This window comes from Aulonocara sp. 'chitande type north' Nkhata Bay, linkage group LG15, assembly GCF_057382095.1.
Source record: "Aulonocara sp. 'chitande type north' Nkhata Bay isolate Kocher_YH1m ecotype deep benthic linkage group LG15, A_spYH_male_GT1.1, whole genome shotgun sequence".
Lineage (NCBI taxonomy): Eukaryota > Metazoa > Chordata > Actinopteri > Cichliformes > Cichlidae > Aulonocara > Aulonocara sp. 'chitande type north' Nkhata Bay.
Genome location: NC_141358.1, coordinates 33641988 through 33712453, shown reverse-complemented (window position 1 = coordinate 33712453; position 70466 = coordinate 33641988). Strand labels below are relative to the sequence as shown.

At 41.0% G+C, this 70466-nt stretch overlaps 8 protein-coding genes across 8 annotated transcripts; 2 read left to right on the top strand and 6 right to left on the bottom strand.

Moving 5' to 3' along the window:
- Positions 1–2675: 2675 nt before the first annotated feature.
- On the bottom strand, positions 2676–4005 carry LOC147313445 (uncharacterized). Its single transcript, XM_086264859.1, has one exon. The coding sequence runs from the start codon at positions 3882–3884 to the stop codon at positions 2676–2678; it is 1209 nt and encodes a 402-aa protein (XP_086120985.1). The 5' UTR covers positions 3885–4005.
- Positions 4006–15896: 11891 nt separating this feature from the next.
- On the bottom strand, positions 15897–17306 carry LOC147313444 (uncharacterized). The gene has a single exon (XM_086264853.1). The coding sequence runs from the start codon at positions 17103–17105 to the stop codon at positions 15897–15899; it is 1209 nt and encodes a 402-aa protein (XP_086120979.1). The 5' UTR covers positions 17106–17306.
- Positions 17307–28847: 11541 nt separating this feature from the next.
- LOC147313443 (uncharacterized) lies at positions 28848–30257 on the bottom strand. Its single transcript, XM_086264852.1, has one exon. The coding sequence runs from the start codon at positions 30054–30056 to the stop codon at positions 28848–28850; it is 1209 nt and encodes a 402-aa protein (XP_086120978.1). The 5' UTR covers positions 30057–30257.
- Positions 30258–35418: 5161 nt separating this feature from the next.
- Positions 35419–36828, bottom strand: LOC147313442 (uncharacterized). The gene has a single exon (XM_086264907.1). The coding sequence runs from the start codon at positions 36625–36627 to the stop codon at positions 35419–35421; it is 1209 nt and encodes a 402-aa protein (XP_086121033.1). The 5' UTR covers positions 36628–36828.
- A 9566-nt stretch (positions 36829–46394) lies between these two features.
- LOC147313441 (uncharacterized) lies at positions 46395–47804 on the bottom strand. Its single transcript, XM_086262993.1, has one exon. It carries the CDS (start codon positions 47601–47603, stop codon positions 46395–46397), a length of 1209 nt encoding a protein of 402 aa, XP_086119119.1. The 5' UTR covers positions 47604–47804.
- Positions 47805–48570: 766 nt separating this feature from the next.
- LOC147313440 (ATP-dependent RNA helicase DDX54-like) lies at positions 48571–49718 on the top strand. The gene is made up of 3 exons (XM_086262994.1): positions 48571–48764; positions 48855–48968; positions 49058–49718. The coding sequence occupies exons 1-3, from the start codon at positions 48571–48573 to the stop codon at positions 49287–49289; spliced, it is 540 nt and encodes a 179-aa protein (XP_086119120.1). The 3' UTR covers positions 49290–49718.
- Positions 49719–52847: 3129 nt separating this feature from the next.
- On the top strand, positions 52848–55189 carry LOC147313439 (uncharacterized). Its single transcript, XM_086262992.1, has one exon. The coding sequence runs from the start codon at positions 53025–53027 to the stop codon at positions 55038–55040; it is 2016 nt and encodes a 671-aa protein (XP_086119118.1). The 5' UTR covers positions 52848–53024; the 3' UTR covers positions 55041–55189.
- A 9822-nt stretch (positions 55190–65011) lies between these two features.
- On the bottom strand, positions 65012–66421 carry LOC147313438 (uncharacterized). Its single transcript, XM_086264796.1, has one exon. The coding sequence runs from the start codon at positions 66218–66220 to the stop codon at positions 65012–65014; it is 1209 nt and encodes a 402-aa protein (XP_086120922.1). The 5' UTR covers positions 66221–66421.
- Between the last annotated feature and the right edge of the window lie 4045 nt (positions 66422–70466).

Genomic DNA, 70466 nt, shown 5'->3' with positions numbered 1-70466 from the left:
GCAAGAAAGGCGACTTTTAATTGACTTTGAATGTGTTGTGGTTACTGATATCAGATGGGCTGGGTTGAGAAACTGGCTTAGAATTCCTCTTGCCTTCAGCATGGCCACGCCCCTCTGACTTCTGCAATCAACAAGGCATTTTTACCCAGGGAAATGTTTATTTCGCTTTTCAGTTTGGACTGTTCTCTGTAAATTCCTGAGAAAATTTGAGAAGATCAGGAGTGTCTGAAAAACGTAAAACAGCCCATCTGTCACCAACAGCAATGCTGCCTTCAAAGTCACTTAAATCACCCTTTTTTTTTTTCTGGCATGTGATTGGCTGATTAGATATTTGCATTCACAAGCAGCTGAATAGGTTAGTGCAGGGGTCAGCAACCTGCGGCTCTTTAGTCCTTTTAGTGCGGCTCTGCGTGGTTTGGGAAAATAAATTATTTTTTTAAGTAATTAGCTGAAGTGTATTTTATTTATGTTAGTTCTTTTTTAACTTGTAGTTCTAAATTGGAAGATTACTGTGATATTGAAATATAAATATAAAATTATATTCTATTAGTTTTTGAACGCTCAAAATAAGCGTCACACTTGCGGAAGCCGATATACCCGCCGAAACGCCGTGCATTTATCGAGACTTTCAACCCCAGGTAGGCTAATTATCAATCTTCGGATCCACATTATGTCAGCAGCTCCACCGTGAACTATGTTAAAAACAAACACCGCTCACGCCTCACAGATGACAGCTTACAGTCCTGCGTAAAGATGAAAGTGACTTCATACAGCTCCGATTTGCAGACGCTGTGCGCAGAGATTCAGGAGCAGAAGTCCCATTGTAAACATATCACGGCAGACCCAACGATGTTTCCATGAACACGCTTTACAGCTTCTCTTTATTGACCACTTTTCACACACGGTTGCTGTATGCATACAGCCGGTGTTAAAGCTCACAGCCCGACACATACCAACACAACAGCATAGAGAGCACAGACGTTAAGGCGCCGAGGCGTGATCGCGGGTGCCGCTCAGGTGCGTCCGCCTCCCCTGCAACTGCGCTGCAGACCACGCCCCGCCACACACATTAACCAGGTAAAATACATATTGTCAGGGTTCCTGGGTCGGTGACCCAGTGTTTTCAGTTTTGTTCATGTTCATATATATATATAGCATATAGTAAACAATGAATCTGTAAACGACAGCTGTTGACATTTTTTAAAAATGAATGAAAAAGCATATTTAAATAATCAACATACATGATTTAAATATAAACACACACGTGACAAGAGACAGAACGTGTAGAAGATATATGCAGAAAGAGCTTTCAGTGGTCAGCTGATAACATGATATCTAAAAAATACATAGCTCATTTTCCTGTCTGTTAGTTGGACATGCTAACCTGTTAACAAGCTCCTATATTCACCCATACAGTTTGTAGATCATTTTGCTAAAATAGGTAAAATCTCCACTCTTTCAGGGCACTAATAGGCTAAAGGCATATTACAAAAGGTCATTCATGTATTCACAGATTCTCTGTAGTTATTCTGCTGCTCATTCACCTGTAAAAACCACACCAATCATTATTTCAACAGCCTTTTTATTTTGGAACAAAAGCATTTGACGATATGACTTACAGGACGTTACCAAATTCATGAAGCTATATTTGTGAGTTTATTTATCAATATCAGTTTAATGTAAACAGACTGATGTAGTAATAGACAGTAAAATGTTGGTGCGTGTGTAATATATGAGCGTTTATGTTTCTCTACATGGGTAAAAGTACTCCATGTCGCCCTCTGGTGGTAGCAACCAACTATGAAAAGAATGGATGTTGGATCTTAACTAAATGATAAAAAGTTTTATTACTTTGTATTACTTTCTTTAGTTTGGTAAAATTTACAGTTTTAATCCCGTAAGAAAATAAATCACTATCATAGAGAGGGATATTAGTAATTCGTTTGTTAATAACACTTTGTTTGTGTTTGCTAATGTTTCGACAGGAAAATGGTTTTCTACAAAGTTGTTTCATGTACAGAGTAACACACACACACACACACACACACACACACACACACACACACACACACACACACACACACACACACACACACACACACACACACACGTATGACTTTGCCGGTTTCAGCTGAAACAATTTCAGTGTTTCAAACCATGTTCCAGGATTTTTCCTTCACCATTTATGAGGTTTCAAGAAGAAGATAAACGACAGATATGAATGTTTGAAAAAGTTATAGATGAAAAGATGAAAAATACTCAAAGGATAAATTCAATTGGTTTATTGTTTTATGAATAAGTTGAAAAAGAAAAAGTTAAACAAGTAAATAATGAAACAAGGTAAAATGAAGTAAGAACAAAACGTCAACAAGTAAATAATGAAACAAGGTAAAATGAAGTAAGAACAAAACGTCAACAAGTAAATAATGAAACAAGGTAAAATGAAGTAAGAACAAAAAGTTAAGTAAATAATGAAACAAGGTAAAATGAAGTAAGCACAAAAAGTTAAGTAAATAATGAAACAAGGTAAAATGAAGTAAGCACAAAAAGTTAAGTAAATAATGAAACAAGGTAGAGGAGAGAAAACCCCAACAATCCCCTCTGAGCACGCACTAGGCGACAGTGGGGAGGAAAAACTGCCTTTAAACGGGCAGAAACCTCCGGCAGAACCAGGCTCAGGAGGGGACAGTCAACTGCCGGGACTGGTTGGGGAGGTGAACAGAGGTGGAGCAAGACGAGGCTACACCTGCTGAGGAAGCAGTAGAGTTCCTCCTCCAGGGCCAGCGGAAGCGTTTGTTCTTCTTTTTCATGCAGTTTTCTACAAGAGCTTTTTTTTCCAGGATGAGGGTTCTCAACTCATCGATGGTTTCTTTGTTTTGTTTCTCAAGCTTCTTGCACGTTTTCTCCACCTCTTCCAACGTTGCTTGTTTTTCTTCAAGCTTTTCCCTGAGCTCTTTGGATGTTTCCTCCTGCATTATCTTGTCCTTGTGCATGTCTGCGTTTCTTTGTTGTACTTCTTTGTACATGTCTTGTAGCTCCTCATTTCTTTTGTGGATATCTTGGAGCGTACGCTGCAGGTCGTCATGTATGTTGTCTTGTTCTTGCTTTTGCGCCTGCATTTCAGTGTGTTTGCGCTTCAAGTTGTTGTATTCCAACAATATCCCCTTAGTGAGCTCGGAGTTGTTTCTCGCCATTTGCTCCATCCTTTTCTGCATGTGCGAGCATTGTTTGTCCAGTTTTTCTTTTTCCCCTTCTAGTTGCTTTTTCTCGTGAAGAAGGTCTTTATTTTGGCGCAGAGTATCATCCACCTTCTCTTTCAGCATTCTGTATTTTTCCTCCGTGACTTTGAGTTTGTGCTCCATGTCTCTTTGCTTTTTCTCCTGTTCTTCCTTCTGTTGGAGGATTTCTTCATTTTTTTTCACAGCTTCATCGAAGTTTGTTTGGAGCAGCCGATTCATTTGGTCCATATATTGGAGATCCCATTCTGTCTTCTCAACAGTAGCTTTGCTGTCTTTAAGTTGGTTGGACATCTCCTTTAGTTCCACGCTCTTTTGCTTGTTTTCCTTAATTAGGAAGACAATTTGCTCTCGGGCTTGTCCAAACTTGATTCCCCAACCCTCATTAATAATATTTATGTCGGGCTGGCGTTTTTGTCTTTCTTCCAGGTTCTTATTTTGCGCTTCCATCTGTCTACACTTCTCCTCCAGTTGAAGTTTCTCTTCTTCAATCTGTTGAATTTTATTCTGGAGATGGTAGTTTTCCTTCTTACTGTCATGTAATGCCCTTTGGACGGCTAAGAGGTCATTTGGGGAAATTGGCCGGCCACGACAGGAAGGAGAAGCGGCGTAATCTTTTTGCCTTGGTTGGTGTCTTGTTGGATACATGTTGAAGGTTGTACACGACAACTCTGAAAAGGTTTCCAAAAGTTTCTGTGGTGAACGTGTGAAGGCTGCAAACACAAATGCTGCGAAGACACGAACTAAAAAACTGCTGTGTGTCACCCCTGTTTAAGGAAAAACTTCAAAGGATCGTGTAGTGACATCATAACTCCGTGAGCCAATGAGATTGTCATGTGACATTTTGGAATGGGGATATTTTTTTTTAAACCGTTTTCAAATTTAACTTAATATTTGACTGTTTCTTAACTGACCTGTTTAGCTGATTAAGAAATGAATTGAAACGAGCATCACTAACGTTATATAACAGACAACAGAAAAAAAAACAGGTTTTTTTCTAAGTAATAGAGGTATAATACATTTCTTTTTTAAAAAATTTAAATTATCCTACTTTTTATAAGAGGGAACATTATTTAAAGAATATGTATTTAATTGGAAAACTCTCTATTCGTCTAAAGGCTATAACAAGAAAGGTGAGCTTCCTGCTCAAAAATGAAATGACCAAAATAAATGGAGCATTTCTCTGCAATTACAAACTCTGTGTAAACAATCTTGGTTTCAAAATAAGGCTAATGCTGGTGAGATGTCATCACAGGTGTAAATATTACTGCAGATGTTACTATGTCAAAGTTTCACAACTGTCTTATGTTTATTTATGTAGGCAAGACCTACTTTTCACTTTTTTGCTTTGCTATATGTTCTTGAGTGTATTAGTTTGCCAGCAGCACGAACATGTACTAGTGTCAATAATAATAGTACGGTGGATTAGAAAACCTGCTCACAAGTTGAATAAACACCCAGGATTGTTTCATCATTTTCATTCAAAACCAATATTTGAGTCAAAATGAGAAAGTTGTTTGTGCTGTCTGATGAAGAAGAAGCAAAATAAAGTGCAGTTTTGATGTAGATGATGTTGTATACAAACTAGAAGAGGAAGATAGTAGGATCTCTGTATCATGCTTTGTCACTTTGTACCATGTAATTCTTTCTATTTCCACCAGGGGGTGTTTTCAGAAGTGGTAGGTGGTAAAAGAAGAGGTCAGCAGGAAGATGGCGAAGAGCGACCAAAGACCAAGAAAAAGAGGCAGTCAGGCAAAGATGAAGAGTATTATATCCCTTACAGACCTAAAGACTTTGACTCTGAGAGAGGGTGAGGCATTAAACTGTTGCATCTGTTTCTTTAAAAAATGTGAATGGCTTTGTGTTTTATGCTGTTTTGTCCTGTGTTATGCGTCGACAGGTTGAGTCTCGGTGGAGAGGGCAGTGCTTTTGAACAGCAGGCCTCTTCAGCTGTCCTTGATCTCATGGGAGATGAAGGCGATCGCCTTAACCAGCAGAAGAAAATGATGAAATGGTACAAATTTCCCTATGTTTGACTCAGTATCCACCAAATGGTCATTTCAAACTATAATTTAAAGTCTTTTTTCCCCCTTCTTTTTTTAGGGACCGTAAGAGGAAGCGTTTTGTGAGAGAAACGGGAAAAGAAGACCAGAAGAAGAAGATCAAAACAGACAGCGGTCAGGTTATCAGTAACAAGAAGAACAGGAAGAACTTGTATCCTTCCAACAAAAAGCTTCTCTGTGTGCTGCTCTCAATGACCCTCTTCTCTACTCCTATGACAATATTAAGCTGTACTGTGAAGATGTTGTATCACTTGACAACATGTCAGTTATGAGGAGTGAAGGAAAAAATACAAGATTGATGATACAGGATCTGGATCAGATGGAGAAACAGGCGGAGGAGGCAGGAAGCCAGCAAGAGGTAGGAAGGCATCAAAATGAATAGCACAAACATGTTAAATATAGACCATCAGCCACCATGTTTTAACTCAACTCTAAAGGTAAATACTTCAAGTCCCTCTTCCAGCCTTGCGAGCTATAACCTCCAACCTCTTTGTTGTGTCGTGCCTCTCCCAGGTCGTGGCCGTGGCCGACGAGGTCCAAACGTACAGAGCTCCGGTGACCACAAAGCACGCTCGGAGCTGAAAACAAAGGATCAGATCATGAAGCAGCGCAAGAAAAAGCAGAAGCACCAGTTCCTGCAGGGCGGGGGGATGAGGAAGCTCCGCTCCAAGAACAAAAAGTGGCTCGGAGAAGTTAAAAAGTCAGGTTTTGGAAGGGGTGGCCATAAGAAAGGCAAGCTGAGGAAGAAACTGTGAGGAGGACAGAGGGTTGATGGTGTGGAGGACATCACGAGGAACTGGGTGATAAGCGTCAGAATCATCTGAGAACATCACCAAAGATTTTCCTGGTGCTTTGTGTGACTGTAGATTAAGGAGAAAATCATTTGTGAATCTTTACACTGCAGAAATGCACGTCACTTCTTCCTTGATGGCCTGCTGAACTCTGCGTTTGCCACAGAGTTATGTTTAATTATGATCCACTAACCTGGATTTACTACTTGTAAGCATGTTGGCAGTCTAATAAAAGTGTTTTGGAGTACTGAAATATGTCTTATCAAAATGGTAAAATACAGATATTAAATATTGTGTGCTTAATTTGCAGTTAGTTTCAAAAATCGTCTCGCCCATCTTTTCTTAAAATAAGAGGTGCTCTATAAAAATGACATTAAATTCTGTAAACGTGCTCTATTTGCAATTATTTATCATTACTGTTGTCCAAGTGGTCTCATTTCAAAGTTGAAAGCGAGCATCGGAACGGGCAAGAAAGGCGACTTTTAATTGACTTTGAATGTGTTGTGGTTACTGATATCAGATGGGCTGGGTTGAGAAACTGGCTTAGAATTCCTCTTGCCTTCAGCATGGCCACGCCCCTCTGACTTCTGCAATCAACAAGGCATTTTTACCCAGGGAAATGTTTATTTCGCTTTTCAGTTTGGACTGTTCTCTGTAAATTCCTGAGAAAATTTGAGAAGATCAGGAGTGTCTGAAAAACGTAAAACAGCCCATCTGTCACCAACAGCAATGCTGCCTTCAAAGTCACTTAAATCACCCTTTTTTTTTTCTGGCATGTGATTGGCTGATTAGATATTTGCATTCACAAGCAGCTGAATAGGTTAGTGCAGGGGTCAGCAACCTGCGGCTCTTTAGTCCTTTTAGTGCGGCTCTGCGTGGTTTGGGAAAATAAATTATTTTTTTAAGTAATTAGCTGAAGTGTATTTTATTTATGTTAGTTCTTTTTTAACTTGTAGTTTTAAATTGGAAGATTACTGTGATATTGAAATATAAATATAAAATTATATTCTATTAGTTTTTGAACGCTCAAAATAAGCGTCACACTTGCGGAAGCCGATATACCCGCCGAAACGCCGTGCATTTATCGAGACTTTCAACCCCAGGTAGGCTAATTATCAATCTTCGGATCCACATTATGTCAGCAGCTCCACCGTGAACTATGTTAAAAACAAACACCGCTCACGCCTCACAGATGACAGCTTACAGTCCTGCGTAAAGATGAAAGTGACTTCATACAGCTCCGATTTGCAGACGCTGTGCGCAGAGATTCAGGAGCAGAAGTCCCATTGTAAACATATCACGGCAGACCCAACGATGTTTCCATGAACACGCTTTACAGCTTCTCTTTATTGACCACTTTTCACACACGGTTGCTGTATGCATACAGCCGGTGTTAAAGCTCACAGCCCGACACATACCAACACAACAGCATAGAGAGCACAGACGTTAAGGCGCCGAGGCGTGATCGCGGGTGCCGCTCAGGTGCGTCCGCCTCCCCTGCAGCGGCGCTGCAGACCACGCCCCGCCACACACATTAACCAGGTAAAATACATATTGTCAGGGTTCCTGGGTCGGTGACCCAGTGTTTTCAGTTTTGTTCATGTTCATATATATATATAGCATATAGTAAACAATGAATCTGTAAACGACAGCTGTTGACATTTTTTAAAAATGAATGAAAAAGCATATTTAAATAATCAACATACATGATTTAAATATAAACACACACGTGACAAGAGACAGAACGTGTAGAAGATATATGCAGAAAGAGCTTTCAGTGGTCAGCTGATAACATGATATCTAAAAAATACATAGCTCATTTTCCTGTCTGTTAGTTGGACATGCTAACCTGTTAACAAGCTCCTATATTCACCCATACAGTTTGTAGATCATTTTGCTAAAATAGGTAAAATCTCCACTCTTTCAGGGCACTAATAGGCTAAAGGCATATTACAAAAGGTCATTCATGTATTCACAGATTCTCTGTAGTTATTCTGCTGCTCATTCACCTGTAAAAACCACACCAATCATTATTTCAACAGCCTTTTTATTTTGGAACAAAAGCATTTGACGATATGACTTACAGGACGTTACCAAATTCATGAAGCTATATTTGTGAGTTTATTTATCAATATCAGTTTAATGTAAACAGACTGATGTAGTAATAGACAGTAAAATGTTGGTGCGTGTGTAATATATGAGCGTTTATGTTTCTCTACATGGGTAAAAGTACTCCATGTCGCCCTCTGGTGGTAGCAACCAACTATGAAAAGAATGGATGTTGGATCTTAACTAAATGATAAAAAGTTTTATTACTTTGTATTACTTTCTTTAGTTTGGTAAAATTTACAGTTTTAATCCCATAAGAAAATAAATCACTATCATAGAGAGGGATATTAGTAATTCGTTTGTTAATAACACTTTGTTTGTGTTTGCTAATGTTTCGACAGGAAAATGGTTTTCTACAAAGTTGTTTCATGTACAGAGTAACACACACACACACACACACACACACACACACACACACACACACACACACACACACACACACACACACACACGTATGACTTTGCCGGTTTCAGCTGAAACAATTTCAGTGTTTCAAACCATGTTCCAGGATTTTTCCTTCACCATTTATGAGGTTTCAAGAAGAAGATAAACGACAGATATGAATGTTTGAAAAAGTTATAGATGAAAAGATGAAAAATACTCAAAGGATAAATTCAATTGGTTTATTGTTTTATGAATAAGTTGAAAAAGAAAAAGTTAAACAAGTAAATAATGAAACAAGGTAAAATGAAGTAAGAACAAAACGTCAACAAGTAAATAATGAAACAAGGTAAAATGAAGTAAGAACAAAACGTTAACAAGTAAATAATGAAACAAGGTAAAATGAAGTAAGAACAAAACGTTAACAAGTAAATAATGAAACAAGGTAAAATGAAGTAAGAACAAAACGTTAAGTAAATAATGAAACAAGGTAAAATGAAGTAAGAACAAAACGTTAACAAGTAAATAATGAAACAAGGTAAAATGAAGTAAGAACAAAACGTTAAGTAAATAATGAAACAAGGTAAAATGAAGTAAGCACAAAAAGTTAAGTAAATAATGAAACAAGGTAAAATGAAGTAAGCACAAAAAGTTAAGTAAATAATGAAACAAGGTAGAGGAGAGAAAACCCCAACAATCCCCTCTGAGCACGCACTAGGCGACAGTGGGGAGGAAAAACTGCCTTTAAACGGGCAGAAACCTCCGGCAGAACCAGGCTCAGGAGGGGACAGTCAACTGCCGGGACTGGTTGGGGAGGTGAACAGAGGTGGAGCAAGACGAGGCTACACCTGCTGAGGAAGCAGTAGAGTTCCTCCTCCAGGGCCAGCGGAAGCGTTTGTTCTTCTTTTTCATGCAGTTTTCTACAAGAGCTTTTTTTTCCAGGATGAGGGTTCTCAACTCATCGATGGTTTCTTTGTTTTGTTTCTCAAGCTTCTTGCACGTTTTCTCCACCTCTTCCAACGTTGCTTGTTTTTCTTCAAGCTTTTCCCTGAGCTCTTTGGATGTTTCCTCCTGCATTATCTTGTCCTTGTGCATGTCTGCGTTTCTTTGTTGTACTTCTTTGTACATGTCTTGTAGCTCCTCATTTCTTTTGTGGATATCTTGGAGCGTACGCTGCAGGTCGTCATGTATGTTGTCTTGTTCTTGCTTTTGCGCCTGCATTTCAGTGTGTTTGCGCTTCAAGTTGTTGTATTCCAACAATATCCCCTTAGTGAGCTCGGAGTTGTTTCTCGCCATTTGCTCCATCCTTTTCTGCATGTGCGAGCATTGTTTGTCCAGTTTTTCTTTTTCCCCTTCTAGTTGCTTTTTCTCGTGAAGAAGGTCTTTATTTTGGCGCAGAGTATCATCCACCTTCTCTTTCAGCATTCTGTATTTTTCCTCCGTGACTTTGAGTTTGTGCTCCATGTCTCTTTGCTTTTTCTCCTGTTCTTCCTTCTGTTGGAGGATTTCTTCATTTTTTTTCACAGCTTCATCGAAGTTTGTTTGGAGCAGCCGATTCATTTGGTCCATATATTGGAGATCCCATTCTGTCTTCCCAACAGTAGCTTTGCTGTCTTTAAGCTGGTTGGACATCTCCTTTAGTTCCACGCTCTTTTGCTTGTTTTCCTTAATTAGGAAGACAATCTGCTCTCGGGCTTGTCCAAACTTGATTCCCCAACCCTCATTAATAATATTTATGTCGGGCTGGCGTTTTTGTCTTTCTTCCAGGTTCTTATTTTGCGCTTCCATCTGTCTACACTTCTCCTCCAGTTGAAGTTTCTCTTCTTCAATCTGTTGAATTTTATTCTGGAGATGGTAGTTTTCCTTCTTACTGTCATGTAATGCCCTTTGGACGGCTAAGAGGTCATTTGGGGAAATTGGCCGGCCACGACAGGAAGGAGAAGCGGCGTAATCTTTTTGCCTTGGTTGGTGTCTTGTTGGATACATGTTGAAGGTTGTACACGACAACTCTGAAAAGGTTTCCAAAAGTTTCTGTGGTGAACGTGTGAAGGCTGCAAACACAAATGCTGCGAAGACACGAACTAAAAAACTGCTGTGTGTCACCCCTGTTTAAGGAAAAACTTCAAAGGATCGTGTAGTGACATCATAACTCCGTGAGCCAATGAGATTGTCATGTGACATTTTGGAATGGGGATATTTTTTTTTAAACCGTTTTCAAATTTAACTTAATATTTGACTGTTTCTTAACTGACCTGTTTAGCTGATTAAGAAATGAATTGAAACGAGCATCACTAACGTTATATAACAGACAACAGAAAAAAAACAGGTTTTTTTCTAAGTAATAGAGGTATAATACATTTTTTTTTTTTAAATTTTAAATTATCCTACTTTTTATAAGAGGGAACATTATTTAAAGAATATGTATTTAATTGGAAAACTCTCTATTCGTCTAAAGGCTATAACAAGAAAGGTGAGCTTCCTGCTCAAAAATGAAATGACCAAAATAAATGGAGCATTTCTCTGCAATTACAAACTCTGTGTAAACAATCTTGGTTTCAAAATAAGGCTAATGCTGGTGAGATGTCATCACAGGTGTAAATATTACTGCAGATGTTACTATGTCAAAGTTTCACAACTGTCTTATGTTTATTTATGTAGGCAAGACCTACTTTTCACTTTTTTGCTTCGCTATATGTTCTTGAGTGTATTAGTTTGCCAGCAGCACGAACATGTACTAGTGTCAATAATAATAGTACAGTGGATTAGAAAACCTGCTCACAAGTTGAATAAACACCCAGGATTGTTTCATCATTTTCATTCAAAACCAATATTTGAGTCAAAATGAGAAAGTTGTTTGTGCTGTCTGATGAAGAAGAAGCAAAATAAAGTGCAGTTTTGATGTAGATGATGTTGTATACAAACTAGAAGAGGAAGATAGTAGGATCTCTGTATCATGCTTTGTCACTTTGTACCATGTAATTCTTTCTATTTCCACCAGGGGGTGTTTTCAGAGGTGGTAGGTGGTAAAAGAAGAGGTCAGCAGGAAGATGGCGAAGAGCGACCAAAGACCAAGAAAAAGAGGCAGTCAGGCAAAGATGAAGAGTATTATATCCCTTACAGACCTAAAGACTTTGACTCTGAGAGAGGGTGAGGCATTAAACTGTTGCATCTGTTTCTTTAAAAAATGTGAATGGCTTTGTGTTTTATGCTGTTTTGTCCTGTGTTATGCGTCGACAGGTTGAGTCTCGGTGGAGAGGGCAGTGCTTTTGAACAGCAGGCCTCTTCAGCTGTCCTTGATCTCATGGGAGATGAAGGCGATCGCCTTAACCAGCAGAAGAAAATGATGAAATGGTACAAATTTCCCTATGTTTGACTCAGTATCCACCAAATGGTCATTTCAAACTATAATTTAAAGTCTTTTTTCCCCCTTCTTTTTTTAGGGACCGTAAGAGGAAGCGTTTTGTGAGAGAAACGGGAAAAGAAGACCAGAAGAAGAAGATCAAAACAGACAGCGGTCAGGTTATCAGTAACAAGAAGAACAGGAAGAACTTGTATCCTTCCAACAAAAAGCTTCTCTGTGTGCTGCTCTCAATGACCCTCTTCTCTACTCCTATGACAATATTAAGCTGTACTGTGAAGATGTTGTATCACTTGACAACATGTCAGTTATGAGGAGTGAAGGAAAAAATACAAGATTGATGATACAGGATCTGGATCAGATGGAGAAACAGGCGGAGGAGGCAGGAAGCCAGCAAGAGGTAGGAAGGCATCAAAATGAATAGCACAAACATGTTAAATATAGACCATCAGCCACCATGTTTTAACTCAACTCTAAAGGTAAATACTTCAAGTCCCTCTTCCAGCCTTGCGAGCTATAACCTCCAACCTCTTTGTTGTGTCGTGCCTCTCCCAGGTCGTGGCCGTGGCCGACGAGGTCCAAACGTACAGAGCTCCGGTGACCACAAAGCACGCTCGGAGCTGAAAACAAAGGATCAGATCATGAAGCAGCGCAAGAAAAAGCAGAAGCACCAGTTCCTGCAGGGCGGGGGGATGAGGAAGCTCCGCTCCAAGAACAAAAAGTGGCTCGGAGAAGTTAAAAAGTCAGGTTTTGGAAGGGGTGGCCATAAGAAAGGCAAGCTGAGGAAGAAACTGTGAGGAGGACAGAGGGTTGATGGTGTGGAGGACATCACGAGGAACTGGGTGATAAGCGTCAGAATCATCTGAGAACATCACCAAAGATTTTCCTGGTGCTTTGTGTGACTGTAGATTAAGGAGAAAATCATTTGTGAATCTTTACACTGCAGAAATGCACGTCACTTCTTCCTTGATGGCCTGCTGAACTCTGCGTTTGCCACAGAGTTATGTTTAATTATGATCCACTAACCTGGATTTACTACTTGTAAGCATGTTGGCAGTCTAATAAAAGTGTTTTGGAGTACTGAAATATGTCTTATCAAAATGGTAAAATACAGATATTAAATATTGTGTGCTTAATTTGCAGTTAGTTTCAAAAATCGTCTCGCCCATCTTTTCTTAAAATAAGAGGTGCTCTATAAAAATGACATTAAATTCTGTAAACGTGCTCTATTTGCAATTATTTATCATTACTGTTGTCCAAGTGGTCTCATTTCAAAGTTGAAAGCGAGCATCGGAACGGGCAAGAAAGGCGACTTTTAATTGACTTTGAATGTGTTGTGGTTACTGATATCAGATGGGCTGGGTTGAGAAACTGGCTTAGAATTCCTCTTGCCTTCAGCATGGCCACGCCCCTCTGACTTCTGCAATCAACAAGGCATTTTTACCCAGGGAAATGTTTATTTCGCTTTTCAGTTTGGACTGTTCTCTGTAAATTCCTGAGAAAATTTGAGAAGATCAGGAGTGTCTGAAAAACGTAAAACAGCCCATCTGTCACCAACAGCAATGCTGCCTTCAAAGTCACTTAAATCACCCTTTTTTTTTTTCTGGCATGTGATTGGCTGATTAGATATTTGCATTCACAAGCAGCTGAATAGGTTAGTGCAGGGGTCAGCAACCTGCGGCTCTTTAGTCCTTTTAGTGCGGCTCTGCGTGGTTTGGGAAAATAAATTATTTTTTTAAGTAATTAGCTGAAGTGTATTTTATTTATGTTAGTTCTTTTTTAACTTGTAGTTCTAAATTGGAAGATTACTGTGATATTGAAATATAAATATAAAATTATATTCTATTAGTTTTTGAACGCTCAAAATAAGCGTCACACTTGCGGAAGCCGATATACCCGCCGAAACGCCGTGCATTTATCGAGACTTTCAACCCCAGGTAGGCTAATTATCAATCTTCGGATCCACATTATGTCAGCAGCTCCACCGTGAACTATGTTAAAAACAAACACCGCTCACGCCTCACAGATGACAGCTTACAGTCCTGCGTAAAGATGAAAGTGACTTCATACAGCTCCGATTTGCAGACGCTGTGCGCAGAGATTCAGGAGCAGAAGTCCCATTGTAAACATATCACGGCAGACCCAACGATGTTTCCATGAACACGCTTTACAGCTTCTCTTTATTGACCACTTTTCACACACGGTTGCTGTATGCATACAGCCGGTGTTAAAGCTCACAGCCCGACACATACCAACACAACAGCATAGAGAGCACAGACGTTAAGGCGCCGAGGCGTGATCGCGGGTGCCGCTCAGGTGCGTCCGCCTCCCCTGCAACTGCGCTGCAGACCACGCCCCGCCACACACATTAACCAGGTAAAATACATATTGTCAGGGTTCCTGGGTCGGTGACCCAGTGTTTTCAGTTTTGTTCATGTTCATATATATATATAGCATATAGTAAACAATGAATCTGTAAACGACAGCTGTTGACATTTTTTAAAAATGAATGAAAAAGCATATTTAAATAATCAACATACATGATTTAAATATAAACACACACGTGACAAGAGACAGAACGTGTAGAAGATATATGCAGAAAGAGCTTTCAGTGGTCAGCTGATAACATGATATCTAAAAAATACATAGCTCATTTTCCTGTCTGTTAGTTGGACATGCTAACCTGTTAACAAGCTCCTATATTCACCCATACAGTTTGTAGATCATTTTGCTAAAATAGGTAAAATCTCCACTCTTTCAGGGCACTAATAGGCTAAAGGCATATTACAAAAGGTCATTCATGTATTCACAGATTCTCTGTAGTTATTCTGCTGCTCATTCACCTGTAAAAACCACACCAATCATTATTTCAACAGCCTTTTTATTTTGGAACAAAAGCATTTGACGATATGACTTACAGGACGTTACCAAATTCATGAAGCTATATTTGTGAGTTTATTTATCAATATCAGTTTAATGTAAACAGACTGATGTAGTAATAGACAGTAAAATGTTGGTGCGTGTGTAATATATGAGCGTTTATGTTTCTCTACATGGGTAAAAGTACTCCATGTCGCCCTCTGGTGGTAGCAACCAACTATGAAAAGAATGGATGTTGGATCTTAACTAAATGATAAAAAGTTTTATTACTTTGTATTACTTTCTTTAGTTTGGTAAAATTTACAGTTTTAATCCCGTAAGAAAATAAATCACTATCATAGAGAGGGATATTAGTAATTCGTTTGTTAATAACACTTTGTTTGTGTTTGCTAATGTTTCGACAGGAAAATGGTTTTCTACAAAGTTGTTTCATGTACAGAGTAACACACACACACACACACACACACACACACACACACACACACACACACACACACACACACACACACACACGTATGACTTTGCCGGTTTCAGCTGAAACAATTTCAGTGTTTCAAACCATGTTCCAGGATTTTTCCTTCACCATTTATGAGGTTTCAAGAAGAAGATAAACGACAGATATGAATGTTTGAAAAAGTTATAGATGAAAAGATGAAAAATACTCAAAGGATAAATTCAATTGGTTTATTGTTTTATGAATAAGTTGAAAAAGAAAAAGTTAAACAAGTAAATAATGAAACAAGGTAAAATGAAGTAAGAACAAAACGTCAACAAGTAAATAATGAAACAAGGTAAAATGAAGTAAGAACAAAACGTCAACAAGTAAATAATGAAACAAGGTAAAATGAAGTAAGAACAAAAAGTTAAGTAAATAATGAAACAAGGTAAAATGAAGTAAGCACAAAAAGTTAAGTAAATAATGAAACAAGGTAAAATGAAGTAAGCACAAAAAGTTAAGTAAATAATGAAACAAGGTAGAGGAGAGAAAACCCCAACAATCCCCTCTGAGCACGCACTAGGCGACAGTGGGGAGGAAAAACTGCCTTTAAACGGGCAGAAACCTCCGGCAGAACCAGGCTCAGGAGGGGACAGTCAACTGCCGGGACTGGTTGGGGAGGTGAACAGAGGTGGAGCAAGACGAGGCTACACCTGCTGAGGAAGCAGTAGAGTTCCTCCTCCAGGGCCAGCGGAAGCGTTTGTTCTTCTTTTTCATGCAGTTTTCTACAAGAGCTTTTTTTTCCAGGATGAGGGTTCTCAACTCATCGATGGTTTCTTTGTTTTGTTTCTCAAGCTTCTTGCACGTTTTCTCCACCTCTTCCAACGTTGCTTGTTTTTCTTCAAGCTTTTCCCTGAGCTCTTTGGATGTTTCCTCCTGCATTATCTTGTCCTTGTGCATGTCTGCGTTTCTTTGTTGTACTTCTTTGTACATGTCTTGTAGCTCCTCATTTCTTTTGTGGATATCTTGGAGCGTACGCTGCAGGTCGTCATGTATGTTGTCTTGTTCTTGCTTTTGCGCCTGCATTTCAGTGTGTTTGCGCTTCAAGTTGTTGTATTCCAACAATATCCCCTTAGTGAGCTCGGAGTTGTTTCTCGCCATTTGCTCCATCCTTTTCTGCATGTGCGAGCATTGTTTGTCCAGTTTTTCTTTTTCCCCTTCTAGTTGCTTTTTCTCGTGAAGAAGGTCTTTATTTTGGCGCAGAGTATCATCCACCTTCTCTTTCAGCATTCTGTATTTTTCCTCCGTGACTTTGAGTTTGTGCTCCATGTCTCTTTGCTTTTTCTCCTGTTCTTCCTTCTGTTGGAGGATTTCTTCATTTTTTTTCACAGCTTCATCGAAGTTTGTTTGGAGCAGCCGATTCATTTGGTCCATATATTGGAGATCCCATTCTGTCTTCTCAACAGTAGCTTTGCTGTCTTTAAGTTGGTTGGACATCTCCTTTAGTTCCACGCTCTTTTGCTTGTTTTCCTTAATTAGGAAGACAATTTGCTCTCGGGCTTGTCCAAACTTGATTCCCCAACCCTCATTAATAATATTTATGTCGGGCTGGCGTTTTTGTCTTTCTTCCAGGTTCTTATTTTGCGCTTCCATCTGTCTACACTTCTCCTCCAGTTGAAGTTTCTCTTCTTCAATCTGTTGAATTTTATTCTGGAGATGGTAGTTTTCCTTCTTACTGTCATGTAATGCCCTTTGGACGGCTAAGAGGTCATTTGGGGAAATTGGCCGGCCACGACAGGAAGGAGAAGCGGCGTAATCTTTTTGCCTTGGTTGGTGTCTTGTTGGATACATGTTGAAGGTTGTACACGACAACTCTGAAAAGGTTTCCAAAAGTTTCTGTGGTGAACGTGTGAAGGCTGCAAACACAAATGCTGCGAAGACACGAACTAAAAAACTGCTGTGTGTCACCCCTGTTTAAGGAAAAACTTCAAAGGATCGTGTAGTGACATCATAACTCCGTGAGCCAATGAGATTGTCATGTGACATTTTGGAATGGGGATATTTTTTTTTAAACCGTTTTCAAATTTAACTTAATATTTGACTGTTTCTTAACTGACCTGTTTAGCTGATTAAGAAATGAATTGAAACGAGCATCACTAACGTTATATAACAGACAACAGAAAAAAAACAGGTTTTTTTCTAAGTAATAGAGGTATAATACATTTCTTTTTTAAAAAATTTAAATTATCCTACTTTTTATAAGAGGGAACATTATTTAAAGAATATGTATTTAATTGGAAAACTCTCTATTCGTCTAAAGGCTATAACAAGAAAGGTGAGCTTCCTGCTCAAAAATGAAATGACCAAAATAAATGGAGCATTTCTCTGCAATTACAAACTCTGTGTAAACAATCTTGGTTTCAAAATAAGGCTAATGCTGGTGAGATGTCATCACAGGTGTAAATATTACTGCAGATGTTACTATGTCAAAGTTTCACAACTGTCTTATGTTTATTTATGTAGGCAAGACCTACTTTTCACTTTTTTGCTTTGCTATATGTTCTTGAGTGTATTAGTTTGCCAGCAGCACGAACATGTACTAGTGTCAATAATAATAGTACGGTGGATTAGAAAACCTGCTCACAAGTTGAATAAACACCCAGGATTGTTTCATCATTTTCATTCAAAACCAATATTTGAGTCAAAATGAGAAAGTTGTTTGTGCTGTCTGATGAAGAAGAAGCAAAATAAAGTGCAGTTTTGATGTAGATGATGTTGTATACAAACTAGAAGAGGAAGATAGTAGGATCTCTGTATCATGCTTTGTCACTTTGTACCATGTAATTCTTTCTATTTCCACCAGGGGGTGTTTTCAGAAGTGGTAGGTGGTAAAAGAAGAGGTCAGCAGGAAGATGGCGAAGAGCGACCAAAGACCAAGAAAAAGAGGCAGTCAGGCAAAGATGAAGAGTATTATATCCCTTACAGACCTAAAGACTTTGACTCTGAGAGAGGGTGAGGCATTAAACTGTTGCATCTGTTTCTTTAAAAAATGTGAATGGCTTTGTGTTTTATGCTGTTTTGTCCTGTGTTATGCGTCGACAGGTTGAGTCTCGGTGGAGAGGGCAGTGCTTTTGAACAGCAGGCCTCTTCAGCTGTCCTTGATCTCATGGGAGATGAAGGCGATCGCCTTAACCAGCAGAAGAAAATGATGAAATGGTACAAATTTCCCTATGTTTGACTCAGTATCCACCAAATGGTCATTTCAAACTATAATTTAAAGTCTTTTTTCCCCCTTCTTTTTTTAGGGACCGTAAGAGGAAGCGTTTTGTGAGAGAAACGGGAAAAGAAGACCAGAAGAAGAAGATCAAAACAGACAGCGGTCAGGTTATCAGTAACAAGAAGAACAGGAAGAACTTGTATCCTTCCAACAAAAAGCTTCTCTGTGTGCTGCTCTCAATGACCCTCTTCTCTACTCCTATGACAATATTAAGCTGTACTGTGAAGATGTTGTATCACTTGACAACATGTCAGTTATGAGGAGTGAAGGAAAAAATACAAGATTGATGATACAGGATCTGGATCAGATGGAGAAACAGGCGGAGGAGGCAGGAAGCCAGCAAGAGGTAGGAAGGCATCAAAATGAATAGCACAAACATGTTAAATATAGACCATCAGCCACCATGTTTTAACTCAACTCTAAAGGTAAATACTTCAAGTCCCTCTTCCAGCCTTGCGAGCTATAACCTCCAACCTCTTTGTTGTGTCGTGCCTCTCCCAGGTCGTGGCCGTGGCCGACGAGGTCCAAACGTACAGAGCTCCGGTGACCACAAAGCACGCTCGGAGCTGAAAACAAAGGATCAGATCATGAAGCAGCGCAAGAAAAAGCAGAAGCACCAGTTCCTGCAGGGCGGGGGGATGAGGAAGCTCCGCTCCAAGAACAAAAAGTGGCTCGGAGAAGTTAAAAAGTCAGGTTTTGGAAGGGGTGGCCATAAGAAAGGCAAGCTGAGGAAGAAACTGTGAGGAGGACAGAGGGTTGATGGTGTGGAGGACATCACGAGGAACTGGGTGATAAGCGTCAGAATCATCTGAGAACATCACCAAAGATTTTCCTGGTGCTTTGTGTGACTGTAGATTAAGGAGAAAATCATTTGTGAATCTTTACACTGCAGAAATGCACGTCACTTCTTCCTTGATGGCCTGCTGAACTCTGCGTTTGCCACAGAGTTATGTTTAATTATGATCCACTAACCTGGATTTACTACTTGTAAGCATGTTGGCAGTCTAATAAAAGTGTTTTGGAGTACTGAAATATGTCTTATCAAAATGGTAAAATACAGATATTAAATATTGTGTGCTTAATTTGCAGTTAGTTTCAAAAATCGTCTCGCCCATCTTTTCTTAAAATAAGAGGTGCTCTATAAAAATGACATTAAATTCTGTAAACGTGCTCTATTTGCAATTATTTATCATTACTGTTGTCCAAGTGGTCTCATTTCAAAGTTGAAAGCGAGCATCGGAACGGGCAAGAAAGGCGACTTTTAATTGACTTTGAATGTGTTGTGGTTACTGATATCAGATGGGCTGGGTTGAGAAACTGGCTTAGAATTCCTCTTGCCTTCAGCATGGCCACGCCCCTCTGACTTCTGCAATCAACAAGGCATTTTTACCCAGGGAAATGTTTATTTCGCTTTTCAGTTTGGACTGTTCTCTGTAAATTCCTGAGAAAATTTGAGAAGATCAGGAGTGTCTGAAAAACGTAAAACAGCCCATCTGTCACCAACAGCAATGCTGCCTTCAAAGTCACTTAAATCACCCTTTTTTTTTTCTGGCATGTGATTGGCTGATTAGATATTTGCATTCACAAGCAGCTGAATAGGTTAGTGCAGGGGTCAGCAACCTGCGGCTCTTTAGTCCTTTTAGTGCGGCTCTGCGTGGTTTGGGAAAATAAATTATTTTTTTAAGTAATTAGCTGAAGTGTATTTTATTTATGTTAGTTCTTTTTTAACTTGTAGTTCTAAATTGGAAGATTACTGTGATATTGAAATATAAATATAAAATTATATTCTATTAGTTTTTGAACGCTCAAAATAAGCGTCACACTTGCGGAAGCCGATATACCCGCCGAAACGCCGTGCATTTATCGAGACTTTCAACCCCAGGTAGGCTAATTATCAATCTTCGGATCCACATTATGTCAGCAGCTCCACCGTGAACTATGTTAAAAACAAACACCGCTCACGCCTCACAGATGACAGCTTACAGTCCTGCGTAAAGATGAAAGTGACTTCATACAGCTCCGATTTGCAGACGCTGTGCGCAGAGATTCAGGAGCAGAAGTCCCATTGTAAACATATCACGGCAGACCCAACGATGTTTCCATGAACACGCTTTACAGCTTCTCTTTATTGACCACTTTTCACACACGGTTGCTGTATGCATACAGCCGGTGTTAAAGCTCACAGCCCGACACATACCAACACAACAGCATAGAGAGCACAGACGTTAAGGCGCCGAGGCGTGATCGCGGGTGCCGCTCAGGTGCGTCCGCCTCCCCTGCAGCGGCGCTGCAGACCACGCCCCGCCACACACATTAACCAGGTAAAATACATATTGTCAGGGTTCCTGGGTCGGTGACCCAGTGTTTTCAGTTTTGTTCATGTTCATATATATATATAGCATATAGTAAACAATGAATCTGTAAACGACAGCTGTTGACATTTTTAAAAAATGAATGAAAAAGCATATTTAAATAATCAACATACATGATTTAAATATAAACACACACGTGACAAGAGACAGAACGTGTAGAAGATATATGCAGAAAGAGCTTTCAGTGGTCAGCTGATAACATGATATCTAAAAAATACATAGCTCATTTTCCTGTCTGTTAGTTGGACATGCTAACCTGTTAACAAGCTCCTATATTCACCCATACAGTTTGTAGATCATTTTGCTAAAATAGGTAAAATCTCCACTCTTTCAGGGCACTAATAGGCTAAAGGCATATTACAAAAGGTCATTCATGTATTCACAGATTCTCTGTAGTTATTCTGCTGCTCATTCACCTGTAAAAACCACACCAATCATTATTTCAACAGCCTTTTTATTTTGGAACAAAAGCATTTGACGATATGACTTACAGGACGTTACCAAATTCATGAAGCTATATTTGTGAGTTTATTTATCAATATCAGTTTAATGTAAACAGACTGATGTAGTAATAGACAGTAAAATGTTGGTGCGTGTGTAATATATGAGCGTTTATGTTTCTCTACATGGGTAAAAGTACTCCATGTCGCCCTCTGGTGGTAGCAACCAACTATGAAAAGAATGGATGTTGGATCTTAACTAAATGATAAAAAGTTTTATTACTTTGTATTACTTTCTTTAGTTTGGTAAAATTTACAGTTTTAATCCCGTAAGAAAATAAATCACTATCATAGAGAGGGATATTAGTAATTCGTTTGTTAATAACACTTTGTTTGTGTTTGCTAATGTTTCGACAGGAAAATGGTTTTCTACAAAGTTGTTTCATGTACAGAGTAACACACACACACACACACACACACACACACACACACACACACACACACACACACACACACACACACACACACGTATGACTTTGCCGGTTTCAGCTGAAACAATTTCAGTGTTTCAAACCATGTTCCAGGATTTTTCCTTCACCATTTATGAGGTTTCAAGAAGAAGATAAACGACAGATATGAATGTTTGAAAAAGTTATAGATGAAAAGATGAAAAATACTCAAAGGATAAATTCAATTGGTTTATTGTTTTATGAATAAGTTGAAAAAGAAAAAGTTAAACAAGTAAATAATGAAACAAGGTAAAATGAAGTAAGAACAAAACGTCAACAAGTAAATAATGAAACAAGGTAAAATGAAGTAAGAACAAAACGTTAACAAGTAAATAATGAAACAAGGTAAAATGAAGTAAGAACAAAACGTTAACAAGTAAATAATGAAACAAGGTAAAATGAAGTAAGCACAAAAAGTTAAGTAAATAATGAAACAAGGTAGAGGAGAGAAAACCCCAACAATCCCCTCTGAGCACGCACTAGGCGACAGTGGGGAGGAAAAACTGCCTTTAAACGGGCAGAAACCTCCGGCAGAACCAGGCTCAGGAGGGGACAGTCAACTGCCGGGACTGGTTGGGGAGGTGAACAGAGGTGGAGCAAGACGAGGCTACACCTGCTGAGGAAGCAGTAGAGTTCCTCCTCCAGGGCCAGCGGAAGCGTTTGTTCTTCTTTTTCATGCAGTTTTCTACAAGAGCTTTTTTTTCCAGGATGAGGGTTCTCAACTCATCGATGGTTTCTTTGTTTTGTTTCTCAAGCTTCTTGCACGTTTTCTCCACCTCTTCCAACGTTGCTTGTTTTTCTTCAAGCTTTTCCCTGAGCTCTTTGGATGTTTCCTCCTGCATTATCTTGTCCTTGTGCATGTCTGCGTTTCTTTGTTGTACTTCTTTGTACATGTCTTGTAGCTCCTCATTTCTTTTGTGGATATCTTGGAGCGTACGCTGCAGGTCGTCATGTATGTTGTCTTGTTCTTGCTTTTGCGCCTGCATTTCAGTGTGTTTGCGCTTCAAGTTGTTGTATTCCAACAATATCCCCTTAGTGAGCTCGGAGTTGTTTCTCGCCATTTGCTCCATCCTTTTCTGCATGTGCGAGCATTGTTTGTCCAGTTTTTCTTTTTCCCCTTCTAGTTGCTTTTTCTCGTGAAGAAGGTCTTTATTTTGGCGCAGAGTATCATCCACCTTCTCTTTCAGCATTCTGTATTTTTCCTCCGTGACTTTGAGTTTGTGCTCCATGTCTCTTTGCTTTTTCTCCTGTTCTTCCTTCTGTTGGAGGATTTCTTCATTTTTTTTCACAGCTTCATCGAAGTTTGTTTGGAGCAGCCGATTCATTTGGTCCATATATTGGAGATCCCATTCTGTCTTCTCAACAGTAGCTTTGCTGTCTTTAAGCTGGTTGGACATCTCCTTTAGTTCCACGCTCTTTTGCTTGTTTTCCTTAATTAGGAAGACAATCTGCTCTCGGGCTTGTCCAAACTTGATTCCCCAACCCTCATTAATAATATTTATGTCGGGCTGGCGTTTTTGTCTTTCTTCCAGGTTCTTATTTTGCGCTTCCATCTGTCTACACTTCTCCTCCAGTTGAAGTTTCTCTTCTTCAATCTGTTGAATTTTATTCTGGAGGTGGTAGTTTTCCTTCTTACTGTCATGTAATGCCCTTTGGACGGCTAAGAGGTCATTTGGGGAAATTGGCCGGCCACGACAGGAAGGAGAAGCGGCGTAATCTTTTTGCCTTGGTTGGTGTTTTGTTGGATACATGTTGAAGGTTGTACACGACAACTCTGAAAAGGTTTCCAAAAGTTTCTGTGGTGAACGTGTGAAGGCTGCAAACACAAATGCTGCGAAGACACGAACTAAAAAACTGCTGTGTGTCACCCCTGTTTAAGGAAAAACTTCAAAGGATCGTGTAGTGACATCATAACTCCGTGAGCCAATGAGATTGTCATGTGACATTTTGGAATGGGGATATTTTTTTTTAAACCGTTTTCAAATTTAACTTAATATTTGACTGTTTCTTAACTGACCTGTTTAGCTGATTAAGAAATGAATTGAAACGAGCATCACTAACGTTATATAACAGACAACAGAAAAAAAACAGGTTTTTTTCTAAGTAATAGAGGTATAATACATTTTTTAAATTTTTTTTTTAAATTATCCTACTTTTTATAAGAGGGAACATTATTTAAAGAATATGTATTTAATTGCAAAACTCTCTATTCGTCTAAAGGCTATAACAAGAAAGGTGAGCTTCCTGCTCAAAAATGAAATGACCAAAATAAATGGAGCATTTCTCTGCAATTACAAACTCTGTGTAAACAATCTTGGTTTCAAAATAAGGCTAATGCTGGTGAGATGTCATCACAGGTGTAAATATTACTGCAGATGTTACTATGTCAAAGTTTCACAACTGTCTTATGTTTATTTATGTAGGCAAGACCTACTTTTCACTTTTTTGCTTTGCTATATGTTCTTGAGTGTATTAGTTTGCCAGCAGCACGAACATGTACTAGTGTCAATAATAATAGTACGGTGGATTAGAAAACCTGCTCACAAGTTGAATAAACACCCAGGATTGTTTCATCATTTTCATTCAAAACCAATATTTGAGTCAAAATGAGAAAGTTGTTTGTGCTGTCTGATGAAGAAGAAGCAAAATAAAGTGCAGTTTTGATGTAGATGATGTTGTATACAAACTAGAAGAGGAAGATAGTAGGATCTCTGTATCATGCTTTGTCACTTTGTACCATGTAATTCTTTCTATTTCCACCAGGGGGTGTTTTCAGAAGTGGTAGGTGGTAAAAGAAGAGGTCAGCAGGAAGATGGCGAAGAGCGACCAAAGACCAAGAAAAAGAGGCAGTCAGGCAAAGATGAAGAGTATTATATCCCTTACAGACCTAAAGACTTTGACTCTGAGAGAGGGTGAGGCATTAAACTGTTGCATCTGTTTCTTTAAAAAATGTGAATGGCTTTGTGTTTTATGCTGTTTTGTCCTGTGTTATGCGTCGACAGGTTGAGTCTCGGTGGAGAGGGCAGTGCTTTTGAACAGCAGGCCTCTTCAGCTGTCCTTGATCTCATGGGAGATGAAGGCGATCGCCTTAACCAGCAGAAGAAAATGATGAAATGGTACAAATTTCCCTATGTTTGACTCAGTATCCACCAAATGGTCATTTCAAACTATAATTTAAAGTCTTTTTTCCCCCTTCTTTTTTTAGGGACCGTAAGAGGAAGCGTTTTGTGAGAGAAACGGGAAAAGAAGACCAGAAGAAGAAGATCAAAACAGACAGCGGTCAGGTTATCAGTAACAAGAAGAACAGGAAGAACTTGTATCCTTCCAACAAAAAGCTTCTCTGTGTGCTGCTCTCAATGACCCTCTTCTCTACTCCTATGACAATATTAAGCTGTACTGTGAAGATGTTGTATCACTTGACAACATGTCAGTTATGAGGAGTGAAGGAAAAAATACAAGATTGATGATACAGGATCTGGATCAGATGGAGAAACAGGCGGAGGAGGCAGGAAGCCAGCAAGAGGTAGGAAGGCATCAAAATGAATAGCACAAACATGTTAAATATAGACCATCAGCCACCATGTTTTAACTCAACTCTAAAGGTAAATACTTCAAGTCCCTCTTCCAGCCTTGCGAGCTATAACCTCCAACCTCTTTGTTGTGTCGTGCCTCTCCCAGGTCGTGGCCGTGGCCGACGAGGTCCAAACGTACAGAGCTCCGGTGACCACAAAGCACGCTCGGAGCTGAAAACAAAGGATCAGATCATGAAGCAGCGCAAGAAAAAGCAGAAGCACCAGTTCCTGCAGGGCGGGGGGATGAGGAAGCTCCGCTCCAAGAACAAAAAGTGGCTCGGAGAAGTTAAAAAGTCAGGTTTTGGAAGGGGTGGCCATAAGAAAGGCAAGCTGAGGAAGAAACTGGGAGGAGGACAGAGGGTTGATGGTGTGGAGGACATCACGAGGAACTGGGTGATAAGCGTCAGAATCATCTGAGAACATCACCAAAGATTTTCCTGGCGCTTTGTGTGACTGTAGATTAAGGAGAAAATCATTTGTGAATCTTTACACTGCAGAAATGCACGTCACTTCTTCCTTGATGGCCTGCTGAACTCTGCGTTTGCCACAGAGTTATGTTTAATTATGATCCACTAACCTGGATTTACTACTTGTAAGCATGTTGGCAGTCTAATAAAAGTGTTTTGGAGTACTGAAATATGTCTTATCAAAATGGTAAAATACAGATATTAAATATTGTGTGCTTAATTTGCAGTTAGTTTCAAAAATCGTCTCGCCCATCTTTTCTTAAAATAAGAGGTGCTCTATAAAAATGACATTAAATTCTGTAAACGTGCTCTATTTGCAATTATTTATCATTACTGTTGTCCAAGTGGTCTCATTTCAAAGTTGAAAGCGAGCATCGGAACGGGCAAGAAAGGCGACTTTTAATTGACTTTGAATGTGTTGTGGTTACTGATATCAGATGGGCTGGGTTGAGAAACTGGCTTAGAATTCCTCTTGCCTTCAGCATGGCCACGCCCCTCTGACTTCTGCAATCAACAAGGCATTTTTACCCAGGGAAATGTTTATTTCGCTTTTCAGTTTGGACTGTTCTCTGTAAATTCCTGAGAAAATTTGAGAAGATCAGGAGTGTCTGAAAAACGTAAAACAGCCCATCTGTCACCAACAGCAATGCTGCCTTCAAAGTCACTTAAATCACCCTTTTTTTTTTTCTGGCATGTGATTGGCTGATTAGATATTTGCATTCACAAGCAGCTGAATAGGTTAGTGCAGGGGTCAGCAACCTGCGGCTCTTTAGTCCTTTTAGTGCGGCTCTGCGTGGTTTGGGAAAATAAATTATTTTTTTAAGTAATTAGCTGAAGTGTATTTTATTTATGTTAGTTCTTTTTTAACTTGTAGTTCTAAATTGGAAGATTACTGTGATATTGAAATATAAATATAAAATTATATTCTATTAGTTTTTGAACGCTCAAAATAAGCGTCACACTTGCGGAAGCCGATATACCCGCCGAAACGCCGTGCATTTATCGAGACTTTCAACCCCAGGTAGGCTAATTATCAATCTTCGGATCCACATTATGTCAGCAGCTCCACCGTGAACTATGTTAAAAACAAACACCGCTCACGCCTCACAGATGACAGCTTACAGTCCTGCGTAAAGATGAAAGTGACTTCATACAGCTCCGATTTGCAGACGCTGTGCGCAGAGATTCAGGAGCAGAAGTCCCATTGTAAACATATCACGGCAGACCCAACGATGTTTCCATGAACACGCTTTACAGCTTCTCTTTATTGACCACTTTTCACACACGGTTGCTGTATGCATACAGCCGGTGTTAAAGCTCACAGCCCGACACATACCAACACAACAGCATAGAGAGCACAGACGTTAAGGCGCCGAGGCGTGATCGCGGGTGCCGCTCAGGTGCGTCCGCCTCCCCTGCAGCGGCGCTGCAGACCACGCCCCGCCACACACATTAACCAGGTAAAATACATATTGTCAGGGTTCCTGGGTCGGTGACCCAGTGTTTTCAGTTTTGTTCATGTTCATATATATATATAGCATATAGTAAACAATGAATCTGTAAACGACAGCTGTTGACATTTTTTAAAAATGAATGAAAAAGCATATTTAAATAATCAACATACATGATTTAAATATAAACACACACGTGACAAGAGACAGAACGTGTAGAAGATATATGCAGAAAGAGCTTTCAGTGGTCAGCTGATAACATGATATCTAAAAAATACATAGCTCATTTTCCTGTCTGTTAGTTGGACATGCTAACCTGTTAACAAGCTCCTATATTCACCCATACAGTTTGTAGATCATTTTGCTAAAATAGGTAAAATCTCCACTCTTTCAGGGCACTAATAGGCTAAAGGCATATTACAAAAGGTCATTCATGTATTCACAGATTCTCTGTAGTTATTCTGCTGCTCATTCACCTGTAAAAACCACACCAATCATTATTTCAACAGCCTTTTTATTTTGGAACAAAAGCATTTGACGATATGACTTACAGGACGTTACCAAATTCATGAAGCTATATTTGTGAGTTTATTTATCAATATCAGTTTAATGTAAACAGACTGATGTAGTAATAGACAGTAAAATGTTGGTGCGTGTGAGCGTTTATGTTTCTCTACATGGGTAAAAGTACTCCATGTCGCCCTCTGGTGGTAGCAACCAACTATGAAAAGAATGGATGTTGGATCTTAACTAAATGATAAAAAGTTTTATTACTTTGTATTACTTTCTTTAGTTTGGTAAAATTTACAGTTTTAATCCCGTAAGAAAATAAATCACTATCATAGAGAGGGATATTAGTAATTCGTTTGTTAATAACACTTTGTTTGTGTTTGCTAATGTTTCGACAGGAAAATGGTTTTCTACAAAGTTGTTTCATGTACAGAGTAACACACACACACACACACACACACACACACACACACACGTATGACTTTGCCGGTTTCAGCTGAAACAATTTCAGTGTTTCAAACCATGTTCCAGGATTTTTCCTTCACCATTTATGAGGTTTCAAGAAGAAGATAAACGACAGATATGAATGTTTGAAAAAGTTATAGATGAAAAGATGAAAAATACTCAAAGGATAAATTCAATTGGTTTATTGTTTTATGAATAAGTTGAAAAAGAAAAAGTTAAACAAGTAAATAATGAAACAAGGTAAAATGAAGTAAGAACAAAACGTCAACAAGTAAATAATGAAACAAGGTAAAATGAAGTAAGAACAAAACGTCAACAAGTAAATAATGAAACAAGGTAAAATGAAGTAAGAACAAAAAGTTAAGTAAATAATGAAACAAGGTAAAATGAAGTAAGCACAAAAAGTTAAGTAAATAATGAAACAAGGTAGAGGAGAGAAAACCCCAACAATCCCCTCTGAGCACGCACTAGGCGACAGTGGGGAGGAAAAACTGCCTTTAAACGGGCAGAAACCTCCGGCAGAACCAGGCTCAGGAGGGGACAGTCAACTGCCGGGACTGGTTGGGGAGGTGAACAGAGGTGGAGCAAGACGAGGCTACACCTGCTGAGGAAGCAGTAGAGTTCCTCCTCCAGGGCCAGCGGAAGCGTTTGTTCTTCTTTTTCATGCAGTTTTCTACAAGAGCTTTTTTTTCCAGGATGAGGGTTCTCAACTCATCGATGGTTTCTTTGTTTTGTTTCTCAAGCTTCTTGCACGTTTTCTCCACCTCTTCCAACGTTGCTTGTTTTTCTTCAAGCTTTTCCCTGAGCTCTTTGGATGTTTCCTCCTGCATTATCTTGTCCTTGTGCATGTCTGCGTTTCTTTGTTGTACTTCTTTGTACATGTCTTGTAGCTCCTCATTTCTTTTGTGGATATCTTGGAGCGTACGCTGCAGGTCGTCATGTATGTTGTCTTGTTCTTGCTTTTGCGCCTGCATTTCAGTGTGTTTGCGCTTCAAGTTGTTGTATTCCAACAATATCCCCTTAGTGAGCTCGGAGTTGTTTCTCGCCATTTGCTCCATCCTTTTCTGCATGTGCGAGCATTGTTTGTCCAGTTTTTCTTTTTCCCCTTCTAGTTGCTTTTTCTCGTGAAGAAGGTCTTTATTTTGGCGCAGAGTATCATCCACCTTCTCTTTCAGCATTCTGTATTTTTCCTCCGTGACTTTGAGTTTGTGCTCCATGTCTCTTTGCTTTTTCTCCTGTTCTTCCTTCTGTTGGAGGATTTCTTCATTTTTTTTCACAGCTTCATCGAAGTTTGTTTGGAGCAGCCGATTCATTTGGTCCATATATTGGAGATCCCATTCTGTCTTCTCAACAGTAGCTTTGCTGTCTTTAAGTTGGTTGGACATCTCCTTTAGTTCCACGCTCTTTTGCTTGTTTTCCTTAATTAGGAAGACAATTTGCTCTCGGGCTTGTCCAAACTTGATTCCCCAACCCTCATTAATAATATTTATGTCGGGCTGGCGTTTTTGTCTTTCTTCCAGGTTCTTATTTTGCGCTTCCATCTGTCTACACTTCTCCTCCAGTTGAAGTTTCTCTTCTTCAATCTGTTGAATTTTATTCTGGAGATGGTAGTTTTCCTTCTTACTGTCATGTAATGCCCTTTGGACGGCTAAGAGGTCATTTGGGGAAATTGGCCGGCCACGACAGGAAGGAGAAGCGGCGTAATCTTTTTGCCTTGGTTGGTGTCTTGTTGGATACATGTTGAAGGTTGTACACGACAACTCTGAAAAGGTTTCCAAAAGTTTCTGTGGTGAACGTGTGAAGGCTGCAAACACAAATGCTGCGAAGACACGAACTAAAAAACTGCTGTGTGTCACCCCTGTTTAAGGAAAAACTTCAAAGGATCGTGTAGTGACATCATAACTCCGTGAGCCAATGAGATTGTCATGTGACATTTTGGAATGGGGATATTTTTTTTTAAACCGTTTTCAAATTTAACTTAATATTTGACTGTTTCTTAACTGACCTGTTTAGCTGATTAAGAAATGAATTGAAACGAGCATCACTAACGTTATATAACAGACAACAGAAAAAAAACAGGTTTTTTTCTAAGTAATAGAGGTATAATACATTTTTTTTTTTAAAAATTTAAATTATCCTACTTTTTATAAGAGGGAACATTATTTAAAGAATATGTATTTAATTGGAAAACTCTCTATTCGTCTAAAGGCTATAACAAGAAAGGTGAGCTTCCTGCTCAAAAATGAAATGACCAAAATAAATGGAGCATTTCTCTGCAATTACAAACTCTGTGTAAACAATCTTGGTTTCAAAATAAGGCTAATGCTGGTGAGATGTCATCACAGGTGTAAATATTACTGCAGATGTTACTATGTCAAAGTTTCACAACTGTCTTATGTTTATTTATGTAGGCAAGACCTACTTTTCACTTTTTTGCTTTGCTATATGTTCTTGAGTGTATTAGTTTGCCAGCAGCACGAACATGTACTAGTGTCAATAATAATAGTACGGTGGATTAGAAAACCTGCTCACAAGTTGAATAAACACCCAGGATTGTTTCATCATTTTCATTCAAAACCAATATTTGAGTCAAAATGAGAAAGTTGTTTGTGCTGTCTGATGAAGAAGAAGCAAAATAAAGTGCAGTTTTGATGTAGATGATGTTGTATACAAACTAGAAGAGGAAGATAGTAGGATCTCTGTATCATGCTTTGTCACTTTGTACCATGTAATTCTTTCTATTTCCACCAGGGGGTGTTTTCAGAAGTGGTAGGTGGTAAAAGAAGAGGTCAGCAGGAAGATGGCGAAGAGCGACCAAAGACCAAGAAAAAGAGGCAGTCAGGCAAAGATGAAGAGTATTATATCCCTTACAGACCTAAAGACTTTGACTCTGAGAGAGGGTGAGGCATTAAACTGTTGCATCTGTTTCTTTAAAAAATGTGAATGGCTTTGTGTTTTATGCTGTTTTGTCCTGTGTTATGCGTCGACAGGTTGAGTCTCGGTGGAGAGGGCAGTGCTTTTGAACAGCAGGCCTCTTCAGCTGTCCTTGATCTCATGGGAGATGAAGGCGATCGCCTTAACCAGCAGAAGAAAATGATGAAATGGTACAAATTTCCCTATGTTTGACTCAGTATCCACCAAATGGTCATTTCAAACTATAATTTAAAGTCTTTTTTCCCCCTTCTTTTTTTAGGGACCGTAAGAGGAAGCGTTTTGTGAGAGAAACGGGAAAAGAAGACCAGAAGAAGAAGATCAAAACAGACAGCGGTCAGGTTATCAGTAACAAGAAGAACAGGAAGAACTTGTATCCTTCCAACAAAAAGCTTCTCTGTGTGCTGCTCTCAATGACCCTCTTCTCTACTCCTATGACAACATTAAGCTGTACTGTGAAGATGTTGTATCACTTGACAACATGTCAGTTATGAGGAGTGAAGGAAAAAATACAAGATTGATGATACAGGATCTGGATCAGATGGAGAAACAGGCGGAGGAGGCAGGAAGCCAGCAAGAGGTAGGAAGGCATCAAAATGAATAGCACAAACATGTTAAATATAGACCATCAGCCACCATGTTTTAACTCAACTCTAAAGGTAAATACTTCAAGTCCCTCTTCCAGCCTTGCGAGCTATAACCTCCAACCTCTTTGTTGTGTCGTGCCTCTCCCAGGTCGTGGCCGTGGCCGACGAGGTCCAAACGTACAGAGCTCCGGTGACCACAAAGCACGCTCGGAGCTGAAAACAAAGGATCAGATCATGAAGCAGCGCAAGAAAAAGCAGAAGCACCAGTTCCTGCAGGGCGGGGGGATGAGGAAGCTCCGCTCCAAGAACAAAAAGTGGCTCGGAGAAGTTAAAAAGTCAGGTTTTGGAAGGGGTGGCCATAAGAAAGGCAAGCTGAGGAAGAAACTGTGAGGAGGACAGAGGGTTGATGGTGTGGAGGACATCACGAGGAACTGGGTGATAAGCGTCAGAATCATCTGAGAACATCACCAAAGATTTTCCTGGTGCTTTGTGTGACTGTAGATTAAGGAGAAAATCATTTGTGAATCTTTACACTGCAGAAATGCACGTCACTTCTTCCTTGATGGCCTGCTGAACTCTGCGTTTGCCACAGAGTTATGTTTAATTATGATCCACTAACCTGGATTTACTACTTGTAAGCATGTTGGCAGTCTAATAAAAGTGTTTTGGAGTACTGAAATATGTCTTATCAAAATGGTAAAATACAGATATTAAATATTGTGTGCTTAATTTGCAGTTAGTTTCAAAAATCGTCTCGCCCATCTTTTCTTAAAATAAGAGGTGCTCTATAAAAATGACATTAAATTCTGTAAACGTGCTCTATTTGCAATTATTTATCATTACTGTTGTCCAAGTGGTCTCATTTCAAAGTTGAAAGCGAGCATCGGAACGGGCAAGAAAGGCGACTTTTAATTGACTTTGAATGTGTTGTGGTTACTGATATCAGATGGGCTGGGTTGAGAAACTGGCTTAGAATTCCTCTTGCCTTCAGCATGGCCACGCCCCTCTGACTTCTGCAATCAACAAGGCATTTTTACCCAGGGAAATGTTTATTTCGCTTTTCAGTTTGGACTGTTCTCTGTAAATTCCTGAGAAAATTTGAGAAGATCAGGAGTGTCTGAAAAACGTAAAACAGCCCATCTGTCACCAACAGCAATGCTGCCTTCAAAGTCACTTAAATCACCCTTTTTTTTTTCTGGCATGTGATTGGCTGATTAGATATTTGCATTCACAAGCAGCTGAATAGGTTAGTGCAGGGGTCAGCAACCTGCGGCTCTTTAGTCCTTTTAGTGCGGCTCTGCCTGGTTTGGGAAAATAAATTATTTTTTTAAGTAATTAGCTGAAGTGTATTTTATTTATGTTAGTTCTTTTTTAACTTGTAGTTCTAAATTGGAAGATTACTGTGATATTGAAATATAAATATAAAATTATATTCTATTAGTTTTTGAACGCTCAAAATAAGCGTCACACTTGCGGAAGCCGATATACCCGCCGAAACGCCGTGCATTTATCGAGACTTTCAACCCCAGGTAGGCTAATTATCAATCTTCGGATCCACATTATGTCAGCAGCTCCACCGTGAACTATGTTAAAAACAAACACCGCTCACGCCTCACAGATGACAGCTTACAGTCCTGCGTAAAGATGAAAGTGACTTCATACAGCTCCGATTTGCAGACGCTGTGCGCAGAGATTCAGGAGCAGAAGTCCCATTGTAAACATATCAAGGCAGACCCAACGATGTTTCCATGAACACGCTTTACAGCTTCTCTTTATTGACCACTTTTCACACACGGTTGCTGTATGCATACAGCCGGTGTTAAAGCTCACAGCCCGACACATACCAACACAACAGCATAGAGAGCACAGACGTTAAGGCGCCGAGGCGTGATCGCGGGTGCCGCTCAGGTGCGTCCGCCTCCCCTGCAGCGGCGCTGCAGACCACGCCCCGCCACACACATTAACCAGGTAAAATACATATTGTCAGGGTTCCTGGGTCGGTGACCCAGTGTTTTCAGTTTTGTTCATGTTCATATATATATATAGCATATAGTAAACAATGAATCTGTAAACGACAGCTGTTGACATTTTTAAAAAATGAATGAAAAAGCATATTTAAATAATCAACATACATGATTTAAATATAAACACACACGTGACAAGAGACAGAACGTGTAGAAGATATATGCAGAAAGAGCTTTCAGTGGTCAGCTGATAACATGATATCTAAAAAATACATAGCTCATTTTCCTGTCTGTTAGTTGGACATGCTAACCTGTTAACAAGCTCCTATATTCACCCATACAGTTTGTAGATCATTTTGCTAAAATAGGTAAAATCTCCACTCTTTCAGGGCACTAATAGGCTAAAGGCATATTACAAAAGGTCATTCATGTATTCACAGATTCTCTGTAGTTATTCTGCTGCTCATTCACCTGTAAAAACCACACCAATCATTATTTCAACAGCCTTTTTATTTTGGAACAAAAGCATTTGACGATATGACTTACAGGACGTTACCAAATTCATGAAGCTATATTTGTGAGTTTATTTATCAATATCAGTTTAATGTAAACAGACTGATGTAGTAATAGACAGTAAAATGTTGGTGCGTGTGTAATATATGAGCGTTTATGTTTCTCTACATGGGTAAAAGTACTCCATGTCGCCCTCTGGTGGTAGCAACCAACTATGAAAAGAATGGATGTTGGATCTTAACTAAATGATAAAAAGTTTTATTACTTTGTATTACTTTCTTTAGTTTGGTAAAATTTACAGTTTTAATCCCGTAAGAAAATAAATCACTATCATAGAGAGGGATATTAGTAATTCGTTTGTTAATAACACTTTGTTTGTGTTTGCTAATGTTTCGACAGGAAAATGGTTTTCTACAAAGTTGTTTCATGTACAGAGTAACACACACACACACACACACACACACACACACACACACACACACACACACACGTATGACTTTGCCGGTTTCAGCTGAAACAATTTCAGTGTTTCAAACCATGTTCCAGGATTTTTCCTTCACCATTTATGAGGTTTCAAGAAGAAGATAAACGACAGATATGAATGTTTGAAAAAGTTATAGATGAAAAGATGAAAAATACTCAAAGGATAAATTCAATTGGTTTATTGTTTTATGAATAAGTTGAAAAAGAAAAAGTTAAACAAGTAAATAATGAAACAAGGTAAAATGAAGTAAGCACAAAAAGTTAAGTAAATAATGAAACAAGGTAAAATGAAGTAAGAACAAAACGTCAACAAGTAAATAATGAAACAAGGTAAAATGAAGTAAGAACAAAACGTTAACAAGTAAATAATGAAACAAGGTAAAATGAAGTAAGAACAAAACGTTAACAAGTAAATAATGAAACAAGGTAAAATGAAGTAAGAACAAAACGTTAACAAGTAAATAATGAAACAAGGTAAAATGAAGTAAGCACAAAAAGTTAAGTAAATAATGAAACAAGGTAGAGGAGAGAAAACCCCAACAATCCCCTCTGAGCACGCACTAGGCGACAGTGGGGAGGAAAAACTGCCTTTAAACGGGCAGAAACCTCCGGCAGAACCAGGCTCAGGAGGGGACAGTCAACTGCCGGGACTGGTTGGGGAGGTGAACAGAGGTGGAGCAAGACGAGGCTACACCTGCTGAGGAAGCAGTAGAGTTCCTCCTCCAGGGCCAGCGGAAGCGTTTGTTCTTCTTTTTCATGCAGTTTTCTACAAGAGCTTTTTTTTCCAGGATGAGGGTTCTCAACTCATCGATGGTTTCTTTGTTTTGTTTCTCAAGCTTCTTGCACGTTTTCTCCACCTCTTCCAACGTTGCTTGTTTTTCTTCAAGCTTTTCCCTGAGCTCTTTGGATGTTTCCTCCTGCATTATCTTGTCCTTGTGCATGTCTGCGTTTCTTTGTTGTACTTCTTTGTACATGTCTTGTAGCTCCTCATTTCTTTTGTGGATATCTTGGAGCGTACGCTGCAGGTCGTCATGTATGTTGTCTTGTTCTTGCTTTTGCGCCTGCATTTCAGTGTGTTTGCGCTTCAAGTTGTTGTATTCCAACAATATCCCCTTAGTGAGCTCGGAGTTGTTTCTCGCCATTTGCTCCATCCTTTTCTGCATGTGCGAGCATTGTTTGTCCAGTTTTTCTTTTTCCCCTTCTAGTTGCTTTTTCTCGTGAAGAAGGTCTTTGTTTTGGCGCAGAGTATCATCCACCTTCTCTTTCAGCATTCTGTATTTTTCCTCCGTGACTTTGAGTTTGTGCTCCATGTCTCTTTGCCTTTTCTCCTGTTCTTCCTTCTGTTGGAGGATTTCTTTATTTTTTTTCACAGCTTCATCGAAGTTTGTTTGGAGCAGCCGATTCATTTGGTCCATATATTGGAGATCCCATTCTGTCTTCTCAACAGTAGCTTTGCTGTCTTTAAGCTGGTTGGACATCTCCTTTAGTTCCACGCTCTTTTGCTTGTTTTCCTTAATTAGGAAGACAATCTGCTCTCGGGCTTGTCCAAACTTGATTCCCCAACCCTCATTAATAATATTTATGTCGGGCTGGCGTTTTTGTCTTTCTTCCAGGTTCTTATTTTGCGCTTCCATCTGTCTACACTTCTCCTCCAGTTGAAGTTTCTCTTCTTCAATCTGTTGAATTTTATTCTGGAGATGGTAGTTTTCCTTCTTACTGTCATGTAATGCCCTTTGGACGGCTAAGAGGTCATTTGGGGAAATTGGCCGGCCACGACAGGAAGGAGAAGCGGCGTAATCTTTTTGCCTTGGTTGGTGTCTTGTTGGATACATGTTGAAGGTTGTACACGACAACTCTGAAAAGGTTTCCAAAAGTTTCTGTGGTGAACGTGTGAAGGCTGCAAACACAAATGCTGCGAAGACACGAACTAAAAAACTGCTGTGTGTCACCCCTGTTTAAGGAAAAACTTCAAAGGATCGTGTAGTGACATCATAACTCCGTGAGCCAATGAGATTGTCATGTGACATTTTGGAATGGGGATATTTTTTTTTAAACCGTTTTCAAATTTAACTTAATATTTGACTGTTTCTTAACTGACCTGTTTAGCTGATTAAGAAATGAATTGAAACGAGCATCACTAACGTTATATAACAGACAACAGAAAAAAAACAGGTTTTTTTCTAAGTAATAGAGGTATAATACATTTTTTAATTTTTTTTTTTAAATTATCCTACTTTTTATAAGAGGGAACATTATTTAAAGAATATGTATTTAATTGCAAAACTCTCTATTCGTCTAAAGGCTATAACAAGAAAGGTGAGCTTCCTGCTCAAAAATGAAATGACCAAAATAAATGGAGCATTTCTCTGCAATTACAAACTCTGTGTAAACAATCTTGGTTTCAAAATAAGGCTAATGCTGGTGAGATGTCATCACAGGTGTAAATATTACTGAAGATGTTACTATGTCAAAGTTTCACAACTGTCTTATGTTTATTTATGTAGGCAAGACCTACTTTTCACTTTTTTGCTTTGCTATATGTTCTTGAGTGTATTAGTTTGCCAGCAGCACGAACATGTACTAGTGTCAATAATAATAGTACGGTGGATTAGAAAACCTGCTCACAAGTTGAATAAACACCCAGGATTGTTTCATCATTTTCATTCAAAACCAATATTTGAGTCAAAATGAGAAAGTTGTTTGTGCTGTCTGATGAAGAAGAAGCAAAATAAAGTGCAGTTTTGATGTAGATGATGTTGTATACAAACTAGAAGAGGAAGATAGTAGGATCTCTGTATCATGCTTTGTCACTTTGTACCATGTAATTCTTTCTATTTCCACCAGGGGGTGTTTTCAGAAGTGGTAGGTGGTAAAAGAAGAGGTCAGCAGGAAGATGGCGAAGAGCGACCAAAGACCAAGAAAAAGAGGCAGTCAGGCAAAGATGAAGAGTATTATATCCCTTACAGACCTAAAGACTTTGACTCTGAGAGAGGGTGAGGCATTAAACTGTTGCATCTGTTTCTTTAAAAAATGTGAATGGCTTTGTGTTTTATGCTGTTTTGTCCTGTGTTATGCGTCGACAGGTTGAGTCTCGGTGGAGAGGGCAGTGCTTTTGAACAGCAGGCCTCTTCAGCTGTCCTTGATCTCATGGGAGATGAAGGCGATCGCCTTAACCAGCAGAAGAAAATGATGAAATGGTACAAATTTCCCTATGTTTGACTCAGTATCCACCAAATGGTCATTTCAAACTATAATTTAAAGTCTTTTTTCCCCCTTCTTTTTTTAGGGACCGTAAGAGGAAGCGTTTTGTGAGAGAAACGGGAAAAGAAGACCAGAAGAAGAAGATCAAAACAGACAGCGGTCAGGTTATCAGTAACAAGAAGAACAGGAAGAACTTGTATCCTTCCAACAAAAAGCTTCTCTGTGTGCTGCTCTCAATGACCCTCTTCTCTACTCCTATGACAATATTAAGCTGTACTGTGAAGATGTTGTATCACTTGACAACATGTCAGTTATGAGGAGTGAAGGAAAAAATACAAGATTGATGATACAGGATCTGGATCAGATGGAGAAACAGGCGGAGGAGGCAGGAAGCCAGCAAGAGGTAGGAAGGCATCAAAATGAATAGCACAAACATGTTAAATATAGACCATCAGCCACCATGTTTTAACTCAACTCTAAAGGTAAATACTTCAAGTCCCTCTTCCAGCCTTGCGAGCTATAACCTCCAACCTCTTTGTTGTGTCGTGCCTCTCCCAGGTCGTGGCCGTGGCCGACGAGGTCCAAACGTACAGAGCTCCGGTGACCACAAAGCACGCTCGGAGCTGAAAACAAAGGATCAGATCATGAAGCAGCGCAAGAAAAAGCAGAAGCACCAGTTCCTGCAGGGCGGGGGGATGAGGAAGCTCCGCTCCAAGAACAAAAAGTGGCTCGGAGAAGTTAAAAAGTCAGGTTTTGGAAGGGGTGGCCATAAGAAAGGCAAGCTGAGGAAGAAACTGTGAGGAGGACAGAGGGTTGATGGTGTGGAGGACATCACGAGGAACTGGGTGATAAGCGTCAGAATCATCTGAGAACATCACCAAAGATTTTCCTGGTGCTTTGTGTGACTGTAGATTAAGGAGAAAATCATTTGTGAATCTTTACACTGCAGAAATGCACGTCACTTCTTCCTTGATGGCCTGCTGAACTCTGCGTTTGCCACAGAGTTATGTTTAATTATGATCCACTAACCTGGATTTACTACTTGTAAGCATGTTGGCAGTCTAATAAAAGTGTTTTGGAGTACTGAAATATGTCTTATCAAAATGGTAAAATACAGATATTAAATATTGTGTGCTTAATTTGCAGTTAGTTTCAAAAATCGTCTCGCCCATCTTTTCTTAAAATAAGAGGTGCTCTATAAAAATGACATTAAATTCTGTAAACGTGCTCTATTTGCAATTATTTATCATTACTGTTGTCCAAGTGGTCTCATTTCAAAGTTGAAAGCGAGCATCGGAACGGGCAAGAAAGGCGACTTTTAATTGACTTTGAATGTGTTGTGGTTACTGATATCAGATGGGCTGGGTTGAGAAACTGGCTTAGAATTCCTCTTGCCTTCAGCATGGCCACGCCCCTCTGACTTCTGCAATCAACAAGGCATTTTTACCCAGGGAAATGTTTATTTCGCTTTTCAGTTTGGACTGTTCTCTGTAAATTCCTGAGAAAATTTGAGAAGATCAGGAGTGTCTGAAAAACGTAAAACAGCCCATCTGTCACCAACAGCAATGCTGCCTTCAAAGTCACTTAAATCACCCTTTTTTTTTTTCTGGCATGTGATTGGCTGATTAGATATTTGCATTCACAAGCAGCTGAATAGGTTAGTGCAGGGATCAGCAACCTGCGGCTCTTTAGTCCTTTTAGTGCGGCTCTGCGTGGTTTGGGAAAATAAATTATTTTTTTAAGTAATTAGCTGAAGTGTATTTTATTTATGTTAGTTCTTTTTTAACTTGTAGTTCTAAATTGGAAGATTACTGTGATATTGAAATATAAATATAAAATTATATTCTATTAGTTTTTGAACGCTCAAAATAAGCGTCACACTTGCGGAAGCCGATATACCCGCCGAAACGCCGTGCATTTATCGAGACTTTCAACCCCAGGTAGGCTAATTATCAATCTTCGGATCCACATTATGTCAGCAGCTCCACCGTGAACTATGTTAAAAACAAACACCGCTCACGCCTCACAGATGACAGCTTACAGTCCTGCGTAAAGATGAAAGTGACTTCATACAGCTCCGATTTGCAGACGCTGTGCGCAGAGATTCAGGAGCAGAAGTCCCATTGTAAACATATCACGGCAGACCCAACGATGTTTCCATGAACACGCTTTACAGCTTCTCTTTATTGACCACTTTTCACACACGGTTGCTGTATGCATACAGCCGGTGTTAAAGCTCACAGCCCGACACATACCAACACAACAGCATAGAGAGCACAGACGTTAAGGCGCCGAGGCGTGATCGCGGGTGCCGCTCAGGTGCTTCCGCCTCCCCTGCAGCGGCGCTGCAGACCACGCCCCGCCACACACATTAACCAGGTAAAATACATATTGTCAGGGTTCCTGGGTCCTATCATATATGTATGTGCTCTTAACCTGAAAGGTATAAATACGGAAGTGTGTGTGCAATAAATGATGGCGCAGAGGAAGGTGTGTCCCTCTGATGTAAAACTCTAAACAACGTGTGTATGGTTTATTCCTCCGTGAGATATGCGAGTAACCCCGGTATTTCTGCCCTAAAAAATGGAACCTCCAACAGGTTATGGGCCCAGAAGGGATGTGGGAAGCCGGTGGAACCGTCTATGCTTCGACGGAGACGAGAGAAACTATGAACTGTGGGAAACAAAGTTCCTGGGATACCTGCGGCTACTTGGGCTAAAGGCTGCCATTCTGGACGAGCCCGGCGAGTCGGAGGAAGAAGACAAGGACTTGGATGAAAAGAATGAAGTAGCTTATGCAGAGCTAATCCAAGTATTGGATGATAGAAGTCTTTCACTCGTGATGAGAGATGCCAAGGATGACGGACGAAAAGCGTTGGAGATTCTGAGAGAGCACTACGCCGGTAAGGGGACACCACGTGTGATTAGCCTGTACACGGAGCTAACGTCGCTACAGAAAACTCCCAGTGAGAGCGTCACAGACTATATGATAAGGGCTGAGACTGCCATTACAGCTCTGAGGAATGCAGAAGAGACATTAAGTGATGGACTGCTTATTGCAATGGTGCTAAAAGGGTTGCCTGAATCTTTCAAGCCGTTTGCCATACATGTAACCCACAGTGACAAAGCAATGACATTTAGTGAATTCAAAGCTAAATTAAGAAGCTATGAGAGCACCGAAAAGGCCACATGTTCTGAAGACAATGTGATGAAGGCAAATAACTGGAAGAAAGAGAGAGACAATGCAGAAATAATATGTTACAACTGTGGAAAAGAGGGTCATATAGCACGTGAGTGTTACACAAAGACCGAAAGGAAAGAACAAAAAGTGAAGCAGTGGTGCGGTTACTGTAAAAGCTCAACGCATAAGGACAGCGACTGTCGCCGACGAAAGAAGATTACTGCTAAACACGTAACTGATGCAGAAGATCATAGTTTCGCGTTCAAAGCCAAAGACTGTGGAAATCAAGGGCTGAAACAGAGAGGCCTAATGGTTGATACAGGGGCCACTTCTCACATTATTACGGACATTCAGAGATTTAAGAGTTTTGATGAGACATTCACACCTGGAAGACACTTCATGGAATTAGCTGACGGAACGAGGACGAGTGGGGTCGCACTGAAGAGGGGAGATGTGGAGGTCTATCTACAAGACAGCGAGGGACGAAAGGTGAAGGCGACACTGGAGGGAGCACTTTACATTCCCTCTTACCCGCAAGATATCTTCTCGGTTCAGGCGGCAACGGCCAAAGGAGCCTCAGTAACCTTCAAGAAGGGCTGCAACCAGCTTATCCATAAGAACGGGACAAGGTTTAAGATAAGTGAATATGAACGCCTATACTATTTGAACAGTGTTACATCTGATCATTATGTTGACAACGACGAATGCAATGGCTGTCATGATGTAGAAACTTGGCACAAAATCCTCGGCCATTGCAACTATGAAGACTTGGTTAAACTAGAGGACATTACCGAGGGTATGAAAATAAAAGGTAAAGCTAAACATTACCAAGACTGTGAAGTGTGTACAAAAGGCAAATTTATCCAAACCAGGAATAGAGAGCCTGATGAAAGAGCAGAAGAAGCATTAGAGCTAGTGCACACTGACTTAGCTGGACCGATAGAACCAGAAGCTAAAGACGGGTTCAGGTACACGTTAGCATTTACTGATGATTACTCAGGCACAATGTTTGTGTACTTTCTAAAGGCTAAAAGTGACACCGTAAAAGCAACTGAAAAGTTTTTGGCAGACGTCGCCCCCTATGGGCAAGTAAAGAGAATCAGATCAGACAATGGAACTGAATTTACATCTAAAGAGTTTCAGACATTGTTAAATAAAAACACGATAAGGCATGAGACATCAGCGCCGTATTCACCTCATCAGAATGGGACTGCCGAGAGACAATGGCGAACACTTTTTGAAATGGCACGGTGTATGTTGATCGAAAGTAACCTGCCAAAAAGATTATGGACTTATGCTGTTATGACTGCCGCAGTAATTCGTAATAGGTGTTACAACAGACGCACAAAGCAAACCCCTTATTACATGCTGACAGGAAAGAAGCCAGACATGTCGAGGATGGGGATTTTTGGATCAGTTTGCTATGGTTACGGGCACAACAAAAAAAAGTTAGACGCAAGATGTGACGAAGGAGTTTTTGTGGGTTACGATAAAAACACTCCGTCGTATCTAATCTACTACCCTAAAACAGGACGAGTTCTTAGACATAGGTTGGTCAAGTTCCTCACTAAAAGTGTAGTTGAGCACCAAACCCAGACCACTCAGGTTGATGACAATGGAGATGATGATTTGACTCCAGGGGACATCTTGAAGTACCCCGCTAGAAAGGACAAAACAGGGAATGACCAGAGATCAGATGAAAGTATGATCCTGGAACCTGAAAGTGACATTCAGGACAATGGCATAAATGATGCACAAAACTCAGACAAACAGAGTGATAGAACAGAGTCTGAACGATATCCCAAACGAAACAGGAGAAGGCCAGATTACCTGAAAGACTATGTCCAAACTGCAGAAGACGACCAAACATCACTGACTGTAGATTACTGTTACAGGGTGATGTACGACATACCAAAGACTTTTGAAGAAGCTATGCAGTCATCGAACTCTAAGTGTTGGTCAGATGCTATGGAAGATGAAATAAGATCCTTGAAAGACAATAATACGTTTACTTTAACCACGCTGCCAGAAGGTAAAAATGCAGTAGGGGGGAGATGGGTGTATGTGATAAAAGAGAACCCAAATCAGACTAAAACATTTAAAGCAAGATATGTTGCTAAAGGCTATAGCCAAGTTCAAGGCATTGATTACAAAGAAACCTTTTCGCCGACTGCAGATATGACGTCAGTGCGTACGCTGATGCAATTAGCAGTACAGCACAACTTTAAACTCCATCAAATGGACGTGAAGACTGCTTATTTGCACGCCCCAATCGATTGTGAGGTGTATATGCAGCAACCAGAAGGTTTTGAAGTAAAGTCAGACACAGGTGAAAAACTGGTCTGTAAACTAAACAAATCACTATATGGTTTGAAACAATCTGGCAGGAACTGGAATAAGATGTTACATGACCATTTATGTGAAAAAGGTTACAAACAAAATCCTGTAGACCATTGTGTATATTCCAGACAGACAGCGAGTGAGACAGTGATTCTCATCATCTGGGTTGATGATGTAATCATAGCTGCCAACGGTGAGGACGCTATCAGAAACGTGAAACAAATGTTGGATGAGAAATTTAAAATGAAGGATCTTGGTGAGCTCAAACATTTCTTGGGTATTGACTGTATACAAGAGAACCATGAGATAAGACTAAATCAGACACGGTACATCACAAAAATCCTGGAAAAGTTCAAAATGTCTGACTGTAAGCCACGTTCTACTCCTTGTGAACTCAAAAATGATTTTGGTGCACATGGTGAATCAGTTGATTCAGGAAAATATAGAGAATTAGTGGGCAGTTTGATTTACTTAATGACATGTACAAGACCAGACTTGAGTTGGATAGTGAGCAAACTGTCACAATCCCTGTCTGAGCCAAAAGAGCATCATTGGACAGAAGCAAAACATGTATTACGTTACCTTAAGGGGACATTAAACAAAGAGCTGTGCTATAAAAGGATAGAAGGAAACCTAAATCTTATAGCATACAGCGATGCAGATTGGGCCACAGACTTGAGTGACAGGAGAAGTACAACGGGTTATTGTTTTGTACTATCCAAAAATGGGCCAGTGATCTGCTGGAAAACCAGGAAGCAAGCTACAGTAGCTTTGTCAACGTGCGAGGCAGAGTACATGGCGATGGCCGCCACAGTACAAGAAAGCTTATACCTCTCACAGCTACTTAATGGCATGGACATTAAAAGGCAATATTCACCAGTTACCATTCTTGCAGACAATCAAGGTGCAATTGCATTGTCCAAAAATCCTATAAACCGTCAAAGATGTAAACACATCGATATCAAGTATCACTTTATTAGGTCTGCTATAACTGAGAAGGAAGTACAAGTTAAGTATTGTGCAACAGAAGACATGGTAGCAGACATCATGACTAAGTCTGTAAGTAAAGTGAAAATAGATAAATTTACGCATATTTTGTTTGGAACATAAAACGTTGATATGTGAATATCATGTAAATATGTATATCATGTAAATGTGTAATGTATAGTGTTAAGAGCAAGTGGGGGTGTTGCCCTATCATATATGTATGTGCTCTTAACCTGAAAGGTATAAATACGGAAGTGTGTGTGCAATAAATGATGGCGCAGAGGAAGGTGTGTCCCTCTGATGTAAAACTCTAAACAACGTGTGTATGGTTTATTCCTCCGTGAGATATGCGAGTAACCCCGGTATTTCTGCCCTAAAAAATGGAACCTCCAACAGTGACCCAGTGTTTTCAGTTTTGTTCATGTTCATATATATATATAGCATATAGTAAACAATGAATCTGTAAACGACAGCTGTTGACATTTTTAAAAAATGAATGAAAAAGCATATTTAAATAATCAACATACATGATTTAAATATAAACACACACGTGACAAGAGACAGAACGTGTAGAAGATATATGCAGAAAGAGCTTTCAGTGGTCAGCTGATAACATGATATCTAAAAAATACATAGCTCATTTTCCTGTCTGTTAGTTGGACATGCTAACCTGTTAACAAGCTCCTATATTCACCCATACAGTTTGTAGATCATTTTGCTAAAATAGGTAAAATCTCCACTCTTTCAGGGCACTAATAGGCTAAAGGCATATTACAAAAGGTCATTCATGTATTCACAGATTCTCTGTAGTTATTCTGCTGCTCATTCACCTGTAAAAACCACACCAATCATTATTTCAACAGCCTTTTTATTTTGGAACAAAAGCATTTGACGATATGACTTACAGGACGTTACCAAATTCATGAAGCTATATTTGTGAGTTTATTTATCAATATCAGTTTAATGTAAACAGACTGATGTAGTAATAGACAGTAAAATGTTGGTGCGTGTGTAATATATGAGCGTTTATGTTTCTCTACATGGGTAAAAGTACTCCATGTCGCCCTCTGGTGGTAGCAACCAACTATGAAAAGAATGGATGTTGGATCTTAACTAAATGATAAAAAGTTTTATTACTTTGTATTACTTTCTTTAGTTTGGTAAAATTTACAGTTTTAATCCTGTAAGAAAATAAATCACTATCATAGAGAGGGATATTAGTAATTCGTTTGTTAATAACACTTTGTTTGTGTTTGCTAATGTTTCGACAGGAAAATGGTTTTCTACAAAGTTGTTTCATGTACAGAGTAACACACACACACACACACACACACACACACACACACACACACACACACACACACACACACACACGTATGACTTTGCCGGTTTCAGCTGAAACAATTTCAGTGTTTCAAACCATGTTCCAGGATTTTTCCTTCACCATTTATGAGGTTTCAAGAAGAAGATAAACGACAGATATGAATGTTTGAAAAAGTTATAGATGAAAAGATGAAAAATACTCAAAGGATAAATTCAATTGGTTTATTGTTTTATGAATAAGTTGAAAAAGTTAAACAAGTAAATAATGAAACAAGGTAAAATGAAGTAAGAACAAAACGTCAACAAGTAAATAATGAAACAAGGTAAAATGAAGTAAGAACAAAACGTTAACAAGTAAATAATGAAACAAGGTAAAATGAAGTAAGAACAAAACGTTAACAAGTAAATAATGAAACAAGGTAAAATGAAGCAAGCACAAAAAGTTAAGTAAATAATGAAACAAGGTAGAGGAGAGAAAACCCCAACAATCCCCTCTGAGCACGCACTAGGCGACAGTGGGGAGGAAAAACTGCCTTTAAACGGGCAGAAACCTCCGGCAGAACCAGGCTCAGGAGGGGACAGTCAACTGCCGGGACTGGTTGGGGAGGTGAACAGAGGTGGAGCAAGACGAGGCTACACCTGCTGAGGAAGCAGTAGAGTTCCTCCTCCAGGGCCAGCGGAAGCGTTTGTTCTTCTTTTTCATGCAGTTTTCTACAAGAGCTTTTTTTTCCAGGATGAGGGTTCTCAACTCATCGATGGTTTCTTTGTTTTGTTTCTCAAGCTTCTTGCACGTTTTCTCCACCTCTTCCAACGTTGCTTGTTTTTCTTCAAGCTTTTCCCTGAGCTCTTTGGATGTTTCCTCCTGCATTATCTTGTCCTTGTGCATGTCTGCGTTTCTTTGTTGTACTTCTTTGTACATGTCTTGTAGCTCCTCATTTCTTTTGTGGATATCTTGGAGCGTACGCTGCAGGTCGTCATGTATGTTGTCTTGTTCTTGCTTTTGCGCCTGCATTTCAGTGTGTTTGCGCTTCAAGTTGTTGTATTCCAACAATATCCCCTTAGTGAGCTCGGAGTTGTTTCTCGCCATTTGCTCCATCCTTTTCTGCATGTGCGAGCATTGTTTGTCCAGTTTTTCTTTTTCCCCTTCTAGTTGCTTTTTCTCGTAAAGAAGGTCTTTGTTTTGGCGCAGAGTATCATCCACCTTCTCTTTCAGCATTCTGTATTTTTCCTCCGTGACTTTGAGTTTGTGCTCCATGTCTCTTTGCTTTTTCTCCTGTTCTTCCTTCTGTTGGAGGATTTCTTTATTTTTTTTCACAGCTTCATCGAAGTTTGTTTGGAGCAGCCGATTCATTTGGTCCATATATTGGAGATCCCATTCTGTCTTCTCAACAGTAGCTTTGCTGTCTTTAAGCTGGTTGGACATCTCCTTTAGTTCCACGCTCTTTTGCTTGTTTTCCTTAATTAGGAAGACAATCTGCTCTCGGGCTTGTCCAAACTTGATTCCCCAACCCTCATTAATAATATTTATGTCGGGCTGGCGTTTTTGTCTTTCTTCCAGGTTCTTATTTTGCGCTTCCATCTGTCTACACTTCTCCTCCAGTTGAAGTTTCTCTTCTTCAATCTGTTGAATTTTATTCTGGAGATGGTAGTTTTCCTTCTTACTGTCATGTAATGCCCTTTGGACGGCTAAGAGGTCATTTGGGGAAATTGGCCGGCCACGACAGGAAGGAGAAGCGGCGTAATCTTTTTGCCTTGGTTGGTGTCTTGTTGGATACATGTTGAAGGTTGTACACGACAACTCTGAAAAGGTTTCCAAAAGTTTCTGTGGTGAACGTGTGAAGGCTGCAAACACAAATGCTGCGAAGACACGAACTAAAAAACTGCTGTGTGTCACCCCTGTTTAAGGAAAAACTTCAAAGGATCGTGTAGTGACATCATAACTCCGTGAGCCAATGAGATTGTCATGTGACATTTTGGAATGGGGATATTTTTTTTTAAACCGTTTTCAAATTTAACTTAATATTTGACTGTTTCTTAACTGACCTGTTTAGCTGATTAAGAAATGAATTGAAACGAGCATCACTAACGTTATATAACAGACAACAGAAAAAAAAACAGTTTTTTTTCTAAGTAATAGAGGTATAATACATTTTTAAATTTTTTTTTTTAATTATCCTACTTTTTATAAGAGGGAACATTATTTAAAGAATATGTATTTAATTGGAAAACTCTCTATTCGTCTAAAGGCTATAACAAGAAAGGTGAGCTTCCTGCTCAAAAATGAAATGACCAAAATAAATGGAGCATTTCTCTGCAATTACAAAGTCTGTGTAAACAATCTTGGTTTCAAAATAAGGCTAATGCTGGTGAGATGTCATCACAGGTGTAAATATTACTGCAGATGTTACTATGTCAAAGTTTCACAACTGTCTTATGTTTATTTATGTAGGCAAGACCTACTTTTCACTTTTTTGCTTTGCTATATGTTCTTGAGTGTATTAGTTTGCCAGCAGCACGAACATGTACTAGTGTCAATAATAATAGTACGGTGGATTAGAAAACCTGCTCACAAGTTGAATAAACACCCAGGATTGTTTCATCATTTTCATTCAAAACCAATATTTGAGTCAAAATGAGAAAGTTGTTTGTGCTGTCTGATGAAGAAGAAGCAAAATAAAGTGCAGTTTTGATGTAGATGATGTTGTATACAAACTAGAAGAGGAAGATAGTAGGATCTCTGTATCATGCTTTGTCACTTTGTACCATGTAATTCTTTCTATTTCCACCAGGGGGTGTTTTCAGAAGTGGTAGGTGGTAAAAGAAGAGGTCAGCAGGAAGATGGTGAAGAGCGACCAAAGACCAAGAAAAAGAGGCAGTCAGGCAAAGATGAAGAGTATTATATCCCTTACAGACCTAAAGACTTTGACTCTGAGAGAGGGTGAGGCATTAAACTGTTGCATCTGTTTCTTTAAAAAATGTGAATGGCTTTGTGTTTTATGCTGTTTTGTCCTGTGTTATGCGTCGACAGGTTGAGTCTCGGTGGAGAGGGCAGTGCTTTTGAACAGCAGGCCTCTTCAGCTGTCCTTGATCTCATGGGAGATGAAGGCGATCGCCTTAACCAGCAGAAGAAAATGATGAAATGGTACAAATTTCCCTATGTTTGACTCAGTATCCACCAAATGGTCATTTCAAACTATAATTTAAAGTCTTTTTTCCCCCTTCTTTTTTTAGGGACCGTAAGAGGAAGCGTTTTGTGAGAGAAACGGGAAAAGAAGACCAGAAGAAGAAGATCAAAACAGACAGCGGTCAGGTTATCAGTAACAAGAAGAACAGGAAGAACTTGTATCCTTCCAACAAAAAGCTTCTCTGTGTGCTGCTCTCAATGACCCTCTTCTCTACTCCTATGACAATATTAAGCTGTACTGTGAAGATGTTGTATCACTTGACAACATGTCAGTTATGAGGAGTGAAGGAAAAAATACAAGATTGATGATACAGGATCTGGATCAGATGGAGAAACAGGCGGAGGAGGCAGGAAGCCAGCAAGAGGTAGGAAGGCATCAAAATGAATAGCACAAACATGTTAAATATAGACCATCAGCCACCATGTTTTAACTCAACTCTAAAGGTAAATACTTCAAGTCCCTCTTCCAGCCTTGCGAGCTATAACCTCCAACCTCTTTGTTGTGTCGTGCCTCTCCCAGGTCGTGGCCGTGGCCGACGAGGTCCAAACGTACAGAGCTCCGGTGACCACAAAGCACGCTCGGAGCTGAAAACAAAGGATCAGATCATGAAGCAGCGCAAGAAAAAGCAGAAGCACCAGTTCCTGCAGGGCGGGGGGATGAGGAAGCTCCGCTCCAAGAACAAAAAGTGGCTCGGAGAAGTTAAAAAGTCAGGTTTTGAAAGGGGTGGCCATAAGAAAGGCAAGCTGAGGAAGAAACTGTGAGGAGGACAGAGGGTTGATGGTGTGGAGGACATCACGAGGAACTGGGTGATAAGCGTCAGAATCATCTGAGAACATCACCAAAGATTTTCCTGGCGCTTTGTGTGACTGTAGATTAAGGAGAAAATCATTTGTGAATCTTTACACTGCAGAAATGCACGTCACTTCTTCCTTGATGGCCTGCTGAACTCTGCGTTTGCCACAGAGTTATGTTTAATTATGATCCACTAACCTGGATTTACTACTTGTAAGCATGTTGGCAGTCTAATAAAAGTGTTTTGGAGTACTGAAATATGTCTTATCAAAATGGTAAAATACAGATATTAAATATTGTGTGCTTAATTTGCAGTTAGTTTCAAAAATCGTCTCGCCCATCTTTTCTTAAAATAAGAGGTGCTCTATAAAAATGACATTAAATTCTGTAAACGTGCTCTATTTGCAATTATTTATCATTACTGTTGTCCAAGTGGTCTCATTTCAAAGTTGAAAGCGAGCATCGGAACGGGCAAGAAAGGCGACTTTTAATTGACTTTGAATGTGTTGTGGTTACTGATATCAGATGGGCTGGGTTGAGAAACTGGCTTAGAATTCCTCTTGCCTTCAGCATGGCCACGCCCCTCTGACTTCTGCAATCAACAAGGCATTTTTACCCAGGGAAATGTTTATTTCGCTTTTCAGTTTGGACTGTTCTCTGTAAATTCCTGAGAAAATTTGAGAAGATCAGGAGTGTCTGAAAAACGTAAAACAGCCCATCTGTCACCAACAGCAATGCTGCCTTCAAAGTCACTTAAATCACCCTTTTTTTTTTTCTGGCATGTGATTGGCTGATTAGATATTTGCATTCACAAGCAGCTGAATAGGTTAGTGCAGGGGTCAGCAACCTGCGGCTCTTTAGTCCTTTTAGTGCGGCTCTGCATGGTTTGGGAAAATAAATTATTTTTTTAAGTAATTAGCTGAAGTGTATTTTATTTATGTTAGTTCTTTTTTAACTTGTAGTTCTAAATTGGAAGATTACTGTGATATTGAAATATAAATATAAAATTATATTCTATTAGTTCCCTTTCAGTCGATTCACTCGGTACAACACATAAGTATGGGATATCACGCCCTCGCGTGTCCTGGCTGAAGAAACCTTTATTCACGCCTTTACGGCAGATGACGTGTGATGACACACGCAAGGCCCCGCCCGCACATATAGCCGCTGCCATCACCGTCATCCCTCAGTTCTTACGCTCTTCACCTCGCTGAGAACACCTCTGCTGAGTTGGGCTAGCTAGCTACTGCTAGTTAGCTCCGTTGTCTGCCAACTTGAACCTAGCTTAACTGCCCCTGTTGGTGTTAACCTCCACCGCCCAGCTGGTGCGTAGGCTGCCCGCGGAGCGCTATTTTCAAGTTTTTCTTGTGCAGCGTTTCGCTTTGCGTTTTGGGAATGGACTCCAAACCGAAGCGAGCAAAGCAGAAATCTTCTGTTCGCCCCTGTCCTCAGGGATGTGGTTTCTCTTTGCACGACAGCGACCAGCACGATGCCTGCCCTGTCTGCCTGGGGATCGTCCACGCTAGGAGAGCGTTGACGGAGCCCGAAGCTTGTGCGTTTTGTCGCCAGCTCCGACGCTCGACCCTGGAAAGACGGGTGACGTTTGTGGAAAGAGTGCTGGGACGCTCGGCTGTCGCACGGCATGACCCTCTTCTTTCCGAGTCTGGAGCCCCGGCTTCGTCCGAGTCCGAAGACGAAAATTTTCAGGTCGATGTCCCCGCGATTAGCTGGGCTGACCACATGGAATACGTTGACGGGTTAGCCGATGACGGACCGGAACCATGCAGGAGCGCTGACGGGCTTCAGCCTGGGTTGAAGCCCGCCAGCGCTCCCCAGGAAGACGATGACGTGCTGGACATCGGCCTGGACATCCATGGTTTGTCGGAGGATGAGCAGGAGAGCTCATTGTCGACCCAATATGCCGCCGCTGCTGCGCCGGTCGGCCACGATGACACCTCTCTTTTCTCCCTGTTTCGCCGTGCCGCTGAGAAGCTGCAGGTGGACTGGCCCTCTCCTCCACCAGCTCGGAAACCGTCGCGGTTTGCGGGTTTTTTCCTTCCACCGGAGCCCGCAACGGCCAAAAACTGCCCCCCCATGTTCCCAGACTTTCTCTGCGAGCTAACAGCGTCATGGGACAAACCTCTGTCTACCCGCGTCACTGTGCCCGGCTATGGACAGTACATGGAATTGGACGGCGCCGAGGGAGCTGGTTTAGCTAACCCACCCCCTATGGAGCCGTCTCTGGCTGCTTATCTGGCCCCGTCCCATAACCATGGTGTCGGTGGCCCCGCAACTCTGCCGTCCAAGCACTGCAGATTCTCGGCCTCGCAGCTGGAGAAGATTTATCGGGCTCAGGCCGGCACCGCTCGAGCCATGAGCTCCGTCACCATGCTCCAGACGTACCAAGCAATGTGCCTGGCGGAGCTTGGATCGCTGGTTCCGGAGGACAGCCCGCTGTCACCTCTTCTTAACGAGGTTAGAGTCACCACGGATTACATCCTCCGTGCGTCTCGCTGTGCAGCGCTCTCCCTGGGCAGAGGGATGGCTTCGACAGTGGTGGCGCAGAGGCACCTGTGGCTGACCCTCTCCGACGTCCCTGATAGAGACAGAGCTGTGTATCTGGACGCACCAGTGTCTGCGGCTGGGTTATTCGGACATTCACTTGAAGCCATTCAGGCTAGATTCGATCTGAGGAAGAAGCAGACGGAAGCTCTGCGCGACATCATCCCCAGACGCCAGCCCCAGCCCAAGCCCACTGCTAGCTCTCACAGGCCCGCCGCTCCTCTGACAGCTGGCAAGAGACCGGCGCCCACTGCTGGAGTGGGAGGGCCGCCGGCGAGAGCACGTACTCCGGCCCGAGCTCCACGCCAGTCGGCCTGGGGCAAAGGCCCTCCCCCGGGCCCCCGACGGGACCCGACGCCCAGGAGGAAGAAGCCTCAGCCCTCCTAGCTGTGATTGCGAGTGGGGAAGGGATCCGGCAGCAGGGAGACGCTGCTCTTACCCCTCTGTTGCCGCACAAGAGGTGCCGCTTAAGTTCGGTTCAGGTTGTCAGCCCCAGAAGGCGCTGCACTTCCCTATCGCGGTCTCCCAAGCACATAACCCCTGCACACGGTTCAGATGTGTTGAATGTTCAAGCGACCACATCGAGTGTTCCCGCTGTTTTTCATTGTTATGCCCCGGAAAAGGTGCACCCAACAAAATGTATAAATGTACATGTTCCCATGTTGCAATCAATAAAGAGTGTTGTTTACTCTCAAACAATCTCAAATGCTCAACCTGCAGGCGAAATGAGCCAGGTCAGGCAGGGGATGCAGTCCCCTGCAGACACACTGGGGGGCGACGGCGCCCCGCCGTCAGTGCTGCAGGCCAGCCGGCTGGCTGCTCACTTCCCTCAGTGGCGCGCTTGCGCCCCCTCTCCGTGGGTGCTGCAAACCGTTGCCATGGGTTACCGGTTGCAGTTCCGGGTCAAGCCGCCTCGTTTCCAAAGAGTCGTGAACACGATTGTCAACCCCGAGGCAGCCTTGGTACTCAGAGAGGAAATACAGGCGCTATTACGGAAGAGAGCAATACGGGTGGTCCCCGCTTCGGAGACGGACAAAGGTTGGTACAGCCGTTATTTTGTCATTCCGAAGAAAGGGGGAGGGCTTCGTCCCATCCTCGACCTGCGAGTCTTGAACACGTACCTGCGAACGTACAGGTTCAAGATGCTAACACTCAGACAGCTCCTGAGTGCAGTCGGCCCGGGAGATTGGTTTGCGACAATCGATCTAACAGATGCTTATTTTCATGTCGCTATACACCCGAAACACAGGCAGTTTCTGAGGTTTGCATTCGAGGGCGTAGCCTACGAATACCTAGTGCTGCCGTTCGGGCTGTCGCTCGCTCCCCGCACCTTTACGAAATGTGCCGAGGCAGCGCTAGCGCCCCTCAGGAAGAGGGGCATCCGCATCTTGGCCTACCTGGACGACTGGGCTCTCGTGGCTTGCTCCAGAGAACAGGCGGAGACGCAGCTGTCGCGGGTTCTGTCACACATTCAGACACTGGGGTTCTCTGTGAACTTTCAGAAGAGCTCGCTAATCCCAGGCCAACAGATCGCTTTTCTCGGTCTGGAAATATGCTCTCTTTCCAGCCGCGCACGGTTGTCAGAGCACAGAGTGGCCGCGTTTCATCGCTGCCTCGCTCAATTTCAGCTGGGACGCAGACTGCGTTTCCAGACGATATTGCGCTTGTTGGGCATGATGGCATCTATGATCGCCGTAGTGCCGCTTGGGCTGTTGAAAATGAGAGCGTTTCAACGCTGGACTCTCTCTCACCGTTTGTGTGCTTCGCGTCACCTCCGGAGGAGGCTGCCGGTAACTGCGTCTTGCATGCTAGCTCTCCGTCCTTGGAGGGAGCCCGGGCTACTGCACCAGGGCTCTCGGATTGGGAGGGTGTTGTTTCGCAAGGTGGTGTCCACAGATGCTTCCCTAAGTGGGTGGGGAGCGCTGTGCGAGGGTGCGTCAGTGAGAGGGATCTGGTCCGCGGCTCAGCGCCAGCTGCACATCAACCACTTAGAGCTGTTAGCAGTGTTCTTAGCTCTAAAGCGTTTCCGTCCAGTCCTGCAGGGCCAGCATGTCTTAGTCAGGACGGACAATTCAACAGTGGTGTCTTATATAAACAGGCAGGGAGGAACACGCTCTCTTCCCCTGTTGCAGCTGTCTCGCTCTCTGCTGTTATGGTGCAGTGTTCATTTTCTGACTCTAAGAGCCACCCATGTCCCGGGCCACCTGAACCTGGGGCCGGACCTTCTCTCCAGGGGGGGTCCTCTGGTGAGAGAATGGAGGTTACACCCTTCAATAGTGGCTCAGATTTGGGATCTATTTGGCGAGGCGCAAATAGATCTTTTTGCTTCCAGGGTGAATGCTCACTGCCCCCTGTACTTCTCCATAATCGACCACGATGCACCCTTGGGCTTGGACGCGCTAGCGCACCAATGGCCAGACGTGCTCCTGTATGCATTTCCCCCAGTGGAAATGATATCTCCAATTCTGGAGAGGGTGCGTCGGCATTCCCTCTCTCTGATCCTGGTGGCCCCTTGGTGGCCCGCGAAGTCGTGGTATGCAGAAATAATCAGCCTGCTTGCAGCAAGTCCTTGGCAGCTTCCTCTCCGCAGGGATCTCCTCTCTCAGGCGGGGGGGGAAGTGTTTCATCCGCGCCCGGATCTGTGGCACCTTCATGCTTACCTGCTGAGAGGTTAAACTTGGTTGCTAAGGGTCTGCCACCTAGTGTGGTAGCGACGATTCAGAGCGCCAGGGCCTCGTCTACTAGAGGCTTGTACGCTTACAAATGGCGAGCCTTCGAGCGATGGTGCCAGGACCGCCACACTCTCCCATTTCAGTGCTCTATTGTGGATGTATTGACATTCCTGCAGGAGCTGTTGGATAAAGGCCTTTCGTTTTCGACGATCAAGGTTTATTTAGCGGCTATATCTGCTTGTCATATCGGTTTTGACGGGGTGACACCAGGTGCGCATCCCCTCGCCGTGCGTTTTCTGAAAGGGGTTCGCCGGCTGAGGCCCGTGCTTAAGTCCAGTGTCCCTGCTTGGGACTTGTCTTTGGTGCTGGAGGCCCTTTGTGGCCCTCCGTTTGAACCCGTTGAGTCGGTGGATATGAAACTTCTTTCGTATAAGACCGCATTACTTCTCGCTTTGGCCTCGGCGAAGCGAGTGGGGGACCTTCATGCGCTGTCTGTGCATCCTGCCTGCACACAGTTTTCTCCTGATGGCCGCAAGGTCGTATTGCGTCCGAATGCCGCCTATCTTCCCAAGGTCATGCCGGCATCTTATAGTTCAATGGAGTTTGAGTTGCTGAGCTTTTGCTCCCCTCCTTTTGAATCTGAGGAGCAGAGGAGGGTGCATTCTCTTTGTCCGGTGCGTGCGCTACGCACCTACATTGAGCGCACTCGGGATGTGCGTTTGTGTGACCAGTTGTTTGTCTGCTTCGCTAATCCGAATAGAGGTAGAGCTCTGTCCAGACAGAGGCTGTCCCACTGGATTGTAGAAGCTATCTCGCTGGCATACAGCACCGGAGGTTTTGCGTTGCCCCACGGGGTGGGAGCTCATTCCACCAGGGGGATGGCGACCTCATGGGCTCTTTTTAGAGGGGTGCCTGTGGCTGATATTTGTGCAGCGGCTAATTGGGCGTCGCCGCACACTTTTGTGCGGTTTTATCGGTTGGACGTTACAGCCCCTTCGGTGGCTCATGCTGTCCTTTCTGCTGGGTCTACCACTCACTGAGGATGTGGTGGTCCCGTTCCGGTTCGGTGGCTGCTCTGCGGGGCGTGTATATAGGTCCCATACTTATGTGTTGTACCGAGTGAATCGACTGAAAGGGAACGATTAGTTATGTCTATAACTTCTGTTCCCTGAAGGAGAGGAACGAGGTACAACACAGGGTGGCCCCACTGAGCAGTTGGCTCGGTGAAGAGCGGCTATCGAACTGAGGGATGACGGTGATGGCAGCGGCTATATGTGCGGGCGGGGCCTTGCGCGTGTCATCACACGTCATCTGCCGTAAAGGCGTGAATAAAGGTTTCTTCAGCCAGGACACGCGAGGGCGTGATATCCCATACTTATGTGTTGTACCTCGTTCCTCTCCTTCAGGGAACAGAAGTTATAGACATAACTAATCGTTTTTGAACGCTCAAAATAAGCGTCACACTTGCGGAAGCCGATATACCCGCCGAAACGCCGTGCATTTATCGAGACTTTCAACCCCAGGTAGGCTAATTATCAATCTTCGGATCCACATTATGTCAGCAGCTCCACCGTGAACTATGTTAAAAACAAACACCGCTCACGCCTCACAGATGACAGCTTACAGTCCTGCATAAAGATGAAAGTGACTTCATACAGCTCCGATTTGCAGACGCTGTGCGCAGAGATTCAGGAGCAGAAGTCCCATTGTAAACATATCACGGCAGACCCAACGATGTTTCCATGAACACGCTTTACAGCTTCTCTTTATTGACCACTTTTCACACACGGTTGCTGTATGCATACAGCCGGTGTTAAAGCTCACAGCCCGACACATACCAACACAACAGCATAGAGAGCACAGACGTTAAGGCGCCGAGGCGTGATCGCGGGTGCCGCTCAGGTGCGTCCGCCTCCCCTGCAGCGGCGCTGCAGACCACGCCCCGCCACACACATTAACCAGGTAAAATACATATTGTCAGGGTTCCTGGGTCGGTGACCCAGTGTTTTCAGTTTTGTTCATGTTCATATATATATATATATAGCATATAGTAAACAATGAATCTGTAAAGACAGCTGTTGACATTTTTTAAAAATGAATGAAAAAGCATATTTAAATAATCAACATACATGATTTAAATATAAACACACACGTGACAAGAGACAGAACGTGTAGAAGATATATGCAGAAAGAGCTTTCAGTGGTCAGCTGATAACATGATATCTAAAAAATACATAGCTCATTTTCCTGTCTGTTAGTTGGACATGCTAACCTGTTAACAAGCTCCTATATTCACCCATACAGTTTGTAGATCATTTTGCTAAAATAGGTAAAATCTCCACTCTTTCAGGGCACTAATAGGCTAAAGGCATATTACAAAAGGTCATTCATGTATTCACAGATTCTCTGTAGTTATTCTGCTGCTCATTCACCTGTAAAAACCACACCAATCATTATTTCAACAGCCTTTTTATTTTGGAACAAAAGCATTTGACGATATGACTTACAGGACGTTACCAAATTCATGAAGCTATATTTGTGAGTTTATTTATCAATATCAGTTTAATGTAAACAGACTGATGTAGTAATAGACAGTAAAATGTTGGTGCGTGTGTAATATATGAGCGTTTATGTTTCTCTACATGGGTAAAAGTACTCCATGTCGCCCTCTGGTGGTAGCAACCAACTATGAAAAGAATGGATGTTGGATCTTAACTAAATGATAAAAAGTTTTATTACTTTGTATTACTTTCTTTAGTTTGGTAAAATTTACAGTTTTAATCCCGTAAGAAAATAAATCACTATCATAGAGAGGGATATTAGTAATTCGTTTGTTAATAACACTTTGTTTGTGTTTGCTAATGTTTCGACAGGAAAATGGTTTTCTACAAAGTTGTTTCATGTACAGAGTAACACACACACACACACACACACACACACACACACACACACACACACACACACACACACACACACACACACACACACACGTATGACTTTGCCGGTTTCAGCTGAAACAATTTCAGTGTTTCAAACCATGTTCCAGGATTTTTCCTTCACCATTTATGAGGTTTCAAGAAGAAGATAAACGACAGATATGAATGTTTGAAAAAGTTATAGATGAAAAGATGAAAAATACTCAAAGGATAAATTCAATTGGTTTATTGTTTTATGAATAAGTTGAAAAAGAAAAAGTTAAACAAGTAAATAATGAAACAAGGTAAAATGAAGTAAGAACAAAACGTTAAGTAAATAATGAAACAAGGTAAAATGAAGCAAGCACAAAAAGTTAAGTAAATAATGAAACAAGGTAAAATGAAGTAAGAACAAAACGTTAACAAGTAAATAATGAAACAAGGTAAAATGAAGCAAGCACAAAAAGTTAAGTAAATAATGAAACAAGGTAGAGGAGAGAAAACCCCAACAATCCCCTCTGAGCACGCACTAGGCGACAGTGGGGAGGAAAAACTGCCTTTAAACGGGCAGAAACCTCCGGCAGAACCAGGCTTAGGAGGGGACAGTCAACTGCCGGGACTGGTTGGGGAGGTGAACAGAGGTGGAGCAAGACGAGGCTACACCTGCTGAGGAAGCAGTAGAGTTCCTCCTCCAGGGCCAGCGGAAGCGTTTGTTCTTCTTTTTCATGCAGTTTTCTACAAGAGCTTTTTTTTCCAGGATGAGGGTTCTCAACTCATCGATGGTTTCTTTGTTTTGTTTCTCAAGCTTCTTGCACGTTTTCTCCACCTCTTCCAACGTTGCTTGTTTTTCTTCAAGCTTTTCCCTGAGCTCTTTGGATGTTTCCTCCTGCATTATCTTGTCCTTGTGCATGTCTGCGTTTCTTTGTTGTACTTCTTTGTACATGTCTTGTAGCTCCTCATTTCTTTTGTGGATATCTTGGAGCGTACGCTGCAGGTCGTCATGTATGTTGTCTTGTTCTTGCTTTTGCGCCTGCATTTCAGTGTGTTTGCGCTTCAAGTTGTTGTATTCCAACAATATCCCCTTAGTGAGCTCGGAGTTGTTTCTCGCCATTTGCTCCATCCTTTTCTGCATGTGCGAGCATTGTTTGTCCAGTTTTTCTTTTTCCCCTTCTAGTTGCTTTTTCTCGTGAAGAAGGTCTTTATTTTGGCGCAGAGTATCATCCACCTTCTCTTTCAGCATTCTGTATTTTTCCTCCGTGACTTTGAGTTTGTGCTCCATGTCTCTTTGCTTTTTCTCCTGTTCTTCCTTCTGTTGGAGGATTTCTTCATTTTTTTTCACAGCTTCATCGAAGTTTGTTTGGAGCAGCCGATTCATTTGGTCCATATATTGGAGATCCCATTCTGTCTTCTCAACAGTAGCTTTGCTGTCTTTAAGCTGGTTGGACATCTCCTTTAGTTCCACGCTCTTTTGCTTGTTTTCCTTAATTAGGAAGACAATCTGCTCTCGGGCTTGTCCAAACTTGATTCCCCAACCCTCATTAATAATATTTATGTCGGGCTGGCGTTTTTGTCTTTCTTCCAGGTTCTTATTTTGCGCTTCCATCTGTCTACACTTCTCCTCCAGTTGAAGTTTCTCTTCTTCAATCTGTTGAATTTTATTCTGGAGGTGGTAGTTTTCCTTCTTACTGTCATGTAATGCCCTTTGGACGGCTAAGAGGTCATTTGGGGAAATTGGCCGGCCACGACAGGAAGGAGAAGCGGCGTAATCTTTTTGCCTTGGTTGGTGTTTTGTTGGATACATGTTGAAGGTTGTACACGACAACTCTGAAAAGGTTTCCAAAAGTTTCTGTGGTGAACGTGTGAAGGCTGCAAACACAAATGCTGCGAAGACACGAACTAAAAAACTGCTGTGTGTCACCCCTGTTTAAGGAAAAACTTCAAAGGATCGTGTAGTGACATCATAACTCCGTGAGCCAATGAGATTGTCATGTGACATTTTGGAATGGGGATATTTTTTTTTAAACCGTTTTCAAATTTAACTTAATATTTGACTGTTTCTTAACTGACCTGTTTAGCTGATTAAGAAATGAATTGAAACGAGCATCACTAACGTTATATAACAGACAACAGAAAAAAAACAGGTTTTTTTCTAAGTAATAGAGGTATAATACATTTTTTTTTTTAAAAATTTAAATTATCCTACTTTTTATAAGAGGGAACATTATTTAAAGAATATGTATTTAATTGCAAAACTCTCTATTCGTCTAAAGGCTATAACAAGAAAGGTGAGCTTCCTGCTCAAAAATGAAATGACCAAAATAAATGGAGCATTTCTCTGCAATTACAAACTCTGTGTAAACAATCTTGGTTTCAAAATAAGGCTAATGCTGGTGAGATGTCATCACAGGTGTAAATATTACTGCAGATGTTACTATGTCAAAGTTTCACAACTGTCTTATGTTTATTTATGTAGGCAAGACCTACTTTTCACTTTTTTGCTTTGCTATATGTTCTTGAGTGTATTAGTTTGCCAGCAGCACGAACATGTACTAGTGTCAATAATAATAGTACGGTGGATTAGAAAACCTGCTCACAAGTTGAATAAACACCCAGGATTGTTTCATCATTTTCATTCAAAACCAATATTTGAGTCAAAATGAGAAAGTTGTTTGTGCTGTCTGATGAAGAAGAAGCAAAATAAAGTGCAGTTTTGATGTAGATGATGTTGTATACAAACTAGAAGAGGAAGATAGTAGGATCTCTGTATCATGCTTTGTCACTTTGTACCATGTAATTCTTTCTATTTCCACCAGGGGGTGTTTTCAGAAGTGGTAGGTGGTAAAAGAAGAGGTCAGCAGGAAGATGGCGAAGAGCGACCAAAGACCAAGAAAAAGAGGCAGTCAGGCAAAGATGAAGAGTATTATATCCCTTACAGACCTAAAGACTTTGACTCTGAGAGAGGGTGAGGCATTAAACTGTTGCATCTGTTTCTTTAAAAAATGTGAATGGCTTTGTGTTTTATGCTGTTTTGTCCTGTGTTATGCGTCGACAGGTTGAGTCTCGGTGGAGAGGGCAGTGCTTTTGAACAGCAGGCCTCTTCAGCTGTCCTTGATCTCATGGGAGATGAAGGCGATCGCCTTAACCAGCAGAAGAAAATGATGAAATGGTACAAATTTCCCTATGTTTGACTCAGTATCCACCAAATGGTCATTTCAAACTATAATTTAAAGTCTTTTTCCCCCCTTCTTTTTTTAGGGACCGTAAGAGGAAGCGTTTTGTGAGAGAAACGGGAAAAGAAGACCAGAAGAAGAAGATCAAAACAGACAGCGGTCAGGTTATCAGTAACAAGAAGAACAGGAAGAACTTGTATCCTTCCAACAAAAAGCTTCTCTGTGTGCTGCTCTCAATGACCCTCTTCTCTACTCCTATGACAATATTAAGCTGTACTGTGAAGATGTTGTATCACTTGACAACATGTCAGTTATGAGGAGTGAAGGAAAAAATACAAGATTGATGATACAGGATCTGGATCAGATGGAGAAACAGGCGGAGGAGGCAGGAAGCCAGCAAGAGGTAGGAAGGCATCAAAATGAATAGCACAAACATGTTAAATATAGACCATCAGCCACCATGTTTTAACTCAACTCTAAAGGTAAATACTTCAAGTCCCTCTTCCAGCCTTGCGAGCTATAACCTCCAACCTCTTTGTTGTGTCGTGCCTCTCCCAGGTCGTGGCCGTGGCCGACGAGGTCCAAACGTACAGAGCTCCGGTGACCACAAAGCACGCTCGGAGCTGAAAACAAAGGATCAGATCATGAAGCAGCGCAAGAAAAAGCAGAAGCACCAGTTCCTGCAGGGCGGGGGGATGAGGAAGCTCCGCTCCAAGAACAAAAAGTGGCTCGGAGAAGTTAAAAAGTCAGGTTTTGGAAGGGGTGGCCATAAGAAAGGCAAGCTGAGGAAGAAACTGGGAGGAGGACAGAGGGTTGATGGTGTGGAGGACATCACGAGGAACTGGGTGATAAGCGTCAGAATCATCTGAGAACATCACCAAAGATTTTCCTGGCGCTTTGTGTGACTGTAGATTAAGGAGAAAATCATTTGTGAATCTTTACACTGCAGAAATGCACGTCACTTCTTCCTTGATGGCCTGCTGAACTCTGCGTTTGCCACAGAGTTATGTTTAATTATGATCCACTAACCTGGATTTACTACTTGTAAGCATGTTGGCAGTCTAATAAAAGTGTTTTGGAGTACTGAAATATGTCTTATCAAAATGGTAAAATACAGATATTAAATATTGTGTGCTTAATTTGCAGTTAGTTTCAAAAATCGTCTCGCCCATCTTTTCTTAAAATAAGAGGTGCTCTATAAAAATGACATTAAATTCTGTAAACGTGCTCTATTTGCAATTATTTATCATTACTGTTGTCCAAGTGGTCTCATTTCAAAGTTGAAAGCGAGCATCGGAACGGGCAAGAAAGGCGACTTTTAATTGACTTTGAATGTGTTGTGGTTACTGATATCAGATGGGCTGGGTTGAGAAACTGGCTTAGAATTCCTCTTGCCTTCAGCATGGCCACGCCCCTCTGACTTCTGCAATCAACAAGGCATTTTTACCCAGGGAAATGTTTATTTCGCGTTTCAGTTTGGACTGTTCTCTGTAAATTCCTGAGAAAATTTGAGAAGATCAGGAGTGTCTGAAAAACGTAAAACAGCCCATCTGTCACCAACAGCAATGCTGCCTTCAAAGTCACTTAAATCACCCTTTTTTTTTTTCTGGCATGTGATTGGCTGATTAGATATTTGCATTCACAAGCAGCTGAATAGGTTAGTGCAGGGGTCAGCAACCTGCGGCTCTTTAGTCCTTTTAGTGCGGCTCTGCGTGGTTTGGGAAAATAAATTATTTTTTTAAGTAATTAGCTGAAGTGTATTTTATTTATGTTAGTTCTTTTTTAACTTGTAGTTCTAAATTGGAAGATTACTGTGATATTGAAATATAAATATAAAATTATATTCTATTAGTTTTTGAACGCTCAAAATAAGCGTCACACTTGCGGAAGCCGATATACCCGCCGAAACGCCGTGCATTTATCGAGACTTTCAACCCCAGGTAGGCTAATTATCAATCTTCGGATCCACATTATGTCAGCAGCTCCACCGTGAACTATGTTAAAAACAAACACCGCTCACGCCTCACAGATGACAGCTTACAGTCCTGCGTAAAGATGAAAGTGACTTCATAGAGCTCCGATTTGCAGACGCTGTGCGCAGAGATTCAGGAGCAGAAGTCCCATTGTAAACATATCACGGCAGACCCAACGATGTTTCCATGAACACGCTTTACAGCTTCTCTTTATTGACCACTTTTCACACACGGTTGCTGTATGCATACAGCCGGTGTTAAAGCTCACAGCCCGACACATACCAACACAACAGCATAGAGAGCACAGACGTTAAGGCGCCGAGGCGTGATCGCGGGTGCCGCTCAGGTGCGTCCGCCTCCCCTGCAGCGGCGCTGCAGACCACGCCCCGCCACACACATTAACCAGGTAAAATACATATTGTCAGGGTTCCTGGGTCGGTGACCCAGTGTTTTCAGTTTTGTTCATGTTCATATATATATATAGCATATAGTAAACAATGAATCTGTAAACGACAGCTGTTGACATTTTTAAAAAATGAATGAAAAAGCATATTTAAATAATCAACATACATGATTTAAATATAAACACACACGTGACAAGAGACAGAACGTGTAGAAGATATATGCAGAAAGAGCTTTCAGTGGTCAGCTGATAACATGATATCTAAAAAATACATAGCTCATTTTCCTGTCTGTTAGTTGGACATGCTAACCTGTTAACAAGCTCCTATATTCACCCATACAGTTTGTAGATCATTTTGCTAAAATAGGTAAAATCTCCACTCTTTCAGGGCACTAATAGGCTAAAGGCATATTACAAAAGGTCATTCATGTATTCACAGATTCTCTGTAGTTATTCTGCTGCTCATTCACCTGTAAAAACCACACCAATCATTATTTCAACAGCCTTTTTATTTTGGAACAAAAGCATTTGACGATATGACTTACAGGACGTTACCAAATTCATGAAGCTATATTTGTGAGTTTATTTATCAATATCAGTTTAATGTAAACAGACTGATGTAGTAATAGACAGTAAAATGTTGGTGCGTGTGTAATATATGAGCGTTTATGTTTCTCTACATGGGTAAAAGTACTCCATGTCGCCCTCTGGTGGTAGCAACCAACTATGAAAAGAATGGATGTTGGATCTTAACTAAATGATAAAAAGTTTTATTACTTTGTATTACTTTCTTTAGTTTGGTAAAATTTACAGTTTTAATCCCGTAAGAAAATAAATCACTATCATAGAGAGGGATATTAGTAATTCGTTTGTTAATAACACTTTGTTTGTGTTTGCTAATGTTTCGACAGGAAAATGGTTTTCTACAAAGTTGTTTCATGTACAGAGTAACACACACACACACACACACACACACACACACACACACACACACACGTATGACTTTGCCGGTTTCAGCTGAAACAATTTCAGTGTTTCAAACCATGTTCCAGGATTTTTCCTTCACCATTTATGAGGTTTCAAGAAGAAGATAAACGACAGATATGAATGTTTGAAAAAGTTATAGATGAAAAGATGAAAAATACTCAAAGGATAAATTCAATTGGTTTATTGTTTTATGAATAAGTTGAAAAAGAAAAAGTTAAACAAGTAAATAATGAAACAAGGTAAAATGAAGTAAGAACAAAACGTTAAGTAAATAATGAAACAAGGTAAAATGAAGCAAGCACAAAAAGTTAAGTAAATAATGAAACAAGGTAAAATGAAGTAAGAACAAAACGTTAACAAGTAAATAATGAAACAAGGTAAAATGAAGCAAGCACAAAAAGTTAAGTAAATAATGAAACAAGGTAGAGGAGAGAAAACCCCAACAATCCCCTCTGAGCACGCACTAGGCGACAGTGGGGAGGAAAAACTGCCTTTAAACGGGCAGAAACCTCCGGCAGAACCAGGCTTAGGAGGGGACAGTCAACTGCCGGGACTGGTTGGGGAGGTGAACAGAGGTGGAGCAAGACGAGGCTACACCTGCTGAGGAAGCAGTAGAGTTCCTCCTCCAGGGCCAGCGGAAGCGTTTGTTCTTCTTTTTCATGCAGTTTTCTACAAGAGCTTTTTTTTCCAGGATGAGGGTTCTCAACTCATCGATGGTTTCTTTGTTTTGTTTCTCAAGCTTCTTGCACGTTTTCTCCACCTCTTCCAACGTTGCTTGTTTTTCTTCAAGCTTTTCCCTGAGCTCTTTGGATGTTTCCTCCTGCATTATCTTGTCCTTGTGCATGTCTGCGTTTCTTTGTTGTACTTCTTTGTACATGTCTTGTAGCTCCTCATTTCTTTTGTGGATATCTTGGAGCGTACGCTGCAGGTCGTCATGTATGTTGTCTTGTTCTTGCTTTTGCGCCTGCATTTCAGTGTGTTTGCGCTTCAAGTTGTTGTATTCCAACAATATCCCCTTAGTGAGCTCGGAGTTGTTTCTCGCCATTTGCTCCATCCTTTTCTGCATGTGCGAGCATTGTTTGTCCAGTTTTTCTTTTTCCCCTTCTAGTTGCTTTTTCTCGTGAAGAAGGTCTTTATTTTGGCGCAGAGTATCATCCACCTTCTCTTTCAGCATTCTGTATTTTTCCTCCGTGACTTTGAGTTTGTGCTCCATGTCTCTTTGCTTTTTCTCCTGTTCTTCCTTCTGTTGGAGGATTTCTTCATTTTTTTTCACAGCTTCATCGAAGTTTGTTTGGAGCAGCCGATTCATTTGGTCCATATATTGGAGATCCCATTCTGTCTTCTCAACAGTAGCTTTGCTGTCTTTAAGCTGGTTGGACATCTCCTTTAGTTCCACGCTCTTTTGCTTGTTTTCCTTAATTAGGAAGACAATCTGCTCTCGGGCTTGTCCAAACTTGATTCCCCAACCCTCATTAATAATATTTATGTCGGGCTGGCGTTTTTGTCTTTCTTCCAGGTTCTTATTTTGCGCTTCCATCTGTCTACACTTCTCCTCCAGTTGAAGTTTCTCTTCTTCAATCTGTTGAATTTTATTCTGGAGATGGTAGTTTTCCTTCTTACTGTCATGTAATGCCCTTTGGACGGCTAAGAGGTCATTTGGGGAAATTGGCCGGCCACGACAGGAAGGAGAAGCGGCGTAATCTTTTTGCCTTGGTTGGTGTCTTGTTGGATACATGTTGAAGGTTGTACACGACAACTCTGAAAAGGTTTCCAAAAGTTTCTGTGGTGAACGTGTGAAGGCTGCAAACACAAATGCTGCGAAGACACGAACTAAAAAACTGCTGTGTGTCACCCCTGTTTAAGGAAAAACTTCAAAGGATCGTGTAGTGACATCATAACTCCGTGAGCCAATGAGATTGTCATGTGACATTTTGGAATGGGGATATTTTTTTTTAAACCGTTTTCAAATTTAACTTAATATTTGACTGTTTCTTAACTGACCTGTTTAGCTGATTAAGAAATGAATTGAAACGAGCATCACTAACGTTATATAACAGACAACAGAAAAAAAACAGGTTTTTTTCTAAGTAATAGAGGTATAATACATTTTTTTTTAAAAAATTTTAAATTATCCTACTTTTTATAAGAGGGAACATTATTTAAAGAATATGTATTTAATTGGAAAACTCTCTATTCGTCTAAAGGCTATAACAAGAAAGGTGAGCTTCCTGCTCAAAAATGAAATGACCAAAATAAATGGAGCATTTCTCTGCAATTACAAACTCTGTGTAAACAATCTTGGTTTCAAAATAAGGCTAATGCTGGTGAGATGTCATCACAGGTGTAAATATTACTGCAGATGTTACTATGTCAAAGTTTCACAACTGTCTTATGTTTATTTATGTAGGCAAGACCTACTTTTCACTTTTTTGCTTTGCTATATGTTCTTGAGTGTATTAGTTTGCCAGCAGCACGAACATGTACTAGTGTCAATAATAATAGTACGGTGGATTAGAAAACCTGCTCACAAGTTGAATAAACACCCAGGATTGTTTCATCATTTTCATTCAAAACCAATATTTGAGTCAAAATGAGAAAGTTGTTTGTGCTGTCTGATGAAGAAGAAGCAAAATAAAGTGCAGTTTTGATGTAGATGATGTTGTATACAAACTAGAAGAGGAAGATAGTAGGATCTCTGTATCATGCTTTGTCACTTTGTACCATGTAATTCTTTCTATTTCCACCAGGGGGTGTTTTCAGAGGTGGTAGGTGGTAAAAGAAGAGGTCAGCAGGAAGATGGCGAAGAGCGACCAAAGACCAAGAAAAAGAGGCAGTCAGGCAAAGATGAAGAGTATTATATCCCTTACAGACCTAAAGACTTTGACTCTGAGAGAGGGTGAGGCATTAAACTGTTGCATCTGTTTCTTTAAAAAATGTGAATGGCTTTGTGTTTTATGCTGTTTTGTCCTGTGTTATGCGTCGACAGGTTGAGTCTCGGTGGAGAGGGCAGTGCTTTTGAACAGCAGGCCTCTTCAGCTGTCCTTGATCTCATGGGAGATGAAGGCGATCGCCTTAACCAGCAGAAGAAAATGATGAAATGGTACAAATTTCCCTATGTTTGACTCAGTATCCACCAAATGGTCATTTCAAACTATAATTTAAAGTCTTTTTTCCCCCTTCTTTTTTTAGGGACCGTAAGAGGAAGCGTTTTGTGAGAGAAACGGGAAAAGAAGACCAGAAGAAGAAGATCAAAACAGACAGCGGTCAGGTTATCAGTAACAAGAAGAACAGGAAGAACTTGTATCCTTCCAACAAAAAGCTTCTCTGTGTGCTGCTCTCAATGACCCTCTTCTCTACTCCTATGACAATATTAAGCTGTACTGTGAAGATGTTGTATCACTTGACAACATGTCAGTTATGAGGAGTGAAGGAAAAAATACAAGATTGATGATACAGGATCTGGATCAGATGGAGAAACAGGCGGAGGAGGCAGGAAGCCAGCAAGAGGTAGGAAGGCATCAAAATGAATAGCACAAACATGTTAAATATAGACCATCAGCCACCATGTTTTAACTCAACTCTAAAGGTAAATACTTCAAGTCCCTCTTCCAGCCTTGCGAGCTATAACCTCCAACCTCTTTGTTGTGTCGTGCCTCTCCCAGGTCGTGGCCGTGGCCGACGAGGTCCAAACGTACAGAGCTCCGGTGACCACAAAGCACGCTCGGAGCTGAAAACAAAGGATCAGATCATGAAGCAGCGCAAGAAAAAGCAGAAGCACCAGTTCCTGCAGGGCGGGGGGATGAGGAAGCTCCGCTCCAAGAACAAAAAGTGGCTCGGAGAAGTTAAAAAGTCAGGTTTTGGAAGGGGTGGCCATAAGAAAGGCAAGCTGAGGAAGAAACTGGGAGGAGGACAGAGGGTTGATGGTGTGGAGGACATCACGAGGAACTGGGTGATAAGCGTCAGAATCATCTGAGAACATCACCAAAGATTTTCCTGGCGCTTTGTGTGACTGTAGATTAAGGAGAAAATCATTTGTGAATCTTTACACTGCAGAAATGCACGTCACTTCTTCCTTGATGGCCTGCTGAACTCTGCGTTTGCCACAGAGTTATGTTTAATTATGATCCACTAACCTGGATTTACTACTTGTAAGCATGTTGGCAGTCTAATAAAAGTGTTTTGGAGTACTGAAATATGTCTTATCAAAATGGTAAAATACAGATATTAAATATTGTGTGCTTAATTTGCAGTTAGTTTCAAAAATCGTCTCGCCCATCTTTTCTTAAAATAAGAGGTGCTCTATAAAAATGACATTAAATTCTGTAAACGTGCTCTATTTGCAATTATTTATCATTACTGTTGTCCAAGTGGTCTCATTTCAAAGTTGAAAGCGAGCATCGGAACGGGCAAGAAAGGCGACTTTTAATTGACTTTGAATGTGTTGTGGTTACTGATATCAGATGGGCTGGGTTGAGAAACTGGCTTAGAATTCCTCTTGCCTTCAGCATGGCCACGCCCCTCTGACTTCTGCAATCAACAAGGCATTTTTACCCAGGGAAATGTTTATTTCGCGTTTCAGTTTGGACTGTTCTCTGTAAATTCCTGAGAAAATTTGAGAAGATCAGGAGTGTCTGAAAAACGTAAAACAGCCCATCTGTCACCAACAGCAATGCTGCCTTCAAAGTCACTTAAATCACCCTTTTTTTTTTCTGGCATGTGATTGGCTGATTAGATATTTGCATTCACAAGCAGCTGAATAGGTTAGTGCAGGGGTCAGCAACCTGCGGCTCTTTAGTCCTTTTAGTGCGGCTCTGCGTGGTTTGGGAAAATAAATTATTTTTTTAAGTAATTAGCTGAAGTGTATTTTATTTATGTTAGTTCTTTTTTAACTTGTAGTTCTAAATTGGAAGATTACTGTGATATTGAAATATAAATATAAAATTATATTCTATTAGTTTTTGAACGCTCAAAATAAGTGTCACACTTGCGGAAGCCGATATACCCGCCGAAACGCCGTGCATTTATCGAGACTTTCAACCCCAGGTAGGCTAATTATCAATCTTCGGATCCACATTATGTCAGCAGCTCCACCGTGAACTATGTTAAAAACAAACACCGCTCACGCCTCACAGATGACAGCTTACAGTCCTGCGTAAAGATGAAAGTGACTTCATACAGCTCCGATTTGCAGACGCTGTGCGCAGAGATTCAGGAGCAGAAGTCCCATTGTAAACATATCACGGCAGACCCAACGATGTTTCCATGAACACGCTTTACAGCTTCTCTTTATTGACCACTTTTCACACACGGTTGCTGTATGCATACAGCCGGTGTTAAAGCTCACAGCCCGACACATACCAACACAACAGCATAGAGAGCACAGACGTTAAGGCGCCGAGGCGTGATCGCGGGTGCCGCTCAGGTGCGTCCGCCTCCCCTGCAGCGGCGCTGCAGACCACGCCCCGCCACACACATTAACCAGGTAAAATACATATTGTCAGGGTTCCTGGGTCGGTGACCCAGTGTTTTCAGTTTTGTTCATGTTCATATATATATATAGCATATAGTAAACAATGAATCTGTAAACGACAGCTGTTGACATTTTTTAAAAATGAATGAAAAAGCATATTTAAATAATCAACATACATGATTTAAATATAAACACACACGTGACAAGAGACAGAACGTGTAGAAGATATATGCAGAAAGAGCTTTCAGTGGTCAGCTGATAACATGATATCTAAAAAATACATAGCTCATTTTCCTGTCTGTTAGTTGGACATGCTAACCTGTTAACAAGCTCCTATATTCACCCATACAGTTTGTAGATCATTTTGCTAAAATAGGTAAAATCTCCACTCTTTCAGGGCACTAATAGGCTAAAGGCATATTACAAAAGGTCATTCATGTATTCACAGATTCTCTGTAGTTATTCTGCTGCTCATTCACCTGTAAAAACCACACCAATCATTATTTCAACA

What these genes read in the sequence shown, in the direction of transcription:
- LOC147313445 (XM_086264859.1), bottom strand. Translation starts at nt 3,884, where the DNA reads ATGTATCCAACAAGACACCAACCAAGGCAAAAAGATTACGCCGCTTCT.
- LOC147313442 (XM_086264907.1), bottom strand. Translation starts at nt 36,627, where the DNA reads ATGTATCCAACAAGACACCAACCAAGGCAAAAAGATTACGCCGCTTCT.
- LOC147313438 (XM_086264796.1), bottom strand. Translation starts at nt 66,220, where the DNA reads ATGTATCCAACAAGACACCAACCAAGGCAAAAAGATTACGCCGCTTCT.
- LOC147313440 (XM_086262994.1), top strand. Translation starts at nt 48,571, where the DNA reads ATGCTTTGTCACTTTGTACCATGTAATTCTTTCTATTTCCACCAGGGG. An exon ending in GACTTTGACTCTGAGAGAGG is followed by an intron (nt 48,765 to 48,854) that starts GTGAGGCATTAA and finishes ATGCGTCGACAG; the next exon opens with GTTGAGTCTCGGTGGAGAGG. An exon ending in CAGAAGAAAATGATGAAATG is followed by an intron (nt 48,969 to 49,057) that starts GTACAAATTTCC and finishes TTCTTTTTTTAG; the next exon opens with GGACCGTAAGAGGAAGCGTT.
- LOC147313439 (XM_086262992.1), top strand. Translation starts at nt 53,025, where the DNA reads ATGTTGCAATCAATAAAGAGTGTTGTTTACTCTCAAACAATCTCAAAT.
- LOC147313443 (XM_086264852.1), bottom strand. Translation starts at nt 30,056, where the DNA reads ATGTATCCAACAAGACACCAACCAAGGCAAAAAGATTACGCCGCTTCT.
- LOC147313441 (XM_086262993.1), bottom strand. Translation starts at nt 47,603, where the DNA reads ATGTATCCAACAAGACACCAACCAAGGCAAAAAGATTACGCCGCTTCT.
- LOC147313444 (XM_086264853.1), bottom strand. Translation starts at nt 17,105, where the DNA reads ATGTATCCAACAAGACACCAACCAAGGCAAAAAGATTACGCCGCTTCT.